Source organism: Galendromus occidentalis, unplaced genomic scaffold (assembly GCF_000255335.2).
Source record: "Galendromus occidentalis unplaced genomic scaffold, Mocc_1.1 scf7180000077520, whole genome shotgun sequence".
Classification (NCBI taxonomy): Eukaryota; Metazoa; Arthropoda; class Arachnida; order Mesostigmata; family Phytoseiidae; genus Galendromus; species Galendromus occidentalis.
Genome location: NW_003805508.1, coordinates 205,177 through 275,440, shown reverse-complemented (window position 1 = coordinate 275,440; position 70,264 = coordinate 205,177). Strand labels below are relative to the sequence as shown.

General features: G+C 51.0%; 4 protein-coding genes across 4 annotated transcripts; 2 read left to right on the top strand and 2 right to left on the bottom strand.

Annotated features, from left to right (window-relative positions):
• The first annotated feature begins 5,768 nt into the window (after positions 1-5,768).
• LOC100902231 (death-associated protein 1) lies at positions 5,769-8,661 on the top strand. Its single transcript, XM_003747419.1, has 3 exons — positions 5,769-5,924; positions 7,414-7,562; positions 8,067-8,661. The coding sequence occupies exons 1-3, from the start codon at positions 5,876-5,878 to the stop codon at positions 8,190-8,192; spliced, it is 324 nt and encodes a 107-aa protein (XP_003747467.1). The 5' UTR covers positions 5,769-5,875; the 3' UTR covers positions 8,193-8,661.
• Positions 8,662-9,784: 1,123 nt separating this feature from the next.
• Positions 9,785-31,394, bottom strand: Ziz (dedicator of cytokinesis protein Ziz). Its single transcript, XM_029112611.1, has 21 exons — positions 31,296-31,394; positions 20,656-20,772; positions 20,112-20,369; positions 19,768-19,986; positions 19,448-19,640; positions 18,364-19,352; positions 17,801-18,248; positions 17,379-17,674; positions 16,569-16,622; positions 16,031-16,190; positions 15,667-15,896; positions 15,171-15,570; positions 13,937-14,115; positions 13,441-13,789; positions 12,464-13,344; positions 12,155-12,319; positions 11,447-12,020; positions 11,194-11,348; positions 10,902-11,103; positions 10,339-10,775; positions 9,785-10,231 (listed from the first exon to the last, which is right to left on the bottom strand). Exons 1-21 carry the CDS (start codon positions 31,392-31,394, stop codon positions 10,109-10,111), a joined length of 6,528 nt encoding a protein of 2,175 aa, XP_028968444.1. The 3' UTR covers positions 9,785-10,108.
• Positions 31,395-32,833: 1,439 nt separating this feature from the next.
• Sf3a2 (splicing factor 3a subunit 2) lies at positions 32,834-34,357 on the bottom strand. The gene is made up of 5 exons (XM_003747418.1): positions 34,256-34,357; positions 33,853-34,016; positions 33,510-33,708; positions 33,114-33,306; positions 32,834-32,989 (listed from the first exon to the last, which is right to left on the bottom strand). Exons 2-5 carry the CDS (start codon positions 34,004-34,006, stop codon positions 32,873-32,875), a joined length of 663 nt encoding a protein of 220 aa, XP_003747466.1. The 5' UTR covers positions 34,007-34,016; positions 34,256-34,357; the 3' UTR covers positions 32,834-32,872.
• A 455-nt stretch (positions 34,358-34,812) lies between these two features.
• Positions 34,813-37,701, top strand: LOC100903955 (BUD13 homolog). The gene is made up of 6 exons (XM_029112610.1): positions 34,813-34,963; positions 35,107-35,227; positions 35,395-35,495; positions 36,544-36,763; positions 36,878-37,091; positions 37,459-37,701. Exons 1-6 carry the CDS (start codon positions 34,813-34,815, stop codon positions 37,699-37,701), a joined length of 1,050 nt encoding a protein of 349 aa, XP_028968443.1.
• The last annotated feature ends 32,563 nt before the right edge of the window (positions 37,702-70,264 follow it).

Genomic DNA, 70,264 nt, shown 5'->3' with positions numbered 1-70,264 from the left:
CCGTCGCCAAAGGCAGGACGATTCGGTGTAGCCGATCAAATTTCCCACTCTGTCTAGCTCGTGCTATGACCACGCATAAGTCCCAAGGAGCCACATTTAAGAAGGTTGTGTTCGACTACCATCGTTGCCTACAACAACAATTGGTCTATGTTGCCATGTCAAGAGTCACGTCGATTGATGGTTTGTTCATGACAAACTCTTCAAACGACTTCAAGTTTTATCATGCCGGTGGATCATCTTCGCCTGGGATCATACAATTAAGAAGCGAACTGGCTCGCCTCGCGAAGAACAAAATCGAGACGCTTGACCAGTCTACGATGGACAAAATTTCGGAATGCAAAATCATAATTCTCAACTTCAACGTACAAAGTTTGAGGGCTCATTGTTCCGATCTCGAAAACGATATTCTACTGATGAAGTCCCATTTACTTTGTTTATCGGAAACTTGGATGCAGAACACTGCAAAAATCGACATCCAAGGGTTCAAATTGATCGCTCGGAACAAGAGGGAAGATAAAACCGGTGGAGTCGCAATATATGCTAAAATAGATATGGACTGCCCGATTTTGACATCATGCGATCAACCAAATCACGAAGTTTCCCAATACGGAGACATCTGTTCCGCCGAGATATTGATCAGAGACCGGCCGATCTTGCTCGTTGTGGTATACATCTCCCCAGGAAGTAATTTCAATCAGATCAAGGATTTCTTCGAAATTCACGGCCGATTTCTGATCCAACGTCTCAATTCACCGGATGTTTCCACCATACTGTGCGGGGATTTCAATTGGAACATCCAAGACGAGACAAAGAGAAATGCTTTGACTCAATTCATGAAAGTCACCTTCAATCTCGATCTCGAAACAGATTTCTCATTTTCTACAACACGGGATCGTTCATGTATTGATCTCATCTTCTCGAATTTATCTTGTGAAATGATATTAATCAATAATGTGAGTTATTTCAGTTATCATAAACCTATATTCTTCTGCATGAAAGATTAGTCGAATAAACTTGTTTTATGATCGTTCCTGATCACCTGTTGTATCATTCTCGAAGGTGCAGGGCGAAAGATTTAGAAAAGCGTAGTTCTACGCCCATTACCCGACTGAGTTGGAGACTCAGTCAATAGCCTGCGGTTTTTTTCAGGAAAATCGGCCGAGCCGCTCAAAAGTTATGAATTTCCGTGGAAATCTACCACTGTGCGTCGGTAGGGTGAATCCGAGAACGATATTCCAAATTCTTCGAACGTTTAACCCTCCGTTACAACCAGAGGCGAGTCGCATGTCTCCCGAATGGATGATTCACGGGGTTTAATCAGTCATGGCGAGTCCCGACTGTAACGCGTATTCTTCAATTCCAAAAGAGAAGATCAGAGGCGACATCAGAGACCAGAATTCTCCTGGAGCTCCGTTCCAATGAAGACATATCGACGAATGGGGAGGGATTGCAAAGTCAGCGGTGCAGTCGGCTTGCGCAGTCGCGCTTCAAACCGCGGGACTATCAAACCGAGACTATCCGGGTACCCAGATAGTCTCGAAGAGGCGACTGTGATGGTCCTACGCAAGGAGGATGACATTGACGAGGTCAGGAGTTATCGACCCATAGCCTTGCTAAGTGTCTTCGATCGTGTAATCGAACAAGTTATCTCAAGTGAGCTCACGAAACATTTCGAACATTATCGTCGATTCGGATTCAGGAGGGCAAAGAAAACTCAGGGTGCCGTCACATTTCTTCGAGTGCTGGAGGAATCGGAATGGATCGCCAGCGGCCAATAAGTTGGACTACACATCAGCCTTCGACTGCGTGCCCCTCCGGAGGCTCTTGAACAAGCTGAGACGGGCGGGTGACGATGGGCTTGGTCGGAGTTCTCGAGTCGAATCCTCAGGGATGGTCACAGGCCCCGAATTGGGGGAACTCGATCAAGTGGAGCGCTGCGGTGGTCAGGAGAGGGGGGATCGTTCTCGCCTTTGCTCGTCAGGTAAATCACAATCTTCGTCAACGATCCCCTATTGTACAGAGCTCAGTGCGTTTCCTTCGTCGGTTCCGCGGGTGACACTTGTCTCCTCGTCAGCTTCCGAAGACAGATAAACTAGAAGTTTTCGGAGTCCTCGTTGGTCCGGGTGGGTGACTGGTACTCTCGCAACGGATTGTTGCTCAATGCGGAGGAATCTGATTACTGATTACTGATTACATTATATTCTGCTCCTTGCAAATAAAAGATAGAGTGGACAGCGAGCTACACATGGCAGGTAGTACACGATTAGGTGTCTGCGCCTGCGGCACGTCTGAGGAACGTCTCCTCCATACGAGACCTGGGAGTGATCTCAGATGAGGATCTCGACTGGAAGCCCCATATTCAGTCCCTCCTCGTTCGTCAGAGAGCCGCAGCGTCAACGATCTCCCGAATCTCGCTTAGGACGACTGTGATCGTCTACAAAGCCGCATCTCATCTGCGATATTCTCTCCTTGCCTACGGCTCGGCATTCCAAAACTCGCTCACCTCCATAGAATCACTACAAAGTCAGGGTATTCGTCGCGAATTCCGGGTCGGGGGAAGAGAGCTTGCTGGACCACTAAACCAGAAAGCCGGCATCCTACCCTTCAAGAGTTCCTTCTTACAGTGTCTGCTCACCAAATGTCTCGTCATAAATCCGAGTCGCTCTGAGGAAATCGTCAGAAACCTAGCTGCCAAACACTCGTATCCGCCGCGGCGGGCCCAAATCGTCAGGACCATTGACATCAAACTAGTCAAACACGACCGATTCTATCTGAACCGCCATGTCGGGTTCCACTGACGTCACGGAGTCGATATACTGGGACGGTTATTGGAGCCGTTGGAAATCCGCAGAAGGAAAATACCAGAATTCGTGTGTCTGTACCCTATACCGCATCTACAGGGTCAAATAATGTTCTTATGCAGACCTACGGTGCTAGATGCCCCTTAAAATGCTCTTCGTCGATCAGTTCTGCCTTCTTCTGCCCCTCTGTTTTCCTATTTTTTCTCCTATTCTCCATCGTTATCAACATTAGTGAGGAAAGCTATGCCTCCATAATTTTCGCTTGAGGATGGGCGGGGACCTGAATACCTCAGAGCATGTCACACCTTTCCGATTTAGGACATTTATCCGGCAGAAGAAATGTGCCGCGTGCCCAGACATTGATGGACACTTGAGAAATCGAATTTCACAATTGATTCCCTTGAGGTGCGTCTCACGGAACCTTCCGCCATCTACTTTCGCATTCCTTGCCTTCTTCCTCTTCGAGGCGTCCGTCTATCCTTCTGCATCGTTCGCACCCAGAGCGGGTTTGACAGTACATACAGAGGCGCGCACAGGGGGGGTGCCAAGGGGGCCATGGCCCCTACCAAAATTCTTCGGTTTCAATGCTAGAGTATGGATCCCGAGAAGGCGCGTCATCATTCTTGGTCGTCTGGACCCCTCCTAAACTATAGTTGCCCCCCCAAAAAAAATTCTGTGCCCGCCCTAGTACAAAGTCCTCTTTCCTCATCAATACAGACCCCGTTCCCTGCCATGGGGGAGGGGAAACTGCAGTTTGGCTCCTCTATCGGCTCACAACCGAGTGGCTCCTCTATCGGCTCACAACCGAGTGGCTCCGCTTTCTTCTTTCCATATTCAATCCGAGATTTAATTCGATGGGTCGTCAAGCTAACTTTCCGGGGGATTTCTTTCTTATCGATTGCGTTTATTCGGCGTATATATTTTTATATTGAGTTCACATTGGCAGACATGAGATGAGACTTCTCAACTGCCTTACTAGAGCGGAGTCTCACTGAGCCATTCCTCGTCTTTTCTTGCACTTCTCGAGACTAAGGACACTCCTAGGGGATGGTCTATGGTCCTTTGCCTCTTTCCTTGCAGCCTCCCTTCCCTTCGAGGAGGCGACTTTGTTTTGGGTTCTGGCCGAGGGATGTCCGGAGCTTCCCGATCGCTGGGAGTCCTCGAGTTTTCGTGCGATGAGGGTTCCGGACGACGGAATAGTCGCGATTGACGTCGCCACGAACTCCTCAATCTCGCTCTGAGCGAAGCTTTGGTTGGAGACGTGATCCATCCGGAAGACTCGGTGCTCACTCCCGAGCCTGACCTTCAGCCCCTTTCGGATTTGCGTCGTGCCCAATGCGTACGAATACGGCAATTCAACCACATCGATCACCTCTGCGATCTCGTACTTCCCGGCCATTCCGATCCTGACGAGACGTCCGACAACGGCCTTCTGGAACATCGGTGATCGCTCTTCTTTTTCGAGGCACGATCTGGTCAAACGAACCCGCGCCAGGTCTCCCACCGAGTTCAACTTGCTTTTCTTCTGAGCACAGTCCAGTCGTGTTCGTTTCATTCGACTTCGCATGGGGATGCATCGACGACCGACGTCGACTTACGTTTGAGCGACATGACTCGAAGATTTCCGGGAGAGCGGGACTTCTGTGTCTGAGATGCTACTTTTTGCGGGCGCGCATGGTGGATGCGACATCTCGCATGAGCGAGAGGCAGCGAGTAACGTGACGATCCGGCACCGCCGTCGAGGCACAAATCCGGCGTGGGGGTGCCCCGGCGAGCAATAATCCTTCGAAATGACGCGTGGAGTCCTCGCTGCTGCAGGGAAAAAATCATGATTCCCTCATTTCACGCAAACTACTCGCTCTGGAACATCCGGAAGCGGCTACTGTGGCTTCCGATTCACAATCAGAGGTAGACAGCTGATTGGATTTGGAATTCTCAGAGCAATCGTTCGGGGAAAAGTACGATTTCACTCCATCCAAGCCTATTCCCTTCGGCTCGACGCTGCATTTCATTGCTGTCGAGAATTCATAGTGATTCCAGCCTCCTGCCTCTCTCCCCGTTCGTGAGTTGCCGTCTTTCCGCAGGAATATCCAACTTGATAGGCAATACTTCGCAGCATCCACTCTGCATGCTTCGAGCTCGCTCGAGCAAGCCGTGCCGTTCCCCACTTGAACGGCTCAAAACCTTACCTTCAATTCGCTCAAGCTGCCGAGCTCGATGACGTCGGCAGCTTGGTCCACCGAAACATGACCCAAACACTGGGGCTTTTCGAATCCTCAGCGAATTTCAATTTCTGAGACCCGTTGTGGGACGATACCTACCACAAGGGTCGAGACATCCCGGCATTGAGAGTCTCAGGATTCAGGTTAAGAGACCCTGGAAATCCGCAATATAGGCAGCCGAACAGGCTGCGAGAACTCGCAGAATTGCACGATAGAACTCACTTACATAGAGACACCTTAGTTATCCAAGTTGAAAGAGAGTAAGACATAGGTGCATAGTAGGGAATCGACGGAAGCTCTGCGACACTAACTTAAGTCAGACGATTTCAATGGGAATAGAATTCCGGAGGGGACAATCGACAGGGTGCCACAGCCTTGATTGACCGAATCGATACCTAAATTGACTTCGAATGAGCACAGCCATCGGTCGAAAATCGAGACTCATGCTCCTTTTCGGTTTAGCGAGCTGCCCGATGCTTACACGCTCGCTCAGCAAAGATCATGGTCATCATCAAACTCTTTTTTTCACTCGCCTTTCCCGAAGAGTTATTTCTTTACCAAGACGTTACGCGAAATTGCGCATGGCAACCCCACGGCACGTCCTTACGTGTGGAGTCTGCCGCGGTCCGAATGAGGATCGTTCCAGTCGCGAGCCGGGACCAGGAGGTTCCCAATAAGAAGGAGCGGCTTTGCGGCTTGAGAGAGACGCTCGAGAGTGAGAGAGAGGGGAAGGGAATGGCTACACGTAAATGCGGCGTAGCTCTCTCGTACACCAAGCAAGCGCGCAAAGGAGTGTAGTCTAAAGCATTGACAGCTGTTCAAAAAGTGAACGATATCTTCTCTGCCACCAGCATGCCGAATTCCGCCGAGACCGAGCTGAAGGCGGGTCATCCGCCAGCTGGTGAGTTGAGTCATTGTACGGTGCATCATCCACGAAACATGCCCGAGGATCCCCATCTTCTTGATACACGCGGATCTGACACGCAGTTGTTGGAAATTGCGATTGACGCTCCTATTGAAGGCTGGCGGCAGCCGGTCCGGCTGGGAACCGGCCTTGAAATTTCTCCTTGAGCTAGAATGACACCTCGTTTTTCTCGCAATCCGTGAATTCCGAAAAAAAATTCTCGAGTACAAGTGCGCAGTTTACGAAACAGCACGTGACGGCTCGTCGTACGCGAGTACGGCAAGAGCGATGGCATGCCATGATCCTCGGAACGCGGCACGGGAGATATTTCGGTACGAGATCCACCGAGAGCGAAAATTTCATTCTATCCATAGTCTGACAAGCAGTGTCTTATTAGGTGGGAAACTTCATAGGCTCGCATGCTGTCGAATGGATGCATCATGCCATGATGATGGAGGGTCCACTCGAGCTAACGACAAAGTCTTGGAGCGATCTCTCGAGGTTCAGCAGTTTTTCCCACATGAAACGCGTCGCCAACCATTTCTCGACCACGTGTGATATCGTCTCAGCTCCGTCACACGCCGCACTATTATTACTATGAACAAACGTGGGTCGAGCGCCGCCGCGTTCAGCGGCGTCGATCTTCGTGAGCGGTCTACGTGACTCTTGGTATCGCGTGGCTTTCGACCGGCTGCTCGATTGACTCGCTCAGCGATTGGGCGACGAGCAATAGAAACGCCGCCCGGAGCACAAACTCCGAATAGATGAACGAGCATCCTCCCTATAGAGCTGTCCTAGCCGGCTTGTTCTTTCGATCCGCTCGAATTTCCTGATGACGGTACTCTCGTCAGTGAGAAGGCTACGCCCGTGGAAACGCTCCCCGAAGCAAGTTGTCATCGAAAAGATTCGATTGCGAAAGTATAGGTTGCAGCAGAAAACGAGACACTATCTGGCCCTGGTAGCCCTAGCTTATTAGCAGCAACGGTTTCATTCGGTTTCCGGGGAGCCCCCGAGGAAGGCGAGACAGAAAATTTCCGGTCGTCCTCACCGGTATTCCCCCCTTTCCCCGAATTTCCGACGTCGTGGGGGCATTCCGCGTCAGAAGGTGGTTAACTCTTGGTTGCTCGGATCAAGAAAGTCGATGCTGCTCAGTTATCGCGTGGCTTGGTCTAAACCTGTTCTCAGCGGTATCCGAAATGTCTCCCTGCTGTGTGCCTCTTGATAGTTGCTGCCGGATGGGCATGCCGATATCCACTGCTGGCTCCGAGCCCGTTAGATCCGTTTTCGTTGGGTTTCCCCGGAAGAATGGCTACCTCCCTTGTATTTCGACGCGTCAAAGTTCCCTAGAATTCGCGACGATTCCGTCGATGGGTTCACGTAGAGGAAATTCATCGTCGGCGTAAATGAACCGCATATTGTTCAAATAAATTGATCCCTCCTCGATTGATTATGTGAAAAGAAGCTCGAACCTCTCTCAATCCTGCAGATAAGGCGGGTGGTATGCGGATCACTCAACACAAAACGGAAAAGACCGTCTCTGGCTCACCCCCTCCGCAAACCAACATCGAGGTCGCCTTGTCCAATTCCGCGGTTCAAACCCAGAATCGGCAACTCATCAATGGAGTCGTGGCTAAGGTAAGCGCCGTAAATTTCACTCCACGTCCTAGCTGAGCTGCATGCCCCCCTCGATCAATCGATCGCGAATTTTCAAGAGCCCTAGAGCGGCTTTCGGACGGCGTAACTTGTTTTCGACGTATAGACTCGCTCGTCCGTTCATTCAGCTCTAGACTAGTCTATGCAGTCATCTCGGGTCTCCGAGACTGCGCTTTCGACAAAAACAAGTCTGGCCTTTGTTTGACAACTTTGAACATTGTTGTGGATAGATTCTCGACGAGCTGTCTAATCGAGAAAGCAGCCCATTGTGGCGAGCGCTTAGAATATCCTGGTGGAGCCAAGCCTCCCTCCGCGCGCCTACGCCTAGGATCGGTATTTGCTGATGCTGTTCTGCGTTGACGTCACTGTATCGCTTATGCTCGCTTCATCGGACCTATCGTGAGGGGGTCCGCTTGGCGATAGCAGTCGTGGAGCAATATCTCGGGACACGAATATCCGGATCACCGCGAACATTTTCCATTCCAGGGCGATGCTGATTTTCCTGCAGAGGCGGTCAAAGCTTTCCATGAGAACAAGCCTCTGCCAACCCATGATCTCCGACCCAAAAACAGTCAGCAGCCGAAGTTTGTCCAGCAACCGCGGAAGCAGTAGACCACTGCCACTTGTTTCGTTCCTTCTTCAGACGGATGCTACGATGGAATGAATCGATCGTTCAAGTCGGAGCGACCGACAGAGTGTAAATGGAAGATTCCGTCGATAGTGTTGGTCTGAGTATCGATGTCGCCTTGGCGGTATACAGGAGCCATCCTTCTCGAAGGAGGAAGGACCAGAAGTGTACAGACGGCCGCCCTATCGGCTCCTCGAACGGTTTGAGCTGCGCTATCATATTGTATCAGATGTCCAATGGAGCCATAGTGCTTGCAAAGAGCGGACTTTATTCTTCTGTCGCGAGAGTCTCTGTTGCTGATAATGGAACCTGGCGGGGTCCTCTACCGAGCACCAGCGTCCCATGTCGTACCGATCGGTATGTCGACACTCGGAATCCTCGTCAGGAATTGCGCTCGGAAATCGATACATTGATACATTAAAAATAAAGAGAAACGGAAATCCAGAGACTCTATTCTTGTGTTATGTTTATCCGGTGAAGGATCCAGTCTCGGGGAGAGAGTGAATGGATGAGCTGGTTCGGACGTGCGGCGAAATCGTCTATAACTTCGGAATCGGTGGATCACTGAGACGGGAGACAGCTTTAGTCAAATAGACGCTCACAGCCATGGACAGGAGTAGCGATCAGCGTTGATACGAACGTGGGTTCAAATCAGAAATACGAGACTTTCCGTCTGAAGGGACTCCGCGATTGAAGCGAGAGAAAGATTATATTTTCCGAAACTTCGATTTTATTCTTATTGTCGCTATATCTGCAAAATGAAAGATTTCCGGCTCTTGATTTGAATGCAGGTAAGCTTTCGTTCGTATTCCATCCAAAGCCAGAACAATCTTTAATAATGTACAGGTATCGGGCTCAGGCGAATATCAATAAGTGTATATATTAATAAGAAACTTTGCAATCGCACTAAACACGAGTTCGGGGATGATCAAGGAATATTTCATGCGCGAGAAAATCAGGCGCGGGGAAAAACTCAAATTCCATCCACAAAACCTCTAGAGAAGAAGAAGGAGTCGAGGCAAACTTCCCCGCAAAAAAAAGTGGACTAGGGCGGTATGGCGAGAACGGTAAAGACCTCAGATGCGTTGCACCACCGCGGCATGTCGCGCGGCGGTACGAACACGCGAGAGTACAGGGTTGCGTCCCAACTCGTTCGTATGTTTTGCGCGCAAGAAAAGGAGATTAACGGACCAACGAAGGTAAGCGAGGGAGGCCAGAGAGATAGATCCTCCTGACCGGAAGGCCGTGAGGTCACAGGTCACAGACTTGATTTCTGGCTCAAAGGTCTCTCTCGATCGATTTTACAGTCTGCATTCAAGTAGCAGAAGGAATGTCTCTGCTTGATCTCCAACTAGTCGATCGATCATAGCATCAGGCGCACCGATTCTAAATGCCGCGCTCTTGATCGATAGCTACAACACATCAAAGGATGCAATCTACAACAGAAAATGAGTAATCTGCGATTCCCGTCGATAAGTGTAAATGATACCCAATCTAAACAGTGGCACATTAATTTTCCTCCAAGGGTCGATGTTCGCTCAACCAAACTGTGGAGGAAGCTCCACAGAAACGAATGTATCTTTCAATGTTCTCGGAAAAACGTCTTCATCGAAACTACAAGCAATTACAAGTATCGATCACTAAATACTATTACTTGGTCGTCGACCGTTCCACGTAGGAGCGAAACAGATCGACGAGTACAAAAGTACAAAAGCACGGTCTGATTATATCGGTCTCCAAAGTTTTTACAAATCTCATTCGTTCCTTGTCTCTGTCTCTCCCACCTCTAAGGCAGAGAACCGTTTGACTACAAAGCTTGCTGAGTCATTCAGCCCAATGTTCTGACATCCAGATCAGAGCATGAGCTGTAGACATCGACGTTCGGGTCTCTGTGTTCCATTCACGCGGTACTAGAACCAGGGGTGCCGCTCATGAAATGGATGACTTCGGAAGAGAGTCGCTTGGTCGAAGATGACGATCCGTTAGATGAGGTCTCGCAGTCCGTTGTGGGGATCATGGAGGGCTGCGAAGGGAGATGGAGGAACAAATTCAATGCGAAATCGGGATGAAATGCCCTCAGCTGATATCGGAGCCCAACACGATGATTCCCAAAAGAAAGCATGTTAATGCACCGACCTTGTCACTTTGAATTTCAACGAGCTGTCTGGCAACATCAGCGTAATTCTTCTTCAGTTGCTGCTGGTACTCCATCTGATTCGGGGCGATCGCCCTCCCGTTGAGGTCGAGTGCACTCTGACACGAGGCCAAGAAGCGCTCGTAGCTCTCCCGCAGCAGTTCGACCTCAACCGATGGATAGTTGACCGATGCCGAGGGCGTGAGGAACGCTTTCGCGTATGCTAATGGCCCGGCGTTGACTTGCACGCTGATGCTGCCTTGAAGTTTGAGTTGCAGCTTCTTTACGTCCGTGGGTTTCTTCGAGATGACCTGATTGAGCTCGATGATTCTTGTTTCCATCTCGTCTATCGCGACTTGAATCGGACTCAAGTCGAAGGATCTACGCTCACGAACGTTGATCCGTTTTTTGACATACGGGAAACAGTATTCCGCTGGAAAATTGTCTGTTTCAGCGGACGGAAGAATTTTCGGAAGAGGCGACGTCTTCCTTTACGGCTTATGAGCTATGCTCAGAATTCGCTGGGAGACCTAAACGGAGGTCTCGAGCGAGCACTCACTTTTGAGAATGGTTCTTCGTTTGCACTGCTCATGGAGTTCACCTCTCGGTTTCCCGCCGGATAAGGTGAATGGGGTTTCGAACATGAACAAATTGACGTTGTTGTGTCGCTCGAATTCGGATATCTTCTTGTCCTCGAAGTACGGGACAACGTGCGTGACTTGAATGTAGGCACACGCGGGGTCTAGCTCGCTTACCTTCACCTGCGTAGAATCGGGGTACGTCAAACAACCGTCTCGGATAGACGTCTACTATCGGCAACCCATCGAGAAGAAGGCAACGACGGGGCTCACCTGGCTAGAATCCATTATCATCTTGACGAGGTCGGACGAGCCAAATTTGTCGACATAGAGATGTCTGAGGCGCTCGGAGATTTCAGGCAGAGAAGTGACTTTGGGCTCTTTGTACACATACTCCTTCTGATGCTCGTCTCCGAAATAGCTTTCGCCTGGAACGTTCGGATGAAAAAATTGAGGAGTTCGCCTAGAGATATTCACTGACGATAGACGCGCATTCTTCTCTCACGCGACGAGGGAAGTCACTCACCGAAGAACATGACTCGGTAATATGTTCCAAGCAGACGTCTTCCTGAGCCTTCCACTTCGATGATGTTACGGCACGAATTGTGTAGAACTTGATAGCACTTTGCTAAGGATTCGTAGTTTTTCTTGCGTTCGTAGAACGGTATGCACAGCATGTACACTTTCGACATCAGCTCATATCTCTCCGCTAAGTCTAGCAAAGTGGCGCATTTCTCTAGCTGTTCAATGAGAGACTCCTCGGTGTATGGGAAGTCGTGAGTCCCGGTATCCTCCTTCAAATTGCTTTCGTCACGAACAACGTTCGGTGAGATTGCCTCGAAAGCCTTGCAGCCCTGCGGGAAGATTCCCTGATGACGCAGGAATTCTGCCTCCAGGGCTGCCATGTGGAGGTAACAATAGGCGGACTCGGTGAGGTTGCCGTTGCGCTCGTGTTGGCCGGCCATAGCTTCAAGCCAGGTCCTTCTCAGAGCTGGCGTGGCGCTATAGCTGTTGGCCAGACGCAGTTGGAGGTCCAATAGCATCTCGGGGTCCTTCTCGTTTTCTTTCATGGCTGTGGTGGCCATGAGAACCGTTCGAACCTGCAAGGGAAGATTCGGGTCTATACGGAGCAACTTGTCACGAGGAGAGGAAAATCTTCCCGGGAGTCAGTGAGCCCCGAGCAGTTATGGGTCGTGGATCCGTCAGGCCGGAGGTGAAATGAGCAGATTCTCACCTTTTTGGTCAGATCCTTCACTTGATTTGGGAAAATCGAGTGTATTGCCTTATCTGCCGCAGCATAATTGTTGATGATCGATAAGGAATCTTGGAAACGGGCCGAGTTCAAGTTGGTGATGTCGCCCAGTAGTCGGGATACCGACACTATCAATTGAAGATGAACCTGGAAGCATCGCACGGAGGTGAATTTTCTGTCAATTAGGAAATCCATGAGAAGGTCACCCGCGCGTCATTGTTGGCCATAGAATCGGGGAGCCAGATATATCGTTTTCCTCCATTCCGGCGCTGATGCGTGGAGGTCACTTACCCTCGTGAAAGCTCTACGGGACGTGTACTCGAAGTTGGATCGCATCAAGAGATAGAGCAGAGCACACGCTTCCATGCGGACCGAGGACAGTTTGGAATTGCAACATCTCAGCAATTCGAAGCACAATTTCCCGCACAGGATCGCGTTACCCGCGAACAACACCTGCGGGAACTTGTTGACGAAGCCTCGAAGGGCGGCAAAAACGTGTTTGAGCAGAATTTCCGATTGTCCCACCCGCAGGAAACTGACATAAATGTCGAATATCATTCTCATGAGGGGGTTGTCGCCCTCGTTGCAGAGTAAAGAAGATTTGCAGTTGCTGCAATACAGCCCGAGAACGTCGAGCGTTATCAAGCCGACCTCCGTTGCCATGTTGGCCTCGAGGAGAGCGCGATAGAAACCGCTCCCTTCCGCTCCCTTGAAGTTCGGTGCCTGCGTCCTGAGTGGGAGCGTCATAGACTTCGACGCATCTGACGAGCCACTTGGAATGATTCGATTCTGCTTTCGGCCCTGGTATTTGAATTGATGCAAACAGAGCTCGAATAGATGGAAGAAGTCCAGGAGATCAACGTCGGAGCTGGATTGCCACCAACCGATGAGAACTTCTTCGTGTAGGTGTTTCACGACGTAGAGGAACGACACCAAGAGATCTTTCACTTCCTGAGGTTCAAACTTGTCGTATCGCATGACCCCAAGAAGGCCACCGAGGGGCATGGACGGACTGCGAATATGTCCTCCATGGTGCGAGTGCACGGGACTGATGCTCCCTCTGAGAGTATTTGATTCTGAAGTGGTTTGTGTTGACGCAGAGCTCTCGAGAGACGTCTGCGAACCACTCGACATCGCCGACAGTCCATTCGACAACGGTGGAAGTGAAGACGCTGGAATCGAGAATTCATCCCATGAGTATGGGTAGCTCAAATTAGAGCATTAGATCAGACGGGGAAGGCAACGCCCCGATTTCACGTTGGGCTTACTTTGTCCTGCGATGATCGACAAGTAGTTCGGGTCTCGCAAATTCACCCGGTCTTGCGCGCTGAGTACTAAAGTGTTCCGCTTCGAATGTTCCGGCGAACCGTTTTCGCTCGCCGCCAAAGTTACCGTCGACGACGCGCACGATTCGAGGTTCTGCGAAGTCCTCCTTGAAGCATTGGAACAGGATGAGAGCGATATTGAGTCCATGGTCGTGATCGAGGTGAGGATTGAGCTTGCTGTCGGAGGGGGTTCCGGAGCTTCGTGGTTCTGATAGGTGTGTAGACGATTTATGTTTTCCAGCAGCAATGAAATGACTGGCAAATAAAGGGAAGCGATGCGCATTTGCTGAGACTGAAAAAAATCGGCAGTCGTGAGCGAGCTGTCGGAGGCTTCCCCCTCACTTGGGCTACATCCTCTGTTCTCTGGCCGTGGGAACCGAGCGTTCGCTGGCATCAAAGTCTACCATCGTCGGCCCCCGAGTATCTCGGGGCAACTCACCGATCCTTGGTATCTGTCGTCGAAAGCATGTTTCGCTAGCACGTTGCAGAGAACGCGAATAGCGATCTTGCGCAGGGTGGATATTTCGGAAAGCGCCGCCCGGAGCTCGATGAGCAAGACTCCGACCAGATAATGAGCCTGACAGAACTCCGTGGTCAAGTTGTACTCGCTTTCGAAATCTGCAAAGAGCGAAGGATGTCGTATCGAATCGTCAGCTCGCCCCCGAAACACTGGAACCAAGCCTCTCTCAAGACAGTGCTTCACTCTCTCAGACACACCGCAAACGTTATTCGAGTGAGCCGACGGCGGAAGGTGCTCGACAACTTCGGGGAGATCCAGGCTCGAATCTCACCCTGCGACGAAATTGTCGCCTCTAGTTTAGGATCCATTCGAGATGTGACATAAATCCATTGCTACCGATTCCTGTTGCAACTTCCACATTTCTCTCACATATCGACTCATTTCTTCTGATGATCGACATCATTGGCAAACAGGTTAGTGACAGAAAACTGAGACAGAACGATTCAGTAGGGAGAAGCGGGACAATTTACACGTGGACAGGTACCGGAAATCCACGACTCGGGAATCCATCGGGTTTTCGTCTGATTGCGAAAAGCCGAGAAATTTTGGTTTCTCTCTTCGACTCGGACAAGTGAGAGAAGCTTCGGTCATTTCGACCCTACTCGTCGAAGATCAGAAGCGAGTGCATGGGGCTCAGGTGCAAAAGTGCGCTCGACGAGATCGAGACTCGGAGTGATTTTTGCTGCTTGTCATTAGGTCAACCAATCAATCCATCATTGGGGCAACAAGTAATTAATCAGTCAACCAGTCAACGGTGGCTTAGTTGTGCGATCCGGTCACCAAGTTTCAGGGTGAGCGAACGACTTACCCATCGAGGGGAAAGCCACCTCCTCCTCGAAAACGAGCGGCATGGGGGAAACGGTACCTGAGCAATGGAAACGGGGAAACTCAAAGAGAACCGAATGGGAGGATGAAGTAAGAGGAGGACATTGCGCGATCTACTCAAGGTCAGAAATAGGTGGGACGAGTGTTCGGCCATAATCAGAATACCTATGGAGACAGGTCAGGCGGTCGACGAGACGTCTTGGGACGATATCCCGGAGCTACAATATAATGCTTGATCGAGAAGGTTTTCGAAATGGAAGCTACCCTGAGTCTCCCGGGTTAGACTTCTTAAATTCTGTTGAAGGGAGGAAAAAAAGATGTTACGCACCTTTCGAGTTTTTAGAGTATCCTCTAGTAAAGAAGCCGCGCAGTGATGGCAGATTGAGAGCGACGAAATGCTCGTGGGAACAGATGATCTCGAGAAACTCGAATTTGAGCTTTTGCAAATCCGTGTCGTCCTGAGGTGAGAACCGATCGAGATAGAGCGATATAAGCCGGAACGAGAAGCCTCGATTCATCAGAGAGAGACTCCGTTTGAGAAGATGCGCGAGCGCTCGATTCGCGGCTTGTGCTATGCCCAGGATTTTCTCCTTCTCCTTGCAATCTTTTTTGTCTTTTCCTTTATCTTTGCCCTCGTGGAACTTCTTGAAGATCTGTACCGCCATGGCTTGCACCAACTTGAGGACTTGCTCTTCAAACGTCTTTGGGAATCTCTCCTGCCGTTGCATCTGGAAATATCGATGGAAATATCAATTTAGGCGGTCCGCATAAGAAACTATGGAGGGTAGAGTACGGGGCTCGTTAATTCAGACGATCAAGCTCACCTTAATGCGTTCGGTTCTAAGCAGGAACAAAGCCATGGACTTCGCCATGATTTGGAGGAAGAACCAAGAATGCTCCAGGAACTTAGTGATGACCAGAAAATCTTGGTCAGCTTGGGCGAAGAGTTTGCACAAGGCGAGACATAATTCTTGGTGAAGCGTTTGTACCGTCGTCCTTGTCGTCTCGGAATCAATTGTGAACGCGTACTGCACGTAGGAATGCAGCACTTCAACTTTCACTGCAAATGAGTTCAGTCTGTCACGACTCCCATCGATTCAAGAAATGGATGAGTTGAAGTTCGACTCGGAGAGCTTCAGAGTACCAGATACTAACGAAACCGAGATTGAACGGAGAAGTCATAATTACCAGGGCTAGCTTCGGAAACCACAGTCACCACGTGGATGAGAACTCTCACGATATTGAGGGCCACATCCTCATTTTTGATTGACACCAGCATCCGGAAGAGCTGGTTGATGATGGTCGGTAAAAAGCATACCAGTGTGTGTCCTTCAACAGCATGTAGAGCCTACAACGCAATCAACAATTTACTTCAATCGATCACATGATTCCCTGATATCGGGACATCGAGCCTACTTTGGCTGGAAATTACACATAGTCGAAGACGTACATAGCGAAAACATGAAACACGAGTTTTTATCCGGGATAAAGAGTAAGTCGAATCGCGTCCGTAATCATTTCGACTCTGAGAGTCGGTCGTATACAGCGAACGGACGTCCTGTTTTATTATGCTGCGCGCGGCAAAGGAGCAACCGACTTCGCGCCGTAAACGAATTCATTCCCTAATATCGTGAGATCGTTTGAAGGTCTTGGCGTAATTTCCTCCGGCCTGTTTTCGCGCTCCGTCTTCTCCTCGAGCACTCCGGCTAGATTTTGCTTGATTTACCTTGATCAATTTAGTTATTTCTCTCCCAAGGTTGGAATCCGCGTAAGCCTGTTCCTGGAGTTCGCATGGGGAAGAAGGGGAAGGAGACGTTGCTTGAGTTTTGTAAGAGAAAGATGCGTCAACGATTTCGGGCAGTCCCGTGGTTAGTTCAAATTAGACTGGTAGAGCGATGAGTTATTGTTAAGTGTTATATTCAGTTGGATCGCCGCCTTCCGTTAGTATGAGCTCCATCTCCGGTCCCGCCTGTCTGAGAGATCAGTTTCGACACCCTACTCTACAGAGTGCAATCGCGTGCTCGCAACCATCCGAAATGTATTTGTGGGGTGCTTCAAATTGCTTCATCAATGAGGAGTGCACGCGGAAAATGACCTATATTGCAATAATTGGAATAACTCTAGTAATTATTCCTACCTTATAATTAGGTGGTTTGACACAAACTAGGAAGCATTCTCAGTCACAATGCGATGGGAGGGGCGGAATACACATTCGGCATCGAGCAAGGATTTCTAACGGGTCAAATCAGATGAGGATCATGCCAGACAATCAAGACATCCAATTTCTGCACAGTACAAAACCGAGTACAGGACGAAAGCCATCCACGGGGCGAGGGACCAAGCATTCGCGGGAAGGATGGACGCGGAGAATTTCCTATTTCTCAGTGACGGCGTGAGTGCTGTAGCACCCTCGCTCTAAGTAGTGACCGGAGTGAACTTCTAGGAACCGAAGGAAACCTTCCACCCGACATTTAGTGACCTCCGCCCGAGTCTTCCCACCCCTCCAGCCGGGACTTAATTCCCCGCTCACCTTGACTTCATTGACATCTAGAGAGATTCCCCTCTCTTTTTCTAAGACTTTGTTGCATTGGACGAAGAAGCTGTGCAGGAATTGGTCCTTTGCTTGGACAGTGCTGACCATTCTGAGCTGCAATTTGAAAATCTCCTTCCCATTGTCGACCGGTTTGATTTCCGGTCCTGCCAGTCCCTTTCCTAAACCCAAAGGCTTGCAGGATAGGTACCCTCCCGGCAGATTGGCTGAGACCATCAGATTGTGCTCAGCGGACGAGACGTTCATCCGATCCTTGACGAGCAAAGGCAGCCAAGCGTAGCCTAAGGAGAACATCGGCTGTCAGGTGGATTCGGATTAAGGCGATTTCATATCGACTGTTGTTTTCTCATTTTATAATCGTCGCATCCCGATCCACCGAAACATACTCATCATCTAGCATCACTCACCGACAATGGTTTCCACGGCAGGGTTTTCACCTTTCGCTCGTCGTCCCGCCTTCGACGTATCACAGCTGACATGGTAAAACGTAAAGAGAAGATGATGCTTGTCATGGATGAGCAACGGTAAGGCAATTTTGACTTCTTCGTAGAAATCGGGATTCTGATTGTGGTGAGTGACCGCAGAATACGATCTCGAGGTGAACAGTGATTCCCCAGGACGGCCGAAGATGCAACGGAGCGGCTCCGCGTTATCCGCGTCGCTATCCCGTAGCTCGACACAGCAAGATAAATTCCTCGCTTTTGGGAAATACTTCTGCCCATCGTACTTCAGACATTTCGGATACACATACAAGTGGTTCAGATACGTGCAGAATGGATGGGCGTCCGAGGGCGCATCCGTGGGGAACTGCTGCACCTCGAGAGTGGGTTCTTCCCTCGGCGGTATTGGGAAGGGCTGCAATTTTTTACTCGGGTAAATTTCCTTCAAAGTCCCCGTCGCTCGGGTATGCCACAATAGAGAGTTTGCGATAATTGCACAACAACAACGATTGGGTGGTTGGAGACCTCACCTTGACCGGGATGAGAGCCGGGGTCAACGAGTTGACGATTTGCTCGTCGGACTTCACGATCCTGATCGAACTCCTCACCCGGCCCGGAATGACGGTCATGTGTTTGACTTTCTCGGGTTTTTTCAAGTCGGTGAGCATCTTCAGCAGATCCTCATCCGACAACTTCGACGATTCTTGTCGGTAGATGGGTCTAAACTCGGCCTCGAAATCCACCTCGCCGTTGAATTTCTTGCAGATCGGTCTACAAGACCACGCGAATGGCATCCGATAGTGACCTAGATGTTGACAGCATTGTCGAACTTGTTTCTGCAATTTGCTGCCTTGTTTGCCTTCGGTGTCGGCCGTTCCGCGGAGATAACTCTCAGTGGCGTGGTTGATACTGCCCTGGAGGACTTTCTCGATTCGTAGTACGAGGAAGAGTTCAGGCTCCTTGTGTTGAACGCTGAAGATCGCTTGCTTCGGGAACGCGAGCCATTCTTCCCCCAGCTCCTTGAAGGTCGATACCGTAGGGTCGTCCTCGGCGTTGTTATTCGACGACGAAGTACTGTTCTTTCTGCTTATCGGCAGCATGTTCCTGATGTACGGATTGTTCACGTCGAAACGGAAATCTTCGGATACTTTCCGCATCCGCCGAATATCGTAGATCGCCATGGTCGTGATGTACGGCTCAACCTGACAGAGATGCCCAGAATCCTCCATGGGCGCTTGGAGGTCGAAATGGATCCCTTCGCATCGAATAAATAGGCGAATGTCTTTCTGTTCCTCGAATGGTTTGGCGACTTTGTCGTATTCGCTTATTTGGTGAGCACTTTCCGTTAGGGCGAGATCGGGATAAATCGCAAAAATATTCTGTCGATTCTGTTTCCGGGCATGAGCAATTGTGTATTCTGTCTCGCGGGCATACTTCACAAGATCAGGATTTTTCGAGTGTTCAAGGGACTTCAGAGAGTTACCGTTCGGTGTGCCGTTCAAAGAGACAGGCAGCGTCTCTGTAAGGAGGAGAGAAGAGTTTCCTCAAACATTCTTCGACGACCACATTTTCCGAATCCGAGATATGCATCTAGGTCGATCGTCGGAGACTCACCTTCGGGCGACGTCACCGTACCGTTACTTTTCTTGGCCTCATTCAAGTGTCTGGAAGACTTGATGATTGCTCTCATCAAACCTATCCAACCGTCTTGGTCTAGAGCTGAGTCCGCAGCTAGGACGCAGAGTTTACTCTCCTTCCCTTCCAACTCGAAGCAGTATTTATTTGGTTTACGAACATTATCTCTAACCTAGAGGACAGAAAGTTCCAGCGGTCAGTGTACGATGCTGAGTACGCGGCGGTTTAGGATCCTGAGCCGAGTTTCCTATCTCCTTCGACTATCAAACCTCAATACTCTCATCAATCGGGAGCCTTACCCCTGTACAATCTTCCATGGAGAGCGTTCCCTTGCAATCCGTTTTCCTCTCATCTTTATAGAATTCTAGAATGTGTACTCCGTCAACTCCTCGCTTGAGTACCATGAAGCGTTTCTTGAACGATTTGGTCGCTAAAGCCAAAAGTGAATCACTCCCGAGCTCTGGTCCTTTCAAGATCCAGCCTTCTCTGACAACACAGCTTTCCTCCGAGCGCGAATTCTGAAAGGATGTGACGAATCAGAAAGATTTCCTATGTAGCGGCTCGTCGAAGCTACTGATGTCTCTGCAATGATTTTTTCTGTTTCGGAGCCGATTCAGGTTTCGCGTCAGGAACTTGAGCCTACCGCATCTCGGATATCAGTTTCGGCGTCGACCTCGTAAATGTGCTCCTGCAGATCTGCCGGTCTTTCGACGAGCTCTTTGTACGTCGCTCCATATTTGCTGTATTTGAAAATGACTCTGATCCAATCCGACGAATAAGTTTGGAGGCATTGCCGCACGAATAGGGGTAACTTCTCGGCGGTTTTCCCCTCTTGGAGGGAGTTGATAATCTGGGGAACGGTCGGCATTGTTGTTCTGATGGTGCGTGGAATGATGGATCGCTGTAAATGGGAAATTCGATAAATGGATGCTGCGGACAGGGAATCTTCGTAGAATAGAGAACATATGTATATCGAGGCGACCACATGCCGCTTCACCGCTAGGCTTTGCGGAGAATTTCGCCAAATACATAATATATAGGTCCTGGAGTCAGTCTTATCAAAACCCTAGCTCGATTCTCGAGAGGAGACCACTGACGCTCGTCTCAAGTTTACACATCCGAGCTAAGATCCCGCGCTCAGGGCCAGAGGGACAGCGAGCAGTGGCGGCAAATCGCTTAGTACTCACCGCGATGTCGTCCGGCGGGAAAAGTAGCATTTCCCGGTGAGGATCATTCTGCAGAATTGTCCGGTTTTCCGTGACGAAACTCTCATAGTCCAAAGGCTCACTAAGATGGGGACGAATCTGTGGAAGACGACAGAAAAGTCACGGAAAGGTTTGTTTTTCCGTCGACGTCGTCAATCAATTCCTGCATGTATTAACTTCCTGCATTCAATCTCCCTCTGGAGAAGGTGAACTGTTTGGTTTCCCAGGTGAATTCATACTGTCCCTCAGGTCAGATCTTGCCGACAAGGGATCGGATCAGGCAACGCAATGCCTTTCGGTATAAGGATCGGGTTTTATCCAGGAGAATCAGAGCTTCCTGGGGAATGACCATTGAATACATGGAGAGGGATTCACCCAACTTCACTCTTGAACAATCGGAGCGGCCCTCCCACTATCCGATTCCGACGGGATCGTTGGATAGACAAGCCGAAAGGTTAGCGGATGGAAGAATGTATGAATAAATAAATAAACTCAGTCGCGACGAGTCAGAGCAACGTCGATAGTTGAACAGACAGAGCGGTCAATAGCACAGCGAGAACCACCCCCTCGATTTCAACACGCACTATTGCTATGAATTCATTCACCGATTTATTGGGAGCTTGCACCGCCTCATCGTACGCCTACAGAGAACTCATAACTGCGACGTGTAAGACCTGAGTCGCCCTCATGTAGTCTAATAATAATCATGATAATCCCTCCAAAAGAAATTCCCTACACTCGATCACAGTTCCTCTCGTCGAACTCGTCGTTCTCCGGGCCGTTTCCGAAGCAGTCGACTCGGAATACTCGGTTATCCGAGAGTCGGATCGATCGATACGTGTTCTATTCGACATCCGGAGGAAATCACGACCTGCTGAGCTGCGCGTTTAAGTGGCTCGGAATGTCACCGTATTCCGCGGGAGAACACTGCTCGGTAGGCAGGCGTCCCGTTTCCTACAAGCAACTCTTTGTCGAGAATTCGGTGGAGCTAGTTCCATGGTAGTACAAAGTATTCCCTCAGGAAAGGCCCCGCGCGTGATGACATACTTGGAACTGCCCACAAACAGACCGACCGGTTGACCGACCAACGACTGAGTGAGCGAGCAACCGATCCATCCAACGGCCGCACGATAAATCACTCCAACAAACAATCTGCGGAAGCACTCGATGTTCGGGCCAGCAGACGTTTTTTCTTCTGGACGTTTTCCATTTGGAAGTCTTTCACTCCGACTTCCCTTTGACTTTTTCCTTCAGATTTCCTAGTCTATCGTAAGCGAGCAAATATGAGCCGCGAGAGCTCTGGGAGCCGACTTCCAGACGACAATGAACAAATATGATTGGAAGCAATGACATTATCTCGATTAATGCGGCATTCTTCTTCCTCTCTCTCTTCCATGGGAAATAGATTTTGGTCTTCTAATCCGACTGCACTACGACGGGCCAACGATTTTTAAGAGTTCGTTCATTTTTATTTATGACGCTAGGCGACGAAGGAGAAGCAGTCCTCCGCACACGTGCTTCTCCAGAAAGAGACGACATCGCAACGTTCCGGGAAGCCTTCCGATAGGATCCGTGAGGGTGAATCGCAGTACCAACTCACCGATCGTCCCACTTGGGAACCTTCAATTAATTCGCCTTCGAGTTCAACTCTCGCAAGGTGTCATTGGTTCATGGTTCAATCGGATTCTGACCGAGAGGATTCCGCCGCGCAGGAGCCGATTCGTGTGTCACCCGAACGCTATGGCGGGCGTGGCGATCGCACGGAGCCTCATTTCGCTCGAGTCGGGATCGGGAGGGAAAAAAATGGAAGAAAAAAATCAAGGTATCCTACGAATTCCAGAATGCCTCATCCATCTCACGGCGAAATTTCTTTCGCTCGCTTCGGGGCTGAGCCGATTCCTTGGGATGTTCCGCCGGATTCTTTCATGTCACCAGAAGCGCAAGGAAACACGCTGACGGAAGAGCCAACGTAGCTCCAGTGATTCCAGCAAGTTCGCTCGCGAAATTCCCCGTGTGGAATACGCCGGCCGACCACTGCCCGATCCACGCACACTGACCCCCAGCGATAGCATTTGCCGCTGCAAAGCGCTCATGATGATGATGAGTTCCGCTGTGACCGGCGCAATCTGACAATGTCAACTTCCCGATCCTTCAAGTTACGGCAACATTATGCGAAGATAATCGCGATGAGATGGCCGAAGCGAACGAGGGTTGGTGGCAAGCCCTCGGCTCGCCGTCATTCTTCAAGCGGGAATACCAACCACAAAAGATGAGGAATAAAAGAAAACACAGTGTCCAATGTTGATGCCCGGGCTTTCGGCGTTCTATGTTCGACGAGCGAGAGAACTCTTCTCCGTGATGACAATGATGATGATGATAATAATTATTATTATTATGGTGATGATACAATGATAGTGATGATTATTAAGATGTGTAGCACTCGTTATGGGGGTTTAAGCCAATCGCCGGAATTGGAGAAGGGAAAAAGGAAAACTCGGGAAAAGAAACTTACAATCTTCCTCTTTTTGGCGATCACCCTGGGAACGTCTTCGGTGTGTTCTTTGGTTGGTCTGACATCTTTCAGAGGATAATCCCGCCACCGAACTTCCTTCCGACCTAGCAGAATCAGGTTCCGCCCATTGACCTGGACTTGAACCTGCTGCACCTGAGCGTTGCTCACTTGAGCGGAGTGAACCATCTTGGCGTCGCTTGTCGTACTCAAAAAGCGGCGTCAGACGTCAACACTCCGTAGGCACAATCCCCGATCTCATGAACTGGAAGATTTTCAACTTGAGTCTCTTCATCTCTTCAGGACAGCTTCATCTGTTCTGATTAAGTGAGACATCGGCGTAGCACCCTCTGACGCTTCATGAAGAGAGTTCTGACGGTGTTCTGACGTCTGATTTCTCTAATGATTGAGGAGGCAGGCATTTTCGTTTTTGATCCAAAAACTGCGGGAGAGCCTTCACGGAGAGGACATTTTAGCAATCGGGGCGCCATTCCGTGGAATAATCAGTCTCGATCGGATGCAGAATTGGCCGCTCCTGAGCTTCCATTCTGAGAGACCCCGTAACTCTGCGAGCTCGACGATCATTGCACCAAACGGTCACGGACGAAATTTGAGCCGGAGGCTCTCTCTGGAAACGTCCACGATTGGCCAGCATTGAGCCACTGGACGGAAAAGCACGCGTTGTCTGATCGCTTCCCAGACACGTGAAACGCTGAGACCCCGAGCCGCTTTCGGAAGCCGATTAACTTCGAAGAGAAGCTGAGTCATTCACACCGTGATGATATTTCTCTCGCTAACTACGCAGGCAGGTTTGGAATAGCGCGGAGAACCTGCCGGAGCTGAGCTGGACGCTTCCGCGAGATTTTCGACAGAAGTCTCATCTGGATGCTCGAAGTACGCAGAGGTAAACAAGCGATTTTGAAGCCTCTTAAATCCTCACAAGGAGCTTTTCCCATAACATGGGCTCCGTTTGACGGAGTGGATTCCAAAGCTGACCTACCGGGGTCTTCGACACTGAGTAAGCTGGACGAACCAGCTCGTATGCAATCCTCACTCCTAGGAGGCAGAGAACATATCTCCCACGAAGACACACTGGCACAGAGCGTGACCGATTCCGGGGATGTTCCTGGCGGAGGACCCGTCCGGATGCATGAACACTCACAATAGAGATCCGCGATTGTCTTTCGTGATTTCCGGGGAGGAAACGATCAGGGAACAAACTTGCGGGAACACCTCGATATCCACCAAAAATGAGAAACACCTTCGATGAAGCAGCTATGCAACGTTCGTCGATCAGATGTTTCCTGCGAAGTGTTAACATTCACATTCGGGTCGTGTTAGGCGGATCGACATCGATAGTGTCGAATCAGTCACCGGCTTACGTGGACCGTGAAAATGTCGAACAACATGGAGTGAGTCGGTTCGGTTGGTGACTCGACCCAGCCACGTTTTTTGGCCAATGTCGTCACGAGCAGAGTATTCTAGAGCAGTGAGCAGCTGCTATGGAGGCCTACGCAAGATGTCAGGCTTGATGGGATCTTCAGATACATCGGACGCGCACCATGTGAAAAGAACGGCTTCAGAACTCGGAATAGCCTGTGTTCATGAACATTCTCGATTGCGCGGGAATGATGCTCCCGGAGAGCACCTGATTCAGTGCGGGAATTTCGGACGGAGTCTCGACAGCTACGTGCCAGCAAATGGAACCGGGAAAGATTTGACCACGAGCTGACCGAGTTTGATTCCAGTGATCGCCGACGACGCTTGAGGACCCGTCCTCTCAGATGGGTCCTCGCAGCTGCCAAACGATCAACGGCTGTGAATCAGGAACGTAGGCATGGAATCAGCGACTCCTGAGGTTCAGGGACGAGAAAGCAATGATAGGAAAATTCCTCCTCAGATGCGGCTCGTCCACATAGACAGTTGGAGGGACCAGCAGCCAAACGACCCGCGAGAAGGAGTCGCTTTGAAAACAAGCTCACTCTCATTCAGCCAAGCTCGAGAGGCGCCCAAACTGTCCGCAACAAATCGCTGGACTCGGCCAACACCCAAATTCTGTTCCTCACGCAAACGATCTCGGAGAGATATCTCACAATCAGACTCGATCATGGAGAGACATCGTAAAGATTCAATCTCAGCGAGACATGAACGAATCCGCAGGAATCCCGAAGAACTCCGGAACGGAAACGGATAGAGGTTGTAATTTTTGACGATCATCCTCCGATCACCATTGCCCTTTGTTCGAGGGAGAATAATCATTCCCCGGTCCGAAGGGAAATCAGACGGCAGAACATCCAGAACATTTGTACGAGGCGAACTGTAATCCCCGAATCGTGCCCACTCTTTTCCAATCGGTTGAGATGTATCCTTTGACCATCGACGCAACTCACGCACCATCACATCACAGATTATCACACACAGTTTTCAGATTACCGTCCTCGGAACAGATTACACATTCTCAATTTCCCTCGGTGGCGAACAACAAGAAACCTTGTGACCGACTAGACGATCGACGTGATAACTCGCCGAAGGTCCGCGCACGACTAACGGCGTTTGACAGAGGGGAGAGGCCGGCTCGTTTTCTTACCCAAACATTGCCGCTGAATGGAGAAGAAGCATGGCCGGAGCTACGACTTGCCACGCTCGCCCAGAGACACCATCGTGGTCTGTAAACAAAGCGGCGCGACGCGAAAGTACTACTATACGGGATGGCGTTCTCGAGCTCGGCAAAACTTATGAATGGCCGAGCGGGAACCTCTTAAGAAAGGGAGCTTTCATTGAGAATAATGAGCGCAATTCTTACGCGCCGGGCCGGATTCCGAAGGTCCTGGAGCGACAAAACTTTCGACGGACGAGCATTCCCAGCCTCCCAGGCGACATAGCGAATGCTTCCTGGGAAGCTGGGGAGTACCCCGAGAGAGCAGAGACAGCACTCTGAACAGCGTAGCCCCTGGAATTCGTGGTCCAGCATGCGGGAATCCTGGGGGAATCAATTCCAGCCTGGAGGAACTCCGCAGATCGGGACCCGGGTCCGGTCATGCCCTTACACTCCGTCGATCATACACCGAAAAGTGAGCACTCGTCGACAAGGAGCCGCGCTCCTCCGCTGCCGACCCTTGTGGAGTTCAAGCATCCGGGAACAAACAACGGGTCAGCCGAGGAATCCGACGGCGCGCTCCCGATGAGTCGTGGGAATCAGAGGTTTTGTGCTTATAATTATGAATTTATCGCCCCTTCCTCCTAGAATTCATCAAGCTCCTTCCCGCTCCGGAAGGAGGATTACAGTAGGACCACGGATCGGATGAGAGCTTTGTCACGGCGGCGCGGCGCCGCCATAGCTTTCGATAGGAGGCGAGGCATATCAGATCAGGTGCACGAAATCCCTATCGTCCACGGTATCGTGATTTAATCCGCATACCGGATTCTCTCATCATTTCGCCACTCGGACATTTCGCGACACCTGGGATAGAATCAGATAATTTTCCAGAGGTATTGACGACGGTCTACACTGGGGAAACGATTGATCGATGTTCATGTTCCGATCTGCCGGAAACCGTAGAGATAACTCTGTTCGTAATCGACACTTGATTATTATCGTGTTCGATTCTAGGCAGAGGGAAGAAATCAAATGAGAAACTACCAGCCTGCGAGTCGGAAGCCCATGTGGACTTTGTTGCGGTGTCGAGAATTTCGTCCTATGATCCTTATTCGACCGAAAAAGTTGATCATTCAGCTTGATCAGTTTTTTGTTTGCCTCGGGATCGACATTCATCTTCAAGGCGGAGGCTCAACGTCTAGTTTCGTGAAGAACTGAAAAGTCGACTCACTCAGCGAACGAATCGTGCTCTATGGCCAGGGTTTGTCTGACTGAGATGACTTTATTTTAATAGGATGCCTATCCGACGCTGTCGGCTCGCCCTGGTCAAGACATGAAAGCTCCTCATTGGGGACATGATGATGTTCACCGTGTAAGAGAAGAAGATTCCTCCGGCTTCATTTACGTCCCGTACGTCGTCGCCGCGGTCATGATTTACACCCGTCAGGACGTGGCGCATCGCGTAATTATTGCGCAAGCAAACGGCTTACAGGCCGACTGTCCACCTTCCCAACCGACAACAACAACACCGAAGTCGTTCACGGCGACGCGCGACGCGACGACAGCGGCCGGCGGTACTGCGAGCCGCCGGCCTTCCTACTGGCCTGCGGCGACTGCACGCTTTGATATTACTGTCTTCGGATGGAGAAGACCAGCTCCTCATTGACCGTCCGTGAATGCGTGTTTTCATCTTGGGGAATAAATCAGCTTCAGATTAAGCACGTAAACATTAGAAAGGAGAATAAAGACGAGCGAGCGAATACTATTTCTGGTTCCCGCTTGTGCGCGACATTTTTCTCTCCGGCTCAAAATCATAGCTTGAACTTGGGGGAGGCACTTGTCGGATGGATACCACGCGCCGAATCGAAGCGACGGTGTTCGGTAGAACGGTTCTAGGTGTCCACCATTCTGAGGAATTATCGCTCCGTCACAGTATAGCGCTACCGACTTGAGAAGAAAGCATGCCGGATTCCAACACCTAAGCCATACGCGAGCGGATTAAAGTCTGATCCGAAAAGATGCTCGAATTGTTGACGTGGTCGTCGAGCGACCTTCGAGCAACCGAATATGTTGAGACAACAAGCCTACGCTATCTTCTTCATGTTGCCGCCACAGAACTCCCACCAATAGCCTTAAGCTACCACGCGATTGAAGAACAAATTGTCTTAAGGGATCCACCGTGTTTGTCGGACATAAGGAGCGAGCAGACACTGTGACGGAGATTCGACGAATTCGTCTCGGGACTTCAGGAGGCGAGAGCAAGAAATGAGCTTTAGGACGCGGGAGCACGCGACGATCCGCGGCGAGGGAGATTTTCAATCCATGCGGCTCCCAGATCGTAATTAGAATGGGTGATGTGTAAGCGAGACCCGCCAATCAGAGAGCCGTCAAGTCAGTGATCAATGGGAGTCACGGATGGGAGCTCGGCGGATATTTGATGAGTCGAGGGAACTCCTCGCGTCGTGCCGGAATTCGATCGGGAAACTATCGGCTACGGTCATGCAACAATCTGTCTATGCCTCCATAAAGCGCATTTCTCATCAGTATCGTTGGAAGTTTATTCCGAATCATCGAACTGCCCGAAGGATTTGTGTCGCTAGATATTTCTACGGGTCCCTCTCCCGGTCGGCCGGGTCGACTCCGCTCTCGAAACTTAAGCGCCATTCGCGGACCTGCTAGAGGAGAGCTCGACAAATCGAACGAATGTGCCGATCGCGGATAATCAGCTCCCTATGTGAGATAGTCACGGCCTCAGCCGGACGAATCACGAAGGATGAGTGAAATCCCGTCGAGGTTTTCGTGATCCCGACATCGATCGAGGGGGAATTTTCTTCGGATCAGAAAAACCTCCGGAGCGTCGACGGAGCATTTGTGTCGCATTCCGAAGACGTGGGTGTGTGATGTGATTGTCTTTCTTTTTGAGTGAGTTAGGGTTTCCGTTCAAGAGAGGGTGTGCTCGGTGTGTGTCACAGGTGGCACAGAGACGGGCAACGTATAGAGCTTGCATCGCCACCCGGGCATTTTTCCAACGTGTCATTGTTTAGCCGATGGCGAAGTCCCTCGCAGTGGCATACTTCTTGTGGGGGACTCTGGGACTGTTCGGTGCACATCATTTCTATCTGCGCAGGGACCGGCATGGCGTTGTCCAGCTAGTCACCCTGGCCGGGTGTGGGCTCGGTTGGCTCTACGATGCCTTCCACATGCGATATTACGTGAAATGGGCTAACTTCGACGGCGAGTTCAAGGAAACTTACGTCGAGAAAATCAGGAACGAGAGCAGGCCCTCGCGATCGATCCTTGTCAGTATCGTCGGAACGATCTTGGCCCAGTCCCTTTGGAACTTGACGCGAAGTGCCATACCCGAAGGTACCGTTCCAGAGTATCTGAGTCCGTTTGTAATGCCTCTACTTATGGCCTTCGTGATCGCGTACACGGTCTATTTCCTCGGGAATATCGGTGAAAGTGAGGGCAATCTCGGGAGCGCTGTCAAAGGAGCCCTCCTGACCACCCCGTACTATTGCTACAGTCCCAAGGCCACCACCATCTGGTGTTTGATGGTGTCTGAGCACATGTTTGGGAAGACAAAAAGATTCCGCCTGAAACCGGAGGATCCGGGAACAAAACTCCGGAGGTTCGGCTCGAATGCGCTCCTCGTTGGGGTAGTGCTCTCTCTGGCGAGCAGTTATTTCATTTTCAACTGTACGACAAGCGCCGATGAGGGCGAGCCCGAGATTCGATGCGTAGATTCGGTCAGAAACTTCTTCTCCTCCTCCGGATGGAAAAACTTCACCGAAACGATGGTCAGGCTCTACAACTACGTCCGCTACCATGGGTTCGGGAGTCTCTGGAAAGAGATCTACAAAGCCTTTGATACGACTGGAGAGGAGAACGCGGCGAAACTTCTTGGACTGTCGAAAACCGCCACGGAAGTTGAGATCAAAGCCGCGTATAAATTGCTGGCTCGACAGTATCATCCGGATAAAGTGAAGGATCCCGACGAACGGCTTCTCGCGGAACAAAAATTCATGGAAATCAGTGCTGCTTATGAGCTATTATCGACGACAAAATCGAAGCGAGCTAAAACCAACAAGAGAGCTCCGGAAGAGACCGAGATCAAGGTTGAGCTCTGACCCTGCCAGTCATCAACGGATCTGAGTCCACGCTATGGCCGTGTATATAATTTCGTCATTCGATGTAGTAGTCCATGAAGGACGAAACCAGAGAAGAAGTCAAGGAATGTTCTCCCGAAATAGAATCCGCGAAATCTCGTTTTCAATCGAGTCTCTACCCGACGACAGAGTATCACCCCATTCAATTTAGAGCAGCCCCTGTCGAACGGATCCCTCATCTATGATCCTATCGGCAGCACTTGTCATCCACGTAGGTATCTCACCCCGCTAGTAGCTCTTTATTCGGCACTTCTTTGCATCGACACCGAGTTTGATCTCCGTGGCCACGACTCACGACGCCTCATTACCCATGAGAAATAATCTTCCTTGATCACCTGTCTAAGGAATATTCACACGAATATTCGGCTTCGGCCTCTATATATGATGACCCCCTGATTACTGAACGTAGATAACAAATAGCTCAATCCGTTGTCCGCGATCTCTGTGAATCTTAGCGGTCGGCGGGTTCAGGCGGGAATAGCGAAAATTTCTGCCTACCTTCAAGTTTCGATGTACACTTCAGGTTAAAGCCAGGTTAAGAGCTCTACCATGGAAAAAAAGAGGGGGACGTTCTGACGATGAGCTCTGGAGTAAGGCACTAAACATATCTGCTTCTAGAAGCATCGTCTCGCGCCGTATGTTTCAGATACAGCCGCGTACCTCAAGGTCGGCTTGTGCAACCTTGCGCGCTAGTTCACAGAATTCCCGGCGGAGATTCAATGCATTAGGAGAGTCAAACCGGACCGATCATCCAGACCTGCACGGTCTATTCAAAGGACTCATTTGCTGACGCTGAACTGTAAATCGCGTCGAGCTCATCACCTGACGTTACTGAACGCTCAAGGCTCTCTGTCGGAGCCTGGAGCCTGACTAGCTTCGGAGGCTCCACCCTGGCACCCCGGTGTGAACTTAGGACACCGTTGAACTTGAGGGTCCACGGACTTTTTCGAGATTATGTAAAGATGTTTTCTTCATTCTCTCAAGGCCAGTCAGGTCATCGCTGATTCTCTAACGCCGGAGACGAACGACCCTGCCGCTTCAAAACGCTATCTAGCAGAAGAAAATGAGATTCCAAGAGAAGAATTTATCTGAGTTGAGACGACGACCACCGATGCGATGACTCACGGCCGCGGAATCGGCCGTACACCTGAGTTCTGTCAAGAACCAGTGTGAGGATCTCACGTCGGATCGGCTCCACACTGGAGCAATGGCAGCGCCAAAATTTGTTCGAAGCCCACATCGACCCCGAAGAGGCGACCCTCGCCTCTATCTGCGAACCAGGTGGAGGTCTTCCCGCGCTCGGAATCTAGCTTGACTGAAAAAATGGCGCGTTCGATTCTGAACTCACCGCACACGTCCTTTCACGGACGGCCTCCCGTACAGTTTCCCGAGCCTGCGCCGCGCTGCCCGGTTTCGCTAGGCTTCGAGAGAACTTCCTTTCGGTCATTCTGATCGTTTATTTGGAGTAGTTTTTATCGTCCTCGGAATTCTTCATCTCGATTGACACCGATCTTCACAGACACTCTGGAACATCTGTAGTCGTCATGAGGCTGAGAAATATGAGAGGAAGAGGTCCTCTTCTCTTCTCTGCCACCACCATGGACGAACAATCACAACAAACACACGGCCGGGCGGGCGGCCGCCTGCGAATGATGGAGCCACTCGCCCGATGATCTTGCTTGAGGTAAGAGCTGCCCTGACGGCGGTGCAGCCCTCATCTCGGCCCTGGGTTTCCCCACTGGCATTACCAATCTGGAGGGAAATGTACCTCTATTCAGCTCCGGGCTCTCGGATAAGGTTGATATTCGTGGAAAATTCAGCTATAGGACCGTATTGGACTATAGGTAGGGATGTAAATTTTTCGCGGATCGCCATTATTCCGCGAATTTTCGCGGAAATTTCCGCCTACTCCCCATAGAGTTTCAATGCGGGCCGCGAATTTTCGCGAATTCGGCGGGAATTTACCGCGAAAAATTCACACCCCCAACTATAGGATATATACGTGGGACCGTAGAGCAGTATATGAGAAATCCCAACCTGCTCCGGGGGTCTCCTCTGACCGCCAACCATCTTCCCTCTCGGTGAGAGACTCGTCATCGCGATTTCTTCGTCGACTTGGCTCAACATAGACTTAGAGCTCTGGAGTTTCCGGAAATAATGGATTGCGATTCGAGTTGTCCAGGCGCAAGCCGAGTCCAGCTACCGAGGCAGCTCGGTTCCCCACGTCTACCCTACGTTTCTCGTCTATCCTATCGAGAAATCAGATCGGGTTATCCAAGAGTGGATATGAGAACCGAATTCCATTCTGGAGAATCCGATTGCATCGTCCGCTACTCGCACTTTTTGTCGATGGGCTCGGCACGCTGCAAGCCTCTTCTTCGTCTGGGGGGTGACGGCCAGGAGCGGAAGGATCACAGAACTTCGCAAATGCTCCTCATGTGAACAAGACTCTGGAACGAGGCAGAACTCTCTGGAGGCTATGCTTCAGCTCTTCCCGAGAATCTGAGCGATTTGCTCGATATCCCCCTCTCACGCTGCTCCTCGGGGGTTTTCCCGACTTGCAGGTTTCTAGAAATTCAATTCAAGAAGAAACAATGTCAAGATGGCGGTCTACCGCGAAAGTCCGACTTCGAGAGCTTCTTGCTCGGGATTGTAACTCCAGAATATCTGTTTCAAAGAAAACCTGCGCCATTCGAATTCTGTGAGGGAGTCCTCGGACGACTCCCACCTCGGATCTTGGATAGAATTGGAATCGAGTGAGAGATCGAAGGAGAGCAAGTCTATGTCGAGCTTGGCATACCGAAAGACCTGATGAGAGGATCCAGTGGAGTGGACTTGAAAATTCCGGGAGCTCTCTGGCAGTAACCAAGGGTCGGAATTATTCGCTTTCGCTGTACATGCGTTTTATTTTCTCGCGACAAAACATCAGAACATCGGTTTCGGGAGTTTGTAGGAGAATTGCAAGAAAAACTGTTTTGTTTCTTTGTTCCACAGAGTCCAGAATCGTTCGGAATCGCTCTTATCTACCTCCCTGGAGGGCACCTAGAAAATTCGATAGTCTCGTTAGAGCAAGAACCCACGCGGATCGTACGTTCTTTGAGAAGACAGAGCGGCTCGGAACTTGCGATGAATTTTCGATGGTCTCCTAGTGGATTCGACTTCTCACCTTGAATGCTATCGTTTCGTAAGGCTCGGCCGCAAACAGCAAGTACTGCCATTTTCTGTCCGGAGGTTCGATTTTTTGTTCATAGGCGGACATGAATCGATGCCGCGGCACAATATTGTCAGAGATCTCCGGGTAGTCAACTTGGAAGAGCAGACTTTGTTGTCCAGTCTCAGAATCTCTCTGCTTCGTTACCCTGGGAACATCGAGAATTAATTCTGCTCCCAAAGCTTCTCATATTCCTTCTTTTCCTGCTGTGTTACCGAGTCAGACTGTGAGAGAGATGCATCCCTGACTCTCGAATCGAGATAGAAACATCCCTTCTATTCCGGGGCTCGAACGCTGCTCGACTTCTCTCTAGCCTACGATCGAATCGCGATGAATAATGGAAATACATACCGATATCCGGGCCGTCCAATCTTGACGAACTTCTTGATATCGACACGGGGTTTAGCCGGAGCGGGCTGTACAGGGTTATCGCGAGCTTCGCGAGCAGCACGTCGGGCCAAGTTCTGCTGATGCTTTTTCCCTTGCGTGTGAGCAAGGTACGAGCCCTCGTTATTGTGCAGGGTCAGGCAAAGCTTGCATTCATAAGAACCTGAAAGAGAGACCCTCAATGACTCTCCTCATCTGCTCCCCTTGATCGTTTCCGAGAGGCTCCAGCTGACACGGATGAAGTTTGGCTCAATTTGAATTGCGATGGAATCGCTACTGAATATTCGTCATCGGACTTCGAGCTCACCGAGATGATTCTTCATGAAATAGGGGTCCTTCTGAAGATCTATCGTCTCCAGAGCCAACTGACGCAGCCGTTCTCGGCGATCTCGGTTCGTCTCGCTCCATGATGCGACTCCACCGGTGCCGGTTTTTCCACCGGCCCGATGTTGGAAATCCATGGTTACCGCTCTGAAACGGACGAGAACGGTGATGAACCGAATCACTCCGATTGGGTTCGCTCGTTCGCTTCCGGTCGTCGACAACGAGAAAGTGGACTGCTTTGAGGAAGCTCTTGTAAGTTGTAAGGCTGTCCATCGGACGATACCGCGACTACACGATTGCGGTGAACACTGGCTCCGAAATCATCAACATGGTCGGAATGCCGCCGAGGGGAGCACTGTTCAGATAGGGGATCCTCATAAACTCACCTCGATCGGTTGTATCTTCTGAGCTAAGCGGACTCCGTCGGAGATTTTCAGCTTCTCCGTGTGAAACGAAATTGCTTCGCATACGGCAGGCCGACGACTGACGGACTCGCTGATTTGTTTACAAGCAGATGAATCGGGCGGAGAGAGGGACGGACTGAGAGAGTAGTGCTGGCGCGCTCACTGACGAAAATTGTGAATCAAATCGCCGTACCTCGAATTTTCTTTCCACCATCAAGTGGCGGCAGCCAATCGACGTGCTCCCCCCCGCACGGCCATGCCCCTCAAGAGCACCTGTAAAACCCCGAGCTTCCGATATCCCCTTATTTCATTCCTTGCCCGAAATTACGAGTTGCGACCGTCTGCTCTCTGTTTACTCTTTGATTTCCCTCGCTTTTTAAGAATCCTCTCCTCCGTCCTGCTCGGATTCGAATTACGATTCTCTCGTTCTGCGACATGTGCTGAGAACCGATGTCAAAGTCTCATCGACTGAGTCGAGGTAGCAGGGGAAAAACTCCAGTGTTTTAGGAAAGGATCTCTTTCCGAGGTACCGAGTCACGATGGCGGCTTCAAAGTTGGAGTACTTGAAGAAATACATGGATGGAGGTGGGGAATCGAACAACAAGAAAGTTCGAAAAGTTAAACGAGTGCATAAAAGAGCCAATGTGAAAATTTTCGACACAAATGTCGATCTGAAGGATGTGAAAGCAGGTGAGCCCAGATATCGATTGTCCAGGTCCATGACCGAAGAGCTTTTCCGAGCTGGCAGTATGCCGGCGTCGGCTATCCCTTCATGGAAAAGATCCCGTGAGTTTTGTGCGGGAATGTTTACATGCAGGTTCGTTTTCCGATAGGCTCAGACTCCGACGGGCCCGTGTTGGGAGACAACAGGGAAGACGCTCCCGAAGTTGCTGAAATTATCGATGAACGGCCACCCGAGACGAGGGGTTTCAAAAAAACTTTCCAAGACGCCAGGTAGGATGTCTACACAAGTATGTTCCAACTACAGGTCGATCCGAGGAGTCGAAAACGCGACGGAACTGCTACATTTGTAGTTTTAATCGGGCTCAAAAGAAAAGAGTTTCTAGGCTATCGTGATTGAATCGCATCGAGGATTCCTCTCCGTCAAAAATTCATTTCAGGAAATCTCGGGACTCTGGGAGTGAAAATGAGGGTCCACCACGCCATAGGAAACGACGCGACTCGTCTGGAGACGATTCACCACCGCGGAGACCCTCAGCGAGTAAGCTTCGTCTGTTTGATTCTGCAGATCCAAGTTTCATGAGTCGAAGGGATGTCACTGTGTTGACCGCCGGCCTGCCGGGAAGTCTGACCGATTGGTATGCCCCTCGATTTCAGTGCGGCGAGATTCATCGGATGAAAGTTCTCCGCGGAAACACAGAGGTGAATTGATGTTTCTGATTTCCAATCTGCAACATCTCGATCTGACTTATTCCGTATCTGGCGCTAGGACTCCGAGACAACGATCAGCCCGCTGAGCTTCCTCGATGAATGAAGCTCCGGAGAGTACATCTCGCTTCCGTGGATTCACATGGAGAGAAGAGAGAAACTCTGTTCCCAGTATGGAACCGCATCCCACGGCAGGCCTGCCTCCCTTCTTCTCAGTGTGTCTTCACGAGCGCGACTCTTTTTTCAGACCGACGGGATTCCCCTGGCGATGGTTCATCTAGACGAGCGAAGCGTGAGTCAACAGATCTCTCACAATTGGAGAAAATTCAATTTAAAGTTCTCATGCTCCGCTTCCACTTAATCAGAAGCTGAGCGCACATTATGCAGTATTGATTCGAATACTATCGATACGCTGGAGGTCTTTCTTCTCTTTGGCCCATCTCCTTACATCATCCTGAATCGAATCTGAGACCGGACCTTGGAGGTTTTGAGTCCATGATTTCGTGAATATTATTTTCAATCCTCGAATCTCCGAAGAAGACACTCAGGACTGAATTCGAAAACTTCGTGCTCCGATCGATGACGTTCCCTGACTAGCATAAGTTCCGGTGCCACAGATTTCGGTGAGGTCCCGGTCCTTCGAAACGCCTTCGAAGCGTTACAAGATGGACCAACCCGCCGCAGCAAGGCCGTTGCTGAGTTTTTTTCTCGCAAGCTCCGCATGGATTCAGATCCCTTGGCTCGCAGATTCTCGCAATAAGGACATCGAAGAGGCCTAAACCCACGAAGCGGGATGGGTGGAGATTAAGAACCTCATTCTCAGTCAGCATGTTCTACAATGTGGCGCAATTCAAAACGATTCTCCGTGTCATTGATCGCAGATCGAAGTAACTCATCCGATGAGAGCCCCCCGAGACGGCGACCGAGAGGAGATCGAAACAATGGCGGGGATTCCGATGAGAGTCCCCCGAGGAGGTCGAGAGGCGCAAAGTCAGGTAGAAGCTCCGATATCGACAGTCCGCCACGGCGTCCTCGGAGACGCGAAGCTGTCGACCGCGAGATAGTTGCGTGCGAGGTCGTCGACGGACCGCAGGTTCTATCGTGAGTGTCCGTGAATCTTGGCAGTTTCAATACTTGCAGTTTCTCGTACGTATATCCCCTTGATCGATTCGCCCCGTATCCAATCCTAGTGCAAGCGGAATGGTATCATTTCAGGTTGCGCCGAAGCGGCAAAAATGAGGAGGAGGCCGCGGCGAAACGAGAGCAGGCTGAAAAGGAAGCGCGACGGAAGGCTGTCTACGACCAGTGGAAATCTGGGATCGTGCAACAGCAACAGAAGCAGTCGTTGGTGGAGGACATCGTGAAGGAAGCCAATAAACCTCTGGCGCGCGCCGCAGACGATGCCGATCTGGAAGAACGATTGAAAGCGGTAAGTGCTCGTGATTCGCTCGGCCTGAATTCGGTCAGAAGGCGAGCATCAAAACTGCGGGTTTCAGCTCCTCAGGAAAACGAAGGCCGAATAATTGGGTGTCCGATCTCTGTCCTCGATGCACGCGCAGTTCTTGGTGTATTCAATGGGGGCGTTTGGGAGGGGGGGGGGGGGTTCCCCGTCTCTGGACGTTCCGTATCCCAAGCATTCAATTTCCTCGGATTTCCAATCAGAATAGTTACCCCTTCCCCGCCAAGTCGAATGCCCCTCTCAGGTCTGAACGCTGTTGAGATTGCCGAGCGGAACTTTCGTGGAAATTTCCGCCTCCCGATCGACATGGATAACCGTTTTCGTGTTACGCTTGCAGGTAGCCAGAGATGGTGATCCTATGCTTGCCTTCTTGAAGAAGAAGAAGTCATCCCAGGCAGGACCGAGCAGACCCCGGTACAGTGGACCTCAACCCCCTCCGAATCGCTACAATATATGGCCGGGATATCGCTGGGATGGGGTGGATCGCTCTAACGGTTTCGAAGCGAAGATGATGGCGATGAAGAACGAGAAGATTGCCAACGAAGAAGCAGCCTACAAGTGGAGCACAGAGGACATGTGAACTCTTAGAATTGACTGGAATGTCCCTACGGCATTGAGAAAAAAATCATTATACATCTGTGCATATCTGTGTATATCTTCGTGCTGTGAATAAATTGTGGCAGCGTGAACGCGCCTTCGGAATCCTCCTCCTCTCACACGACGAAGAGACGAGGGGAGGGTCGGCGTGCTGCCCAAGGGGGAAGGATACTCCCTTCCGGCAATCAATCCAATCTCAATCTTTACGTTCAGAACGAGGAATGACACAGAAGTGTTGAATATTGGTAATACAGGCACGATTCATGTGGCTCACGGTCGATTTATATTCATAGCTATTCTGATAATCACAAATCTGGTCGGGCACGAAGCTCCAATGTCCCATGTGGAAGGTTCGCGGCGTTGTTCGTGAGTTTTCAAGTTTAGTCTCGCGTCAGTTTGTCGGAGGCAGCATGAAGTGGTCAAAGGCATCCTCACTCCTGGTTCTCTGCTGCATTCTGGAGTCCCATGGGGGTTTCATCCCCGCAGGTCTGTCCTCTTTTTTTTTTGCACTTGAAGTCGCTCCGAGCCTCCATGATCGTTCATGTGGCGATAATTCATCTTGGTAACGTCAGCACTGAATGAATTCATGCTTTCAGCCATTGTAGCGGGCGTAGCTGCACCTGGGGCGCTGATGTTACTCGACTGTAAGCAACGCTTCACCTTCGCTCATTCTGTGGGAGCATTGGCTTAGGATGATTGGCGACGGCATGGAACGAGACTCTGATGAGCATTACCGCGGTATCTGTAGGCTCTCGCGAATACAATAATCCTCATGGATGGAGTATATCCGTCGATTGGTACCGGACGCACTTTCTGTAGAGTGCGAAATTCGGAAATGCGCTCTCGGGTAGTCGGTCTCTCATTATCGCAGAGATGAGCAGCGAATCCCAGTCGAGAAATTTCGGGATTCACCCACTGAATATCGATCCAGAGATTCGTGCCATTCAGGAATCAAACAAACGCGATGAGACACCAGCTAGAGCGAGATTCTTGCCCACACGTATACCTCAGGGACCCAACCTTGGGCTTCACTAGGCTTTCGGAGGAATGTTCGAAATTCAGCTTCGCCCCTCACGGGCTCTGGAGGCGCTCACCGAGGGTTGGCGAGAAAAAAACCCGGCCTTGAAACCAGCGACGATATTAGTGGTAGCTGACAGCGACCGTTTCGTGAGGGACCAGTCTTATGAAAGTAACTCCGGAATTTGACATGACGCTTTCTACACTTTACAGCTCTCTCTCAAAGAATCAAAGACAGGGAGGCTCCGATGGCGAGCAGACCGACGAGGGACTCGTACTCGCGCTACAACGAGCACAATCGATATAATGAACGGAACGTGTACAATGAAGAGAACACTTTCAATGAGGAAAATCGATACAATAGGCACAACAAGTTCAACAACATCGATAGAGCTATTCAAGATAATTGGAATGATTACGACAATTCACCCATCCGAGGCGATCGTTACGATAGACAAGATAGATATAATAAAGAGCTACGCCATGGGCAAGACAGCAGGAATAGCCAGGGATACAATCGGAACGACGCCTACCGATACGACGGGAGGGATCGAGTCAGCGATGCGCATCACGACAAAGCCGCGTCCCGTGATCCTCAATTCGGCGGAATGTACAACACCTACAGTAAGTTCCACATGATGCCGTCACAAGTTCGCACGGACTCTCTGTGAAGGAGGATATCAGCCGTAGCACCGGAGTTGCTGGGCTCACCAATAGCTCCATGAATACTTGTTGCAGACATCAACAACAACCATATCAATAATTATGCCAACGCTCTCGGTGAGGCACCAGACAAGAAATTCTCGAACTTCCGTGTCGTAGGGTCTGCCGAATATTCCTTAGATCATTGCCGAAATTGTCGTTAGGAGAGGTTGTCGCAGGAATAATTGAATTTTCCAGAAACACCTGAAGCCGCGAAAAACGTCATCACGAATCTCAAATACGGTGAGCTCCTTCCCACGTAGGAGACGCAAATTCGAGGTGGTGAACGATCCAGCGCCTAAGAATGTCACGAGCTCTCGACTCGAATTTCCAGCCACAAAGGATATCCAGCCTCCTAATGTGGTGGTACCCTCCCTCCAATCTGATCGAGCGAGCCACACCAGCGTGACGGGTATGAATGAGGAAGATCGGTGATGCTGTCCCCGGATGTTCCTATCCTCTTACGATCTTAAGTTCCTCCGAGAGATCATCTGAGCCGATGTACTCTAATATTTCCAGTTAATGGAAAACCCTTCACCAAGGGATCGAATTACGTCATCGGTAAGCGCTCGGAGCTTCGTTCAAGCTTCCACTGGTCATACGAGTTCGTAATCGGGTAAGGATGTTCACGGTGGTTCGGACGTTTTTCAGTGGGGTCACGTGCGATCGCCATCCAACAGATCGAGGTTGTTGGTAAGTGGGAGGGTAGACGGAAGATTTAACGCCCGATCCATTGTAGAGCTTCCCTTCATTTCATGATCGCTGATATATATCTTGCAGCGCCTGACTCGTACGCGTTCCCCGACGACGAGATCAGAATAGACATCATCGGTGAGTCGGATACACCATGAGGCTCATCACGGGCAGAGTATTTTCCTCATTTTACCCAGGTTCTCACGCGCTCTTTTGAACTCGGTGATACTTGCCATCCAGTGTACGACGAGGACCTGGTAGATCCTCCACCTCAACAAAGCGTTCGGCTCACCTTCAACGGAGAAGATCCGGGTCGAGATATTGTCGTGATCTGTGAGTTTGTCGATGTCGGAAATCCGGTGATGATGACGCGGATCACGGAAGCGGTGTATTTCGGTAAACGTTACCGTAAATTTTCTCGTTATTTCAGTGGAAAATCAGGCGATACCACCTTCGTCAGTTCAGATAGCAGGTTCTTACATTTCCTTGTAATCGGAATTCGATGCTCCTGATAATCGGTGCATGTATTCAGCTCTCATTCGCTTGCTTTCGCTCAACAGTTAACGGTGAAATCTTGAGAGGGAACTTGATTCTAAATGCAGTAACATTGCCGTCGAATTCGGAAGCCGGTAGGACGACCTGACCAGTTTCATAAATACCTTGGGTATCGAATTCATCAGACTCGCATGCATTGACAGTATTCCCATCTCGAGCTCGGTTTCCTCGCATTTCCAGTGCCTCCGTTGCCGCAGACCGGTCAAGGAGTTTTCATGCGTAAGAATTACCTCGAAATAGAAAAAGCCCACCACAATACGTATCACCCGAAGGAAATTACTTGAATATCCGCTCTGCTTTGCAGTCAATGGACAATCGATCTCTCCCTACACGTTCTCTGTCGGTGGTAAGCCCGGTCGAGGCTCGATCATTTTGAGTTGACAGAGTACAACAATGAACGCGCATATTAAACTAAGTTTCGATTTGAAAAAACTTCAGTTGACAGAGATACTGCCCCTGTCCAAAACGTGAAAGTGACTGGTGAGAGTCCGCGGGGCGCGCACAGAACATAAATTATTGCCTTCCGCGCATCTGCCACTGGAGACTCTCCTCGCCTCACTCGGAAACTAAGTCTGATTCGTATTATACGCAGATACCCGCGGCAAGATGCTTTCCGGACTGATAGATATCGAAGGTGAGCTTCATTTCGAGTCTAGTAGTGCGCGGGGAATAACGAGGGAAAGAAAGATCGCTGCTAATAAGCGGAGTGTGCTGCGGTATGCAACCCAAATCATGTCTCTCCTTGCTCCCTCGATCCGCAGTGTCCCCACAAAATCGCGGAGAGCCGCATCCGAAAATTTTGATCAACGGTCGTCCGGCGAATCCTTCCCAAACACTCAAAGGTAATCTTAAGGAGATATACTATGGAGTCCCTATCCAGAAACATTAAAAACTGACTTGTATTTCAGTGAATGGAGAACGAGTGAGCCCTGATGACCTCGTATTCTATGTGAACGGCAAGCCGTCCAGCGTTGTGGCGGATTTTTCGATTTCTATGAGTATGGTAGAAGAACTCCATGAAGTGTCTCAGACCGCTGCCGTTATCCCACCGAGAACGAATATGATGAGAGGTATGCGTCATTTATTCCTGTCTCCCGCAAGCGATCGAATAACATATGCGGTCTCTGAATGCCTCGATTTTTCAGGCTCGCAGAGGAGAGAATACCAGCCGAGTCCAATCTCGAGCTACGAGGAACACGACTTGATCATCAGTCAGCGTGACAGCCCATCCACGACGGCGATCCCGATTGTATCGGGGCGTCAAAAGCGAACGAGACCGACGAGGCGGTCGCGGGATCTCCGAAGAACTGCCAGACAGTCATTGAGGACCCTGAGGCGCAGTCGGACGGCTTCGGGCTGATCAGAGGAAACTACGGCAGACGCGAAGAAAAACCTGGACCGCAGAAAATTATTCCAGCAAGCAGCCATAAGGACACCATAAGGACAAGAAACGAAGGCGAGCTCACTCGTGAGACACTCAGCTGCCATTCCAGGAGAGCTCTCAGACAAATCTTGATTCGCCTCGATCAGTCGTCAGCCCCCGACACGAGGGATTGAATAAATCTGTGGACTGCTTTCCGCCGATGTGCCAGGAATCCCCGCGAAATCATTACTTTGACGAGCCGAGCTCCCGGTTCGCCACAGACCATGTTGGTGCTTTGGGATCGGGACCAGCCGTGGAGCAGCGAGAAGGTTCTGCTGGTCAGAACTCAGTGAGTTCCTCGAGAGGTTCCACTCCGACGGGGATTCCCGTTTATCAATCGTCAGAGCCTCGATGGCCTGACACTTGGGGCGCTCAATTGACGTTGGTTTCCTCTTCGTCGACTGGTTGGGGTTTCGACCCTGTTGCTGGCAGGGGTGTCGACACTGACAGGACGACATCAGTGCTCGCGAGCGAATTGTCAACCGAAATCTAATCAGTCGTCTATTCTTCCGAGCCCGAATCGACCTGTTCTTCCCCCGAAGCCCAATCCGTCGCCTCTCCTTCCAAAGCCTCTTCAGGAGCCTCTCCCTCATCGGTCGGCTCTCCTCTCGAGCCCTCGGTAACAGTCACTTCTCCCGAGGTGTCGTCTGTCGTGTCGTCTTCTCCAGCGTCTGGAATAGACGTAGGCTCGGGATCTTCTGCAGCCTTTGCCGAGACTGGACGCTATAATCATTCAACTCGAAGATCTCTCGAGGTCCCTGAGCTCGAAGCTTCAAGCGAGTCTTCAAGAGTTGAGGCCGATTTGGATTTTCGATGAATGAAGGCCAGTCCGGAAATTCCGGAGATCGAAGCTCATCCGAAATTCCCGGGGACGAAGGCTCAGACTCCTCTGAGCTTCGGGAAGACGAGGGTCCTTTCGAGTTCCCCTACGGCGTAGACGGCTCATCCGATTCCGACGTTGGAGTATTATTCGGATTTTCTATTGTAGAAAGCTCTGTCGAGTGTTCGTCGTCGTCGTCGCTGGAGGTTGCTTCGGCAACTTCTGTGCGGAACCTGAATGAGGGATGGTCAGATGTTCCTTGTGAATCGGTCGATAAGTTCGTCGCTCTTGAGGTGTCGATGACTTCTCTCGTAAATTCTCCAGCGGCGCTCCGCGTTGTAATTGTCCCGTCAAGAAGCCGCAACGTCATCTTCCAAGCTCGAAAGTCCAAGCTCAGAACGGTCATTGTGCCGTCACCTGCGAAGATCGTCGACGAGTGATCGCCCGAACTGGTTTGAATCGGTGAAGTTCTGGAGTCTCCAGACGTCGTGATAGACGGGCTCGTGAAGCTGACATTCGATCTCGCTCTCGCTAATTCGAAGAGTGCCATCGTTTTTCCGCTTGAAGGAGCTCTCTTCGATATTGGCAGAATTTCCCCATCGCATCGGTTGTGCCGAGGATTCCAAATCCTGTCACAGAAGGCGACGGCTTGCTCCACGAGCTACCATCCGGGTCCGGCTCCGACGAGCCCAGGTCTGCTTCAATAGAAGAGCGACTCCCTTCAACCGAGGACGCATCCAAGCTCTCCTTTCCCCTCGTTGCGAGCATTTTGTTGGTGGCTCACTGAAGTCTCCGTCCGGTGTCTGCAACACTTATATCGCCTCGGGGATCCTCCGGGACCGGTGCGCTCAACGGAGAATTTCGAGAGGATTTCAGCTATGCATCTGCTAAGTCATGACTTCTTCCCTGGAGTGCCCACGAGATCGTCGGCTCTCGCTTCTTCTTCTTCTAAGCGCGACTGTTGCTCCGACCGAAGGTTCTCGGGAGAACCGTGATCCATCATTGTTCCTCATCGGCAGCTCGGAGGATGGCACCTCCCTCGAGCTCCATCGTCGGATTTTCCTGCCAGCTCCCGCTCAATGGTTGTTTTGGGATCAGATTTCGTTCAGGTCCGCTGTCCGTATGTCCACCTGCACCTTGCAAGTCGCCACTTTGCAACTCTTTTTTCTTGATATGAGATCCCCTTCCGAACCTTCGTTGGTTGGCAGAGACTTGAACCGGAGTTCCTCGCTAGATGACACCTGAATCTCCTCACCTGAAGCTTTGGCATTTTCCTTTGAAGCGCACGTGTCGTTCGATCCCGCGCACAAAAAGGAGTCGCCTCAAGTCGCTTTTCACGATCAATACCGGTAAGTCTCGCAGGATTGTAGTTTATGGATGCGATAGCGCCCGGCCAGATATCCTCTTTATTCTCGATAAGCGATGCTGCGTTCAATTCCATGCCGTCGATTGCAGGCTGTGTGCATCGCTGACCGGCACCGACGATGGAAAAACCGTAGCTCATGCTTGAAGCTTCAACGTGATTCCTTATCTTCTTCAACAGATCGGGGCTCATATCGGCAAGGAACGCCCCGCGAAAATAAGAGATTAGGTGCTGATATAAAAATGTGCGTCGGTCAAAAAGTGGTCATTTTCTGGGTTAACATCGTAGGATCGCCGGAAAAGGCTTGTGGTATGGGTACGGGCTCTGAGATTCAACGGGTTCTCGCCCTCCGTGTCCTGTACGAGCCTGGAAAGATTTGCGAGTCAGTCCTCGAGCCTCAAACTTCGCCGAATGTCTCATTGGTATACCCTGTCCATCAGTGAAACGATTAACAAGCCGAAATCATGGAACTCACCAATGATGGCACGGACAGGGCCGATCATGGGATGTGATCCACGGAATACCTCACCATCATCTGATTTCACAGCACCCATTTCTTGTTCTTTTGGATTGCTATCCGGCTCTAGAGGATCGGCGTCCTCTGTCGTATGAGGGCTCTCCTGTCCAATCAGATCGGTGCTGTGTCCGGCAGCGAAGTTCGTGTCCCGTCTTCCAGCAATACCGGTATTCCCCAATTCTACAGATGGGGTTTGTTGCTCTACAGAGTTGTCATTTTGCTCGCCGGCAAGGGAGCCTTGATTCTCAGCGGAGTCAAAACCTTGGTTCTCTGCGGAATCGAAACTCAGGTTTTCCGCGGAGTCCGAGCTCCGAACGATGAAGGGACTCGGTACAAGCTTTTCCCTGGCGTGGATGCTCTCGTTCTCCGTGGTTTCCGTGGCTGTTCTCTCGGCCGGAGCGGTGGCCTCGCCTCCTGCGGACCAACTCGTGTGGTCCTCAAGAGATCCTCTAGTATGATCCTGAGTGGATTCGCTCGAGGGCTCTTCGGTAGATTCGCTTGTGTCTTCCCTAGTAGATTTACTCGTATGTTCCTCTTCGGATCCGCTCGTTTGCTGTTCGGTAGGTTCACTCGAGTGTCCGTCGGCGGAGCTACTTGCTTCTTCGTTGTCTGAAAGGGTCGCGTCTCCTCCAACGGGATCGATAGTTTGGTCTTCGGCGGGAGCAGGGTTCCTTGCCCCCGCGGATTCGGAGCTTCGACTATCAATCTCATCGACGCCGTGTCCCTCATCGAAACGAGGGTCTCCAATGGAGCCTTGACCAGCGAAAACACTGCCCGGTACTTCGGGAGCGTGTACGTTCTGAAAAACAATCTTAGGTCCGCAGGCTTGTCACAATCCATGCACGCAGGAAATAAACGACCCGGGCGTCCGGAACACTATCTGTCACGTTCTCCGATGCAGCGTCGGGTTGAAGTGAACTTCTACCGCTATCGAGAGGAAAACGCTGGATACGTTTCGTGAAAGATCGGAATAAGGAATCGCGTAGCGGCAGCAATATACGACAACACCTAATTTGGCCTAATTTCTGACCATGTGTATTCCGGACGTCCGCGGCACCGGCGGATTGTCGATCTCTGCATGAGGACCGAGCCAACTGTCAGGATGTTCCACCGAGGCTTGAACGAAATGATTTCTGGCGAATCGCGAATCCGCTTCGAAGGCTGGCGACTCGGCTCTCGGATCTTGACCAGAGGAATCCATCATGTCCCACAACGGGACTGGGTGATCCGACTCCAGCACCATTTGGAACTTGGTACCGTTTATTTGGGTTTTCCGGACGAAATTCGATTTGTGAAACACGTATCGGTAGTTGGGTTCCTCGAGCGGTCGATGCGAGTCGTCGGGCATCCACGAAGAAGGCATGATGTCGTCTCTCGGCATAGACATGGCTGAAATTGAAGGAGACGGCGAGAAGTTCAGGTCTTCGAAAAAAACTAGAGCTCAGGGAGTCATCACGCTCTGAAGCACAACAGAATCACTCACGGGCGGCTAGCGAATTCGCCACCAGGCATGATAAAACCAAAGCCGCCATCCTGGCCAAAATCTGGTGTCGCGTCGGTGATGCTCGTATAAGTTATGATGTCGTTGGTCGCGTGCGACAACTCCTCCTCATTGTTTGTAGACAATCTCATCACATGTGGTGATGATGCGATTCGTTCGGATGTTCAGTAAAAATGCATGAGAAAAGTGGATTCATTAGGTTATTAACCGCGGAGAAATTTCGATTACCGACATTGTTGACTCCTTCCAGGCTCAACGACTCGAGTCTCCGCAGAGCAGTACAGGACCTGGTCGACTAACAACCGATTCGCTGAGTTTTCCCTATGGATCGCTTTCGGTTTCATAGACGAACGAGTGGAGCTTTGGAAATCCAAACGGAACTTAGTAGGAAATCAAATAATCTCCACGGACTCACCAAGGCAAGCTTCATCAGGTATCACTGTAGCATTATCTCACGACTCGCGATTCGCGCGGAGAAAAACCGAACTCGAATCCCAATCCCCGGGTCGAGCGGGCAAGTACTGTGAGATCATCGCCATCGAGCCGTCGCATCGCTTGATCGGGGGTGATGATGACTCGAGCGACGATAATCCGACGATGGTAGATAGTCCACAAAGTTGAATGGCTTGTCGAGAAAGAGCATGTGAATCGATTTACACTTGAGCGAGCGATCTGGATCACCGATTCCGACTGCTCCCCAAGCGATCGCCTTCTCGCTAAAGAATCGGTTCGGCGTGCGACATTTCGAGTTCCACCCCTTGCCCGAAATTCACTCAGGCCGTCACAGATTTGCGAGAGTATTTCCATGCGCGGAAAGTGGTGCAGAAATACCCTTTGAGTTTCATGAGGGAATCTCAGGGGTGGTAGGAGGCCCGCACCTGCTGGCCCGAAGACGGTTCCCGCTCCCGGTATCGTACGTACCGGAATCCATCCCTCGTCTGTCCTAATTATGAGCAAGTATCTCCGGATGAGGCAGTTCTGGGCAACCTGATAAACGAGTTCCGAAAGCGAGGAAATATTTCCTTTCATGCGTAGGAGTGCAGAATTGGTTTGATTCAGTATCTGCTCTCATGATGACTTCTGCGGTAATTGCCCGTACGAGTAAGCATCATCGATTCTATTTTGGAAGAATAAAGAGATAGACGAGCAGCCTTAAGCTGAGAGCCAGGCTCTCGAGTCCCGTGAAGATACATACGGGCATGCCTTCATACAATATTATACGTACCAGCCCTGGGGAACGCGGCCTTCGGCCGCGCTCCTTATTGTGGACTCAAACGGGAATCCCGAGCTCATGGCCCGGGTGAGAATCCGTAGGTTGAAGGCAGCGGCAAATCCATCATCAGGAATTGCGGCGGTTAGTCGCGATGCGATCAATTCCATGAGAAAAATGATTTCGTTGCTGGGCTTTGGCACTAACCACCTTCTGACGGTTTCTAAAACTCGTCGGCTCGTAACCTTCGTCATGAAAATCCGCCATAGATAATCCTGATGATATCACTATACAACCGGAAAACAGTCCCGAACAGTCAATTGAACCCCCAAGATGAGCGAACAGTCGATCGAGCAAATCTTGAACTCGAGCCTATCTTGCTGCGTAGATTCGCATCGGCGCCTCACAACGGAAACGGCCGCGCTGCCGCGGCGGCAAAGGAGACGGAGCGCAGACGTTAGCGTTAGCGTTTTACATATGGGGGGGATAATAACTTGCGGTAACTTCAGTTCTCGAATGTTTACGTACGGCATCGTTTCGTACCTAGGCGTGTACCTTATCTCGCATTGGTCAGTCATACGCAGGCTCTCGAGCCCCCTGACTCATTCTGTACACTCGCGTCACTGTGGTCACCTCTGCCGCTAGTCTCGTCTTGAAATGCCTGAAATAAATAGCTTGTCTCCTAATCGAGTACAGCCCCCGGGTCCTGACACTCGTATCGGATCTCGGGTACCGATTCCATGATCTGAGTTTCAAAGAAATCGGAGGAGCCTTCTCTGATTGACGCTTCGGCGCGTCGCTGCATTGAATCGCATGTGAATTTTCGTCAAAATCGGATGTACTCTCGCAGCACTCCTCTCGCGAGCCGGATGAGTCTCGGCTCGCCACGGAGCTGAAAATGCGAGCAATCGATTCCCGCCATACGATATGCCGCTTCGAGCAAAGCTCAATGAGCACCTGATTTTCGGGAATTCGTACAGTCCCGTACAGAGCGATCCGTCTCTGTCAAGACCGGTGGAGCGTACAGCGATCGATCGCTAATTCCCAGAACGGGGCTGTTTAGCTTCCCTTACCTCGGGAAGCTCTCCTTCTTCCAACTCCCGCCAACACCACGCTTCACTCGATCTGCCCTCTTCCTACTTCTGCTGTCTCTGAACGCTCGAGAGCGTTCACGGCCTCTGCCCATATAATACAACGAGTAACCAATTAAAACGGCGTCGCCAATGACCCGGAAGGAGAACAAGGGCATAATGATGGCCTTTCCGATAGCAGCCCATACGCTCCGATCCTGATCAGAGTAGCTGTGCAGAGGAAATGCATTTTCTGCTATTCGCGCTCTACTGTCCAATGCGGCAACGGCGCGACGGTAGCCGACCTCCTGCCAATCTCTCGATCGCGGTGGTAACGGTTATAGCGACAGCTGAAGCAAGAGCAGCAATGGCCCCGATCCGACTCCGGGGCAAATCTAGCGGAATTCGGAACCGGTTATGTCAACGAATACTGCGATCGGCACCGCCACCGCCGGTGCTTCGAAGTGTAGAGATAATAGCATCGATGACGACCAACGAAATCGTCCGGAACACTCCACGACCCGCCTCTACCTCCGATTCGGACGATGTGCTTTACCGTTCTTCCTTGCAGGTTTCATCTCTTAGTCGATAATCATTGAGACTCTGACGATGATTCGCGCTCGATCCTTTCAGGATTCAAATGGAGCTCCGTTGCCCCAATGAGGTGGAAGTCTCCTGCTGTTGGAGCCGCAGTGGGTTTGTCGGAATTCGGAGCCCCCCTCTCCTTCTCTTGCGAATGAAGCTGAATGGACCCCCGGGCTGGGAATCGAAACAGACAGCTCCTTGGTAATTGTTTGCTTTCCAATCTATGCTCTGGGCGGGTCTCAGATGTACTTTTGAGTGATCGGAACCCGCGTCGAAGCAGAGCTAACTTTCTCGCAACACCCGATTGTGGGATTACTGTCGTCTCGGTGACCATGGGCTCTCAAACTCTTGAAGGAACGGATGTTCAGTCCGTAGTTTAGTTCTCCTTTCTGCGACAAGACGTAGATTTGGGATGACAGCCCTGTCTCAATCAGGAGGCAGGTCTTTCAGGCTTGCTCGGCGCACGATCTCCGAAAATACAGTTCACTCGAGCAGCAGTCGCCTCTCGTATGGCAGCGAGATCATCCGGTCGAATGGGAGGAAATCGGATCACAGGAAAACACGGGAACCCAAGTCCAATGGCGTGGGACTTGCCCGGGTCCAATTAGGATTCGGCCATCATTCGGAACCTCCGTGATTTCGGAAGGATCGTGGAGAACTTTGATGATCCACCTCGATCGAAGTTCCCTTGCGCTTATCCAAATGGAGCTCATTTGGGGCGCTGTGGTCAAATGCACCGCGTGCTTCTCGAAGTAGTTGGTGGCAGCGAGCCCGAGCTCGTAGGAGCACAGCCAGGTTCGAATTCTTCGGAGAGTCCGAGGCTCCGAGCCAGGAAGAGCCAACCGATTATTATTATACGCTCCTTCTCAGAACGAGATACACTCCGAAATCAATCTCCGATACATTGAACATGGGTTTCCCCAGGTCGCGACGGTGGAGTGCATTTCACCTGAACTCCATGCGGTGCAGTCATGCTATGACTCCTCGGAACTCATTCGGAGCCTTGCCGCGGCCCGATGACTCTCTACGAGGAGTCTGGTGTTGGGGAATATCTCGTACTTGGGGAAACCGAAAGTTGCCTTTGCTAGCGAATCATCGAATCTGTGTCGATACAATCTCGTCATGAGGATCATCCAATTTAGGGGAAACGTTTCAGTTATGGAATGCGTACCACTTCTGGGACTTGGAATTCAGCATAATGGCCCATTTCTGGTCACGGTGTTGTCCCATAGGCTCCTATGGGGTGTTCCGAAAGCGGTCCCCGCCGCCAAATTAGCTGTGATTCAATGGGAATTTCCCTTCGGAATTCCGAAACCCGCACATTTACCAGTCCCGGAGGATTCGCTCGGGAGGTGCCTCACAGAGATAATCTTCAGGGGGCCACCGGAAAGTAATCGTGTCGTTGATACGAACCGAATATAGACCGTATGCAGCCGGACCTGTCTCATTAGTGATTGGGAGCTTCCTCGGACCGAAGCATCCAGCCATTGCGTTTTACCCGACGCGCGCCCCATCGCTCCACATATATCCGATTAGGGACTTGTTGCGACGACTCGAATCTTCATACAGCGAACGCACCTGACAACATCCTGATGGGCACCGCGTACACTACCACAACCATCGTTATCGGCATCATCGGCGGCATCGTTTTCAGACCACCGCAACGTACCACCGTCTTCGCAAGCTGTGGTATTATTTTTCGCCTCTCGGATTGAGAGAATGCCAATTTCCGAAGAAAAATTGAGGGAAAAACGGATTCGAAGAGCAGTCATCGCTTCACCGTCGCCATCGTTGGCTTTCTTCGAAGTCAGCTACAGGGCACGAAGTCGACAATTCTTTCGCCTTCAGCAAGCCACCATCGTTGAAGAAGCCAGAGAGCAACAGACGAGAGAATGATGAAATGGACGAAGATGGGAACGCCGCGTTGTCTGAGGGTTTGTTGACATAACGAGAACCTCCTACCGCGTATTTCGGTGGTCGACGCGCTTCATCACACAGACCGTTCCATCCCTTCAATTCACCACTGCATATCGATGCGCGCTGAAACTCTCCATTGGGTTTCCTAATCCAATGCCACACGGAGCCTACTCACCGGAGGAATGATTTCCTTGTCGGATCGTCTGCTTGATTCAGAACCGGTCATCGATTACAGAGGACGAGAGCAGCGGTTGCTCGAGGTGAAAATCATTGAGCGAGTTCTAAGGCCCCCCGCAAGTTCAGTGTCAGGGAAGTGTGATACTCTACGACGACCTCCTATCTTCTATCCACGCTGATTAGTAATGAGGCGGTTGAGCGATGAACGCGGTTCAATCCATTCGAAACTAGCCCACGATCAGCAAAGAATTTCATTCATAAATTCCTCGGTGTCAAGTCAATGTTTCGGATATGATTTCCGGGCGGTCGATCGCGTACGAGCGTGACCGGACCTCGCTCACAATTGATCTCCATGTTATTGAACGCTTATGATATCGCCGGGGATACGATTTCCATGATTCCCCTTGGCGGAGCACGGGTAGCAAGAACTAGGTCCTCAAAAACCCATCAGGTCAGCCTGGCTTTACTTGCCAGGCCTATATCGAGATTTCAGGCGCAAGTGTTGATGACCCGGTTCAGACTGGGTCCGATGACCTGACGTGCTCTAATGTCGAACGGACGGAGGAAGCCATACCTCATCATAAAATATCTCGGTCCTACCCATTTTCAGCCTCTTATTAGAGCTCAATTCGGTCATTGCGGAGCTTTCCCGCTTGACAGCTCACACGGAGCTGACAGGATCGGCAAGCTCAAACCATAGAAGTTCATCATGTACCTCGAGCTGGTGGCTTACTCGAGGGACTTCCCGAAACATCGGGGGAAGAGACTGACGGATCTCTAGACAAATTACTCGAGTGGTGGCGTCTGCGGAACATGCGGATATCTTATCGAAGTCCGAATCTTGTTACTTCCAGAACGAACCTCCTTCGCGCGTTCTCTTCCTCTTTCGCCCGCTAGGTTTTGAGTTCATCTACGAGCGTCTGCATGAATGTGGCGATGTCGGTTTCCTAGCGGTGGAAGATGCGCCGATTGTCCCTAATGACATCAGCCCACTCGCTCAGCATACGGAGAGATCGGCGGCACCACAAGCATACGACTCGCTGAGAGATGACAATCTGGAAACAGTAGCAGAAACCCATGTTCAGCAAGTGAGCGAGCAACTCACTCAGTCAGTCAGTCGGTCCGATCGACCGACCGACCGAGCGCCAGTCATTCAGCCAAGCAAGCACTTCCAAGTACATTCTCACTCAACTCATCAGAGATGGCGCACTGATGGCTCAGTTGTCTTCAGGTGTTCCGGTGGTGTTCTTCTTCCCGAGCAAAGTCGTTTCCTTTCGAAAACACACAGACGAACGACATCTGATGAGGCTGGTTGTTCTGTCCGACTGAGATCACGATTTGGCCAATCCGTATCATCCAAGGTTTCGCTCGAGTTCGTTAGCTCTTCCAGCAGTGACTTCGTATGCGTCTGAAACGATAGCCGCCGTTGTTCCGACGCTGCTCAGTCGGAGTAATTCTCAATCATTCGAACATGCAATCGTCGGGTCGAACGACGAACCGATTAGGACATTATGACCGAAATACGCTTTTCTCCGAATATTCCTGACCGCCTCCAATCCATTCCGGGCCGCGTCATGGGCAGAGGTCGGATGTGTAGCGCTCGCTGTCTTATCGCTGTATCAAGTCATCTATCTGCGCGACGACAAAGTTGTGAGCCTCGGTTTCTTCCGCAGAAAATCCGACTGTATCCTACGACAGCGTGGGCCGAGCGATCATCGGTCACCTCGTTCTCCGTGTATTCTTTCTCTCACCGACTCAAAAAGTTTCTGACATACATACATAAAGAGCGCAGACTCCGCGGTGCCGGATTTCGTTGGAACTTTGTTCCGTGAGTGAGTGAGTTTCAATGACTGGAAAATGTTCCAGCAAGCGGAGAGAGCAGCAAACTCTAAACGATCTACTAACTGGACGACGCTCGCTTCGGCTACTAGATGACTCTCTGTTACTCACCCACGATCACCACAACAACTACAGCGGAATCGCTTTGAAGCGAACCGCTCCTGTCTAGACGGGCAAACGAGTCGGACGAACGGGCGGGCCAGTTGAGGAGCGGACGGACGGATGGATGGACGGACACAGAGACCGTGTCGGCCGTCCAGGCCGCTTGTTGCTCTCAGAACCGTGGAAGGCTCTTCCCTGAGCCAGATGGAACTCTACGGAAATTCAAGAGCACCAGAACGCAATCAATTTGCTCGATATTCTGCTTCCTGCACAGGTCGGAGGCACTCTCGAAAATCGAACGAATTCCTTGAGTCTGACGCCCTGCACAAAGTTAGACGTGACGTTCTCGTGATTTTCACTGAGAGATTGTCCATACCGGGGGTCTCTCGGCTAAACAAGGACACTCCACGAGGATAATCTAATTCTCATTTCCGAATGAGAAGCTACTCCGAGGGAACTCGGAGGGCGACCCTTCTTCTAATTGAGCTTTTCCGCTGCGCGATTCTGTCGCCATGCTCCTCTGCGTGAGGGAGTAGGATGAAGAGGAGAATGGCGACGGAGGCAGAAGGAAACAGATTCATCCGAATGGATCGTGCTTCCATTTGTAGATCGGAATTCGTTCGAAGTCCGGAGCAGAAGAGGGAGGAAAGCGACAGGCGAACGAATAGATTCGCATCGAAACAAGAAAAAACACTTCAATCGTCACCGCTGTCGCTGCGATGGCTGCTGCTGCTGATGAAGTCGACTGGAATCGAAAAACAACAAATGCAAATGGAGGCGACGGAGAGTCCGCCTAGGAGCGGCTGCCGAGCGGAGCCCGAAACAACGGCGATCAAAAAAGAATCAAACTTTCATAATGAACCGAGAGAGAGACACAGTGCTCAATCGACAACGACGACGACGTCCTCGCAGCAGCGGCGGCGGCATTAACGACAACAAAAGCTGCCCCGGCGTCGCAATCGTGTCGAACACTTGAGGAATTCGTCGTTAATTGAAAATCTCTGATGCCTTTTTTTATTTTCGTTTGGTCTCCATTACGAGCACTGCACGCTAGAAGTACGACGTTTCCGCCTCATCCGATTAGAGGCAACCTTTCGCGCAGTGAAGCGATCCTCGGGCCACTCGACGACGAACGTGCCCTGCTGCTGTTTCCATTCCAGGGCATCGGTGTTGAACTCCCAGCCGAAAGTTAGGCATTTCGATATTCCTCTCCGCGGTGAAATCGGTTCCGCAAACCCGGGTCTTCCAGGGGGACGGCACGGCCGATTCATGAATTAGAACGTTTGAGTCATTGGACTTCTCTGGATTTGTACCCGGCCGAGCGCAAGGGGGAAATGACGTCCCATTCTGCCCCGCATGCTGTACTTTCGCTCGGGGGAGCGCGGCTGAAGTGGACGGTATTATGCTCAAGAAATGGTTGGCTTAGGGCAGACGGCGAGCGATCAGCTTAACCAAAGAAAAGGGAATGGATGGAGGCGTCATCCTCCATCGCGACAGGTCTGTCTCGAACGGAGGAGTTCGACTTGTCGAGACGAATCTTCAAACAAATTCTCGGGTACAGGCTGAGATACTCTGGAACAAGATCCATTATACTGCACAGCTCCTCGAGCTTTCCGTTGTCCTCGCCGAGCGCGAGACTAGCTCCAGCGGAGGAAGACATCCCCCAACCGGTATGGCGACGATAGTCTACTCAGTAAATTCTAATCAGAGACGCGAACTCATTCATTCTCCGTTCCCTCCCTCCAGCTACATATAATGCAGGAGGCCCGGTAGATAGGGCTGTCGATGCAGTACGATGACCGGAATTCGCTCGAAGATAATGCGCACTAACGAAAAACACGAGCCGCTCGGTACTCGTCTCAAGCTCGTCGTGTTTACGCAGGGTTTCCGAAGGAGGCCTCGAAACATACGAAGAGTTTCCGTAGATTCTCGGAAGGTGCCTAGCAGCCTGGCTAAGGAGGCGGAAGGGAGCACCACGACTCGAGCGGGGAGCTTCGTCAAGAACCCATAGCCGAAGGATCAGGATTCCTATCATATGAGGTCAATTCACTGACAATCCTTACAACGTTTATTATGGGAACAGACCGGCGGTGACTTCAATGAATCTGTAACGGATCCTGAACCGATTGCAATGTCATCCAGATTCCCCAGTCCGGATCAGATGCTGGCCGTGTCCGGAAGGACCGCGTGCCGACCTCTGTGTACTCTGATTCGCCGCGGATAAGAAATCAAACGGATTTTGAAAGGCTTGTTCCTGCATATTGGTACCTAGGCTTGATGGCTGGCGCACGTGACCGTCCGCGACTATGCGCTAAGAAGGCTAACATCCAACATCTGATATTCGTCATCCATGTACTACGCAGCCGCACAATGAAGCCACAGCGACTCTCGCCGATAGCCTCAAGATTGAGACACTTTGGTTTCGAAAGAGTTAGTGGACGGGCAACCCAACATACGAGAGTCGAGTGATTTAGATGTTTTCGGAGAAAGAGCGCCAACTCTCGAAGTTTCAACTGTCGCGCCGAGCAGAATCCGAGCCTCTGAAATCTCCATTTTATGGAGCTCTTATTCAACTAACGGCTATTATTCAGTCTTATCACGGAAGGAGTTTGCATATCATGACGTGAATCAGAGCAGGGCTGTCGTGGCTTCCTTCTGAAACATCTTCGAGCGACAACATCTCATTCGCAAACGGTAGTCGGGTCGACAGTTGTGGGTTTTGACCGAAAAAAAACGTCGGCGGCAGCCGCGACGACGACCGGCGAGCACGACAACGACGACGCGGTGGCGTCGACAACGTCGACGCTTCTCAGCCCTGCTTACCGAATGATGGCACAAGCCATTGAAGTTATTCCCATATTGTTTTATTTCCTCTACTCCGGCCTTTTTGTCTCCGTCGACGACGTCATCTCCCTCCATTCGACATAAGCGCTCGATCGACGGCGCGGCGTTGAATGTCAAGGCGAATTCGGGCCAACGGTCAGAATTCTTTGGATTCTCTTTATCGTCCCTCAAGTCGTCCATGACTTCGTCGCTTGATTCCCTCCGCTCCCCTGTTCCCTCGGACTCGGTCGCCGGCTAACACGTCTGCCCGTCCGCCCGCCTGCTCGCCAGCTCGCTCGATTCGGCGAGCGAACGTATCGAAAAATGTTCTTGATTAATGACAGTAGACGGGGGAACGACTGGAAAATCCTCAGTAAGTCGAGCAAGTCAATTTAGGCAAGAAGACTCGCACCGCAGGGTGCGGATGGAGGAGCGCTCGGTAGGGAACGTGGCCGTTAAACAATTTCAATTTGAGCCAAACACCCCGACTGGAGCTCTCGCTCGCTCGATGGATCGACCAGTCCGCGAATTCGGGGCGGGCTCTACGCGTCGAAAAAAAATATTCAGAATCCGGATTAGGAATTCGATGAATAATTGTTCCGATATGTCTTCTCGCGGGAATGCCTTTCCGTTTCCAAGGTCCCTAATCCGGTTCAAAAAGAAGACGGATCTGAGGATTCGGAGAGTCACGATTCGGCCACAGGGCTGGCTTTTTGGAAATCGCATTCTGATCAGCTCCAATGGAAAAATCGCCCTTCACCATCGTCCCCGTAGTTCCGAAAATGTTCGAATGAGCCGAAGTACGTGAATATTCCGCAGCTGATTGCGAGCATGAGCACTCTCTCGCTTTCAGAGTGTCCAGCAGCAGCCTGTAGTTCGCGCGGCAAGACGCTTCGCTGACCGGCTCGTGGCTACATTCTGTGTGCCCGCGCCAGCGACAGCCGGTCCGAGCTCGGAGATGGCAAAGCATTGACCGCATAGCATTAAGTAGAAAGACCTCTCGAAGAATAAATACTTACCATATCACTCAGCAGAACACAAGGCACCGCCTCGTTGGCCCGGCAACCAAATGAGCTTTGCCCGCGGCTCTACAGCAGCACAAACGAAAAGGCTGTCCCAAGCAAAACAGACATTTGTTGGGTCGTCTTCATCATCATCGCCGTCACCGCCGCGCCGCTTCATCTGCAGTCAGCGGTAGAGTGTGCTCTACCGAGGAAGCTGGCGAGCAGAGCATGATTCTGTTGTACTTATCTGATGAGGAGGCTTGGAATCTTTGATCTGAACGAAGTCCCTGACTCGCTCGCTGTTGGCAAGACCTATCTGGCTGTGTCTGTTTCTATGGCTCTCATAACCACCATCACCACCACAAGCAGACCTAGGTCTCTACAAAACAGCGTACTCATCAAGATTTTTGAGCCGATAACAAGGCTTGGGACGGCCGTGATGTCCCCTGCCAATGCGGTCGTTGGTGAAGGCTGTTCCTCAGACTCACTGACTGACTGACTCGGCGAGTGAGCGTGAAAAGCGAAATTATTGAGAGCATATCCGCACGTGTGCGATTTTACGCCGCACGAGAAACCGCGCATGATGACACCCCCAGAGTGGCTAAGGCCGCTCCTAGCGCTAACGACAATTCGCGGAAGAGCGTCGAGCTTTCGTTCGAACCGGAATCGAGACATCGGAGTTGATCATCGCTTGATGAGATAGGAAGAGGGAGAGCGAGTCACAGCGTTTCCCATTCACAAGGACAGCGGCATGGAAAACCACAGTGAGCAAGCAACCGATTCGGTCGCTGGCGCTGCTGCTGTAACATTAGAAACGGCTCGTCTGGTCCTACGAAATCGTCCTGCGAACTGATTGCTCCACGAGGAAGCGATCGCCATAATGAGATTCGGTGTCTGTTGGAAAAACACTCTCCCCGGTCTCGAAAACTCTAACATAAAAGTAATCCTGCCTTATCCAGGTCCTCTCCCATCAGGTTCGCGTTTCCGAACACTGAGTCGGCAGTGCACTTCTGCGCGATCGGTAATTCGTGATTCTCGGAGGCCTGATTTCAAGGATGTCGAATCGAACTAGAGGAGGTCGAATCCAGATATGCCACCGAGAGCACGGCGCGACACCACGGTCAGAAGCCCGGAACGCTGGCCGGTCCTGATCCTCTAAAAATGTTTGACGATTTCCCCCCTAGTTCATTCTAAGATGAACCGACTAGTCGTTCGGTAGTCGCGTCACAGGCCACGGCGCGGTGTCTTGCCTTGAATCGAGCTGCGTGCTCGAAGAGACAACGAAGCGAATTTTGAAGGAGGCTCGACAAGGATAAAGCCGCTTTGTGGAGGTGACAAGCGCAGCTTAACGAGAGTCTTTTCAGGACAAAGGATGGCCTTGTGTTTTCCGGCCGCCTAACGAGAGGAAAAGAACTGATCGGAAAAAGGAGGTGTTAGAGCACATGTGAGCACATGAGCTCAGCAGCACGTTTCTGTCGCCTCTGTACGACGAAAGCGGGCTACCTGAGTAGTACGAAGGGATATGATTCCTACCAAAGCTAGGGGCGCGCTAGCGGGACGAGAATGAAACTATGGATTTTTTCCGACGGTGCTCATCGCTTCCCCGAAATCGTTTCCGACTCATGCTCATCCGCAGTTTAGGAACGTCGAAATCGGATATCGAATCAAGTTCAGGAAGCGGCCACTAATCGAATATGTCGAAGTTTCGGAGAGGCCGCCTGTCGAAATGTCACGGGACGCAAGCACACCACGTCGATTTTATATGATCCGACACGTTGAAAAACACATTCGATTCGGAACCATGCACAATGACACGAGTCGATTTCCGATAGTTTATTTCCCGATTCGGAAACAGCGACATCGATCCCTACCGACTTCGAGAGGACAAATGACGCTTCGAGATTGATTTTCGTCCAATATGAACTGCTCGAAAGATCTCGACCTTTGCCAGGTTTCTCCATCCCGTCGAGATATTCTCCGCACGTTTACACATATTAGGGTCGAGATCTTGGAGGACTTCCCAGCGTGCATCCAGTCAAGTGAGCATCGACTCCAACGCTCTGCAGGCTGATCTCCTGGATTCACCAGTAAGCCGGACGGCACGTACGGCGCCGCGTATGCTCCAGCAGGACCGGAGACAACGACGGGGGCTTTGCCCGGAGCCGGGGTCCATCCGACCGAGACCACGGCGTGGATATGATATTCCGCAAATTTGTTATCCAACTTTAGCTGCACTATCTTATGATTACTAGATATTACCAGAGACAATCGTCTCAGTCAATGAAAAAGATCCCTCCCCCCACGTTAAGAATATTTCTGCGCTTTCTCTCTCTTTTTTCCATCATAATCATTCTCTTACCCTACTCAGTTCCTCCCGCTCTGCCTCCATCCACTCCGTGAGAGCGGAGAGCCGCGAGCGCGGCAGCTCATGAGCCTACGAACTTCTGTCAATCCTCGTCGAACTTGTTCAGGTGAAGAAGAACGCAGCTACTCTATATATTCACGTTCGCTACATAATAAGTTCGCCGTCTCATCGCCGAGAGGCTTCGGTAATTTATTTTATTTTCGGCCAATTACGAGCGACCAACGTCTGGTTGGCTAGCTGCGAGACCCATTTGTTTTACCTGTAAATAGACTAGGTAATCATTATCATTGGGTTTTTTTATCTCCTGGGTGCAATTAAGCCATCCGTCCACACGTGGTGGACTTTTGATCACCTCTTCAAGAGGGCTCCCTCTCTTTCCTGCGCTTCGACAGCTCCGCGGAAATCTGCTGGAAAGTTTTGTGAATTTTCTGTGAAGCTTCCGCCGTTTTGCGAATGTACGAATCTGCTGACACGATTCACCTCGAAGACTCTCGGATTCTCAAGAATCTGACAAGGAATTCACTTGATGAAGCAATGAAATGGATTCGAAGAGGGAGAATGAGACATCAGGGAATCGCAGATTTTCCGAATGTCGGAATCGACGCGGATCGCCTCTCATATAGTTCTCCGTGCTTCTCACAATCATTTTTTTGTGGAGCGGCTTCGGTAGCTTTGCGAGGAAAATCGGATCTAGTCAACGTTGAAAAGTCTAAATCGAATGTAGATGTGATTGTCGGCGATTTTTGGCGGAGGTATCTTTTGAAGCCTCCAAAGTGTGAAGAGGGAGGCTGGTTTGGGAGGGTAGAACCTCGCTCGGCCAACTCACGCCGTCGCTCAGATCGCTCAAGCAATCCAACCCACGTAATCACAGAGGAGAGTTTGCCGAAACGAGACCACCTTTGCTGCTCACAAAATCAAATTGAACTCAAATGGGTTCGGGCCGTTGGATCATATCACACACGCGATGGTGTTCTGAAGGTTCGGTCAAAAGGTAATGCTTCGTTACGACACTGCGTACGCGGTAGCGGAGAACGCGCACGCGGCGAAAAGCGGCAGCGAGACAGTAGATCGGATGAGTTACTCACGAGACGGCAGAAGCCCCGAGGAACCGGCCCGAGGACTTCTTGCGTAGAGTTTCCGAGGGTTCGAGGACCATAATTTGACGAGCGTTCAATGGGTATTCGAGAGCGAATTCTGCGGATTATAAATTCACGAGAATGGAGGCCTAGAAAGAAGTTCGAGAGCGTCGTTTCCAGCCTGAGGAACAGAAAGGAAATAAGTCGAATGGAATCAAGAGGGTGTGTCCGCTGGATGAGCGTCGCTCCCTTCCTATATCCTGTTAGCTGACGAACGTCTCTATCAGACAGAAGTCGGAGCGAGTTAAAGACGACAAAAATTGAATCAACATCTCCACCAGCAGTAATAGCGAGTGAGCCTCACAGAGATGTCACTCTGGCGGCGTTGGCGCTTTGGCCGCTCAAAATTATAGTGGAATAACACCGGCTTTCAAGCGAGGAGGTCTTTGGTTAGCTAGCTGGCTGGCTGGCTGACTGACGCTTCCTTCGTCGTTTCAAAAAATGGACTCACGTGGGAACTTCGGAGCCCGCTGGGCTCACAGACTGACGTGCATCGCTGTCCACGTCGATTGCCTCTACTAAGAGCACTCTTTCATCTTTGCCCCGATGAACAGTGGAACTTTATTCCTGCTCCGGGTTCCCCCGCTTCCCTGCTTTCCTCCGGCTCGGAATATGATCTTCCAAGGATCAAGGAGAGAGTCTTGAGGTTCCCATCGGACCTCAATCGGCTCCTTTTCGACCCTATCATTATCGGCGTTGAGTGAAAAGCTCGGTCGGTCCCCGGAAGGATCTGGCGGGATCCTCACTGTCAGACCACTAGGGACCTTGAGCCCCGTTCGATGAAGCCACACACCTGTCCATGTTCGTCGTCAGCCCGGTACAAAATATCAACACTGGATCATTTTGCGCTTCCAGCGGCAGCGCTTGTCTACCTCACACAATACATACACTGCGAGAGTCGTAAAAAGCGAGCCGCAAGGCCGGATGAGCAGCGGCGTTAGTGGTATCTCAGTGTGTTTTTTGTCGGCTTTGTTTTCGGTTTTGTTGTTGTTCTTGAAGAGTTGTGCTCTCTTCCTACCTTTCTTATTCATTCAATCAAGACACATTCGGCTTCCGAAGGATAAAAACCCCCTCCTCGTGTTGTCATAAATGTACTTGTTGTTTGTGTGAGCAGACCCACTGAGACTCCTCTAAATCTGGCTGGTTGGCAAGCAGGCAGCAAGCATCATCGTCACCATCTTTACACGAACGAACGACCGACCGTCGGATGGACGGACAAACCGACTAACCGCTTGACGCTTGACAGACAAAGAGCTTCATAGTTCCCAGGTGGGAATCCCAGAAGGTGCGAGGTCTATTTTGCTTGGCTGCTCGCTGCATGCCTACCCAGCGAGCTCGCACACTCGGCTGTTCGCTCACTCGTTTGTTCGTTCTTCCGTTCCTCCGTTCTGCTCGTTTCCAAGCCGAGTTCCATTCGTTGGCAGTTCGTTCTAAATGCACAAAGAGACAGATTCATCGAGCCGAGAAGGTACTCTTAAAGCTTAGTTAGGGAAGTCGTCGGTGCGTCGGTCCGTCGTGGTCGTTGAGTGAGTTGAACAGCAAGATCTATATGCTGCCTCTTTCCCAACAATGCATGAATGAATGCGCTCGGAACAACGTATGAATGAGCGACCTGGAGAGACCGATCCACGAGCGAAACTCGATTCGACATGGAAAAGTGCCGCGAGGACGACACTCCAGAACGAACGCTAAACCCGATCTTGGCTCTGCTGACATAAGTATACAACTTGTCGCTCTCAAGATTATCGTCCATACTTGTCGTTCGATCCCCCTGAATTAATCGAGTTGTCTTTTCGGGAGAGCGTTCCGTTTCAAAATCGATTCATCCATGGGATCACCATAAGAAGGATGAGTTCCCGCGAGACCTCAGGCCCCGGCTCTCGGAATCGGCGGCGAGGGATCCCTTAATTTTAAACTTTCCCCTCGGAATCTGGCGACGCTTCCTTGTGACGTCTACTTCCAGACTCCGGAGAATCTTCTCTCAACCGGACGCCTGATTCTGACTTCAAATTATGTCTTGAGCAGGAGCATCATCCGCGCGGACATTCTCACGCTGACGGTATGCCTCATGAACTCATGACATGACGCTTCTTTTTTAACGGTTAGACTCGATGAACTGATTGGCGCTCGGCCGTTTCGGTGAAATTCCCGTGCCGCCTACGAGAGGAGTCAGTACTCTCCAATCCTCACTGCCCGATTTCCTCCCTCGCTCTATACGCTGCTGCTGCTTGGAAATCAGGTTTCGGTACATAGAAGCAGTCTTTGCGGCGATGATCTCCAGCAGGATATCCGGTCAGCGAGAAGTCTGACGCTCTTCATATTATCTGAGAGCAGCGGAGACTGCGAGCCGGTGGGAGGAGAAATTGCGACTTGAACAATTTCATGAACAACGAGTGCCATACAAAAAAATCGTCTGTGATTAATAGCCGGTGACCGGCCGAGGAGCTCACTAGACCGGCTTGCAAGACAACGGGCCGTGTCACTCTAGGAGTCGGTGACTGACAGACTACTGTAGCGAGATTGACGAACTGGAACCGGGCATCAAGAAATCTGCCGTGAGCGATCGCACCTACGCACAAGAGCTGAGGGCGCATAGAGACACGAAAGTTCATCTACGAGAGAGACTCGAGCTCATCACACTTCACGGCTTCTCACAAAGCCGACTGTCCAATCCGACTTGGAGGGTGGACTTCTCCTTGACTGTTGCATGGCCAAAGGAATGCTCATAGAGATCGAGACCCGCTAGTCCCCCCACTCGCTGTATGTGCTCTCTCAAGATATCACCATCAGATATTATGATGTCTTCAAGACAGCGATGGCTTTGAACACCGTGTTCACCAACGACGTCGACGTCCGCGACAGCAGCGGCAACGACAAGCGGATGGAGAAATCCAATTTATGAGTCAATCGCCAATTAATGAGAAGCTAATGAAGTTGCTTCGTTCATCAATTTATCGAGTTTCGGCCCGGTCGTCGGCTAATCGGACGGGTTCGAGGCGGTCCGACGATCGCTTACATTTGGAATATGTGTCATGGGGAGAAACTATCGGCCTCGATTGAGGAGTACCGAACTTGATTGATCCGTCAGCCGTAGGTGAGACCACAATAATATGATCTCATGATCGGCTCGAGACCATTAATTCCGCGGGTGAGTCTCAACGGGTGAGAGCTACTGTGGAGAAGTTTGGAGACAAATGGCGGCAGTCGACAAGATAATCCCCGACCAGAAACAATATAACGGATCACGGCAAATCGATCGATCAGACACAGCTCTGGGTGAGTCAGTGAATCCGTCGGTGCGTAAGAGTTCATCACGATGATGATGATGCGGGTCCGACGCGATTTGAGCAGGCGCGTTACAGCGCCGTCTCATGTGACATCTTCATCTTCGTCAAAGAGCCGCCGTCCGCGACCGCGGCACTCACGTCCGTAGTCACGGCGGAATTCTACCACCAGGGGCAAATTCTATCGACATCAACGCCATCGACTATTTCAAACGAAACTACCGCTCGTTCGTCACCAACGAAGTCGTACCGACAATTCGAAACCTTGTTCATCTTTCCCGCGGAACTCCGAAGCCATAATATCTGTGCACAGAGCCCCGGAACTCCGAAGCCATAATATCTGTGCAGTACTGGGGACAGAGAGCTCCGCGAGGATGACCGAACTCCCGTTTTCCGAGAATCAAAATATTCCCTCCCCTTTCAAGCATTTCTCTATACATAGATCTGACTGCGGAACCATTCCGCCGCTCGAGGACGAGGATCGAATTCTTCGCGTGAGAAAGATGAGCGCATCACTGGCGTCGGCCGCATCAGCGATCGCAGCGGCGATTCGTTAGACAGAAAGTCACCCACTCTGGGGATCCGACATTTGCTGCTAATGAAGTGATCAAAATACTTTAGTTTAAAGCTGCGCTACAGTGCTTCTACGGGACGGCTCTCCGGTCGGTTGAGAAAAAGGAAACGATTTCTCTTCAGGTTTCGCGCATTCACTTCATAAAAAGCTCGGTGCCGCCGGCGATTGAAGCAAGAATAAGGGAAAGCACAGCTTCATGTGCCTGCAGCAGCACCTCTCTTAAGAGCTGCACCAAGGAAGATGTTCAATTTGCGGATGAGCTTCGTCATCCGTTGTTGTAAGAAAGCCAGATTATCGAAGTAGGCAGAAAAGTCAGTGGCTGCACCGCGCCGCCAACTCGGAGCGTCCGATGAGATCTCCCATCGAAGCAAAATGGAGTTGTGCATCTCACTTGCAAGTGACAGTTCGCAAGCGAGACAGGGAGGGGAAATGCGGGAGGTGAATATTCGGGCTTCACGAAAGCTTCTTCCCTAAACCCGCCGTCTTATGTATCTGGATGATGCATAGCTCTGTGCTTCATGGAAGAGTCTCTCCTTCGGAATTCCTCCAATCGACTCGATTGAGGGTGATCAAGACGGGAAAGCTCTCTGATCTTCCTAGAATTCCTGAGCGGCGATCCGCTCTATCCTCCCGTTTTCGTTTTTCGTTTCATTTTGCTCTTCAGTGCAAGGCATAATCATCGAGGGGCTTCACTGATTGTGAGAAACTCCTCCCGTGAAAAATAGTATTGTACATACATGGTATGTAACTAGTATGTACAATGCTTCCGTGAGAATTCGGTCAGACACTTCTGCCGAGGCGCCACCCCATCGCTTCTGATCACAGTTTCTCCTTTCCCTTTGGGATTGTCCGATCACAAGAATTACACTCCAGTTCCAGATTTACATTGACGTGCTGACGCTGAAAGCCAGGCGGTCTGCTCCAGCTGCTCTAATTCGAATGTCGCGGAATATTTGATCCAGACTCGCTATTGCCTAAATTAAGATACCCTACGTGTAGCTGACCGTCATCTTGGAAATAAGTGCGAATACGTCAGAGAACTGTTCGCGCGAAGTTCCACCGACAAGTTCCATGACAGATCCGCTCGGTCTGCACGAGTCGAAGCGGCGAGAAATCGTTCGAAGGATTGACCGGCAGATGATGTCCGGGGGTCACAACGGAACGATTATTCCGCCGACCCTCCGCGCTCAGATTATGTTTAGTATGAGTGTCGACGACTAGGCAGCTACCGCGAGAACTTTTCGAATCTTCTGGCACACGGATCCGAGCAGATCTTCGATAGATTGAATGATGCTGGGAAGGTGGTGATCATCGATCGTAGCACGCGCTCGAGAGAAAAATCCAAATCAACAGGAGCCGTTGAAAGTTGATGGAATAAGGAGTCGGCGAGCAAAAAACCTCCGAGAAATACTGAAACGCTGACCGGATCGCTGATGTTTCGCTGAAGCCCTCGATGCCGAAGTGAACTGGCCACCGGACAGAGTGCATCACGACACTTCGCGATTCCTAAACAAAATTATTCTCATCGAGAAACTCGATGATATTCGATCATCGCTCGCTGAAACGCTCGCCAGTTCTGCTCCGCGGGTTTTCCTCGGTCTCGCTCGTCCACCCATGATATCCGATTCGAGGTGAAAATCAAGCTGATTTTGAGCGAAAAGTCACTCAAGATGAACAAAGGAACGTGGAGAGTCCGAAGCCGTGCACACCGCAGCTGATCTGATGCGGCATCGATTTTTATTTCCCAGCATCGTAGTCTGCTGCTTTCGTGCTGTGATTTACGTGTTCACAGTGGGCCGGCTCCTTCTTGGGCAAGTTTTCCGAGAATCTCCGTCATTCCCGAGGACCGCGCAGAGGCTGCGATCGAATTTCGAGACTCTCCCTTCATGTCCTCTAATTCAGGAATTCGGATGACTTCGTCGGTCGAAGGAGGAATGTTAAAGCGTTTGTGGTCAAAGTGATCTCATTCCAAGTCTTCATCCTCGCGCCACTAGGAGTGCCCAGACCCTAGACGACAGCCAATGTGAAGTACGACTCCATGTCCCAAATAGTTGCGATCCGAGTCGGGGTTGTCGCGAGTAGCTCGCTGGAAGTTCGAGAGAGGTCGTTTGCTATCTTTACAAACGGCGTGCGGCTAAATTGAAATTCCACAATCTTTGAAGCCGGACCAATTTCTGAGGCGACACGACTTGGAATTTAATTGATGCTGCTCGGATTGACGCTCGCCGTCCCGACATCTTGAAGCAATTATTGCCGAGATTACGACTGGCAGGCCGGCCGACTGGCTGGACAATCTCCCGAACATTGTTGGCCCATCAGGTCGCCTTGCCCGCTCGATGATGAGATGGTCGGCGTCGCCGTCGTGTATGTGCAGGATTCTTCGTTCGGACACAATTATCGTCGACCGGAGAAGCATCGCGCGATGTGGAATACCAAACCACATTGATTTCCGTAGCGAGAGTGGTCGATGGCCGCGGAAGCAGGAGAGCAACGGATCGAGTGAGGCGCGATAAGTGCTTCGAGTAGTCTGCTACCCTGACCACGATGACAGTTGGCTGAGAGGCAGCCAGCCAGCCAGCGAGCCAGTCAGTCAGACTTGCCCACAAAACAGGCCGCCAATGGATGTCCGGAGGTTCGTTACCAAACCTCGCAGGAATGGGAATGTTTTCGGCCGTGCAATGCGATCAGCGCCGTCCCCGATGGAGTGTGATGACGACGAACACCACCTCGAAAATAGCGACGATTTGTCTCGGTTTCCTGTTAGTTGATGAGAGCCTACAATCAAACGGGACACTTAGGCAGCGGTATGGTAGAGCTAGGCGGGGAGAGAGGGACGGGGGTACGAAGGCCGAGAAGACCGGTGGATATCTATCATACGAACCCACATCATTAAACCTCCCCTCCCACCACTCTCTGACTGCCCGCTTGCTAGTCGTTGGCTGCTCTACTGACTCTGCAGTCACCCTGTGCAATACACCTGTCCTCGAAACTTTGTCGAGCAGGCCTTTTCAACGGCCCCTATTCCGACCCCGGAGCTAATTGTTTCACCCACCAGACCTCCTATTCACTTACTCAGTCAGTTCGCTTCAATGCCCATCTCCTCCTCGTATGGAGCTCCTCGAGACCAGAGAGAATCAGGGAGAGGGGGCTGCGATAAGTTGAGCAATAATTCGCTTCACTTGATGTCGCTCTTGAACGATGCTCGGAAACTTCGTTACTCAACCCCGTGTCTTAATCTGTATTTTGGGCTCAGGATTAGCTCTCGATAATTTGACGAGATACCTTGTGGGAGAAGAGTTCACAGGAATGAAGTGAAATGAAGAATTCTCGACCTCGACATCCGCGAGGGATGGCAGCTTTCCAAGCCCTGATGCTCGCGGCAGCTGACCGACCCAAAATGTCGGAGTTTGGAGACTGACCCGCCGCAGCAGCAGCACTCACCGTCCGGTCATCCCTTTCGGCACCGTAGCTGCAGCCGATGTCTTAAGGATGCGAGCCAGGTTGATTTGTGCGCGTCGGTGGGGCGGTCTGCAATAGAAAACCAATATGAGCTTAATGTGAAGAAGGGAGGAGTTTATATTAGGTTTCAGTCACATTATTAAGTTACCCAAGCCCCGGAAGAGGGTTTACAGAGTCGGTATTAAAGCGCTAACTTTTGGCTCGACTCGTGAACAACCCGCGAGGCGAGGGATGCAATAGACTCATAGATAGATATATATCCTGGGAAGAAATCAAGAGGACTTCCTCCCTGAGCTCTCTCTCCCTGTGTTCGGCTAGCAGGTTAATCTTCGAGGACGATTTGAACACCAGAGACCGGCCCGGAAGTCGGCTCTAAATCAACGGGTTTTACATTGGGATTGAAGTCGAGCTCCCGATCAGAATGAGCTGTGTGCGGGTTCTCTGCACAATTGCTCCATGGCAATGACCCAAACAAATGGACACTCATATCCGCATCCTTGCGAATAATATCCTGTCCAATAGAATGGTTTATCGCGATGGCCCTTGTCGTCAGACCATCAGTTCAGCGACACGCCATGTCTGGGACTACCTCGAGGATATCGAAAGTCTCCGCTACTTTCCAAGCCTGATTCCGAAATTACAGGACCGAGATAGTCTGCGGGGCTTTCGGAACGGTATCGTTTCCTGTCCTCACATGAGCATCATTGCGAGGGCAGCGTTTATAAGACGAGGACTCTCGGCTGGGGAAGTTTCGAAGTTACATAAATCTGTTGCTCGATACTGATCTCACAAAGCGAGCCCATTAACACGGGAACGGTGACTTATAGTTAGCGGATGTTATCAGTGGGGACTACCTAGACGTCCCAGAGGAGTCTCCTCGGCATGGCTGGACCCCTTACTGTGAAACGATAATGGGTCCCGGGAAAAACGAACTGACTTACCCCGATCTGAACACTGGCCGTGGAAGGGAGGATGGAGTCATGCAGTCTGTGTCGGTCATCGTACTCCGAAGAAAAATACAGATTATTTTCTCATCGTTTATGGGTTCGGGGCTGAGCTGGCGAGGGCAGGGTGAATTCAAAACGCCGATCGCCTCGGAGCTGCATGAAAAACGCATCATCGAAGCCATCTGGGAAAGCTTCACGGTCCTGTTGGAGCGAATCTCGGATACCATGTACCTAATAGACTTGCAGACCCGATGCGAGGAATATACCTGCTTTAGCTTCGAGAGAATACCGAATCCGCCCGAGCAGGGAGGGAATTTCGGGGTCTCCGAGTGAGAGTCTTCACTCGAATCTCACAGCACGCAGCCGCCCCCGGGCTTGTACCAGGGCCCACGGCCTTCCGCGCAGAATAGCGAAATGAACTATAAAGTGCGCTCTGACCGTTCGGCTCTCCGGAGCCTCAAATTTCTAATGGGATTTTCGAGGAATTTGGTTGTCCCGCGAAACAAGAACATGGGACCCGAGCTTTGATTTTCGCTGATGAAAGTCCGACCGATGTGGAGATGCCTCACGAGTCTTGCGGAGGACGTGAATAAAAGTCGATGTTTGCAAAAATTCATGAATATGTCAGAGACTGCGGCGTGATTCCTCTGCGGAGGGAACGATGGACGACGAGAGAAAAACGCAACTTTGTGAATTTGACATGGTAGCGGGGGAAAGTTGCAAGAAGTAATTTTCGGTGCGCTCATAGAACAGTTCCAGCAGCATAGATACCTGCAAAAATTGATTGAAATGTGCCCGAAAGTAACATCTCATGAATACTGTAGGGAAAAGGCAGGCGCGCAGTGTGGCTCTGCGTTTCGCTTTTCCCCCTGACACACTGCGGGCGGCAAGTGGACTGATGTGATTGGCGCAGAAAGACGACGCTTTCGACGTTTTTTTTTTCGACAAAGTCGTAAAACGTCTTATACCGAACCGGTAGATCCATTGCTCCTGGTCCTCTTGGCTGCCGCTGGTAGTGCAGATACCGGTGCTGCATAACGATTTCTCAGTGCGACCATTGCGACGGACGGTCGACGGACAGATCAACCAGTGAGCAGCGGTCATCTTTTCTTTTGAAGCGTTTGGTGATTTTCAGAACGGAGGTTTTCCATTTTTTCTCTGCTTCTCCTTCTCGCTGGTCAAGAGCGCTCTGCGAACTTTGGTCGAACGGAGCTGCGGTCTGCCTGCTTGTATGGATTGATGGTCGGTCGGTCAGTCATCCATGCGACGGAGTCGTGGACGCGCGTGCGATTGATGGCGACACTTCGCTAAACGGGTCGCGGAACGATCAGAAGTGCGAAACCATTAGACATGATGAAGCAGCAGCCGCGACAACGGAGAGCAGCAGAAGAGATGGAAATACAAAAAGAGCAAATGAAAACTGGTGAAAAAGGCTGGTTTTCATTGAGACGGTCGACGGGGCT

Coding starts and splice junctions, on each gene's coding strand:
- Ziz (XM_029112611.1), bottom strand. CDS start 31,394: ATGACCGAAAGGAAGTTCTCTCGAAGCCTAGCGAAACCGGGCAGCGCG. Junction 12,320..12,463: donor CCCGTAGAGCTTTCACGAGG/GTAAGTGACCTC, acceptor CGATGCTTCCAG/GTTCATCTTCAATTGATAGT. Junction 10,232..10,338: donor TTCAAAGTGACAAGGTCGGT/GCATTAACATGC, acceptor CTCCCTTCGCAG/CCCTCCATGATCCCCACAAC.
- Sf3a2 (XM_003747418.1), bottom strand. CDS start 34,006: ATGGATTTCCAACATCGGGCCGGTGGAAAAACCGGCACCGGTGGAGTC. Junction 33,709..33,852: donor TTTCATGAAGAATCATCTCG/GTGAGCTCGAAG, acceptor TCTCTCTTTCAG/GTTCTTATGAATGCAAGCTT. Junction 32,990..33,113: donor ACGAAACGATAGCATTCAAG/GTGAGAAGTCGA, acceptor CGAATTTTCTAG/GTGCCCTCCAGGGAGGTAGA.
- LOC100902231 (XM_003747419.1), top strand. CDS start 5,876: ATGCCGAATTCCGCCGAGACCGAGCTGAAGGCGGGTCATCCGCCAGCT. Junction 5,925..7,413: donor GGCGGGTCATCCGCCAGCTG/GTGAGTTGAGTC, acceptor TCAATCCTGCAG/ATAAGGCGGGTGGTATGCGG. Junction 7,563..8,066: donor TCAATGGAGTCGTGGCTAAG/GTAAGCGCCGTA, acceptor TTTCCATTCCAG/GGCGATGCTGATTTTCCTGC.
- LOC100903955 (XM_029112610.1), top strand. CDS start 34,813: ATGGCGGCTTCAAAGTTGGAGTACTTGAAGAAATACATGGATGGAGGT. Junction 36,764..36,877: donor GACGGACCGCAGGTTCTATC/GTGAGTGTCCGT, acceptor GTATCATTTCAG/GTTGCGCCGAAGCGGCAAAA. Junction 37,092..37,458: donor TGGAAGAACGATTGAAAGCG/GTAAGTGCTCGT, acceptor TTACGCTTGCAG/GTAGCCAGAGATGGTGATCC.